The sequence below is a fragment of the Harpia harpyja genome, chromosome 7 (genome assembly GCF_026419915.1).
Source record: "Harpia harpyja isolate bHarHar1 chromosome 7, bHarHar1 primary haplotype, whole genome shotgun sequence".
NCBI classification, from domain to species: Eukaryota; Metazoa; Chordata; class Aves; order Accipitriformes; family Accipitridae; genus Harpia; species Harpia harpyja.
Genome location: NC_068946.1, coordinates 51,065,706 through 51,123,116, shown reverse-complemented (window position 1 = coordinate 51,123,116; position 57,411 = coordinate 51,065,706). Strand labels below are relative to the sequence as shown.

General features: G+C 39.8%; 1 protein-coding gene across 1 annotated transcript; it reads left to right on the top strand.

The window, feature by feature from the left end:
• Nucleotides 1-28,206: 28,206 nt before the first annotated feature.
• LOC128144076 (basic helix-loop-helix transcription factor scleraxis-like) lies at nt 28,207-36,571 on the top strand. The gene is made up of 3 exons (XM_052792378.1): nt 28,207-28,241; nt 32,431-32,755; nt 32,911-36,571. Exons 1-3 carry the CDS (start codon nt 28,207-28,209, stop codon nt 32,959-32,961), a joined length of 411 nt encoding a protein of 136 aa, XP_052648338.1. The 3' UTR covers nt 32,962-36,571.
• The last annotated feature ends 20,840 nt before the right edge of the window (nt 36,572-57,411 follow it).

The window sequence follows — 57,411 nt, the reverse complement described above, 5'->3', positions numbered from 1 at the left end:
TAAAACTTTAATCGGCTTCTGTTCTTCTATTGCTTCAGTTGTGAATGACTGCCTCCTGCAACCAGCCTTTCACTTGAATTTTTGTCTTCCTTTGATTCCCCTGTGACCCTGTCACCCCCCCGATTTTCATTCCTTCTCCTTCTTCACTTTTTAAATGAGCCTTTCTATCCCTCTTCCAACTTCCTAGGTGGTTCCACAGAGTTGCATCCATTGTCACCATTTTTGCTCCTAGCTCACTATCTATTTGGATGATGCCATCAAAAATACAAACTCAGTAATCACCTTCGGGCTAATGTTTCACAGAGCTCCTTCTCCACTTAGATAGGTCTACCTAGGTGCTCTCTCTCTGGCATCTTCTACATGCCAAGCAGTCAGTCAAAGGCCAAGAATTTTTTGAATCAGTCCCAGAGGATCCTTATTTCCAATATGGATACAAGCAGTATCCTCACATGCTCATTACATGTGCATCATCTTTAACTCAAACCTTACTCTGGCTTCTCACATCTAGGCTGGTTCCAGGACGTCCTTTCTCTTATCTGAAGGCTTTCTTGTACATCCACATGATCAGGCCTTCATCTTGGATCCCAACTGCTGAATAAAATAAGATGGTGCTCTGGACCAGTATAACTCTCCACATTACCATTGTCTGAAGACGAGAAGAATCAGCTTCAGACAGTACTCTTAGAGGAGGAGAGATACACAGCTCTAAGGTATATATTTGGTTTGTATATAATACAACTTGTCAGATCAACAGATGCCCCAGACACCCCCAACATTTTCTCTGCTGAGATATTTGAAAGCTGCATCTTGTTACCAGAACTTTATTTTAGTGTTTTATCATTTCCTAGATATTTCTTCATATGATGCGAAAAAATGAAGCTTTAAGAGTGAAAACACACAGACTCCCTAAACCCAAAAGCTTCCCAAAAGATTCCACAACTGTAAACATCAATAGTGGGTACTGTTTTTCTCCTCATTTCATCCAGCATGAATCTCTTTCCAGTGCTCACTGCCTATATTTTTCCTCTCAAAATAACAAAACTTGTTTTGGAGGAAAGAAGCACTTAGAACTGCTGTTAACATTTCTTCAGTATTCTAATGAACTTAATAAGCTCCCATGATGTTTCTTACAATGTAGAGAAACCTCCAAAAATATTAAAGTGATTCTGTTTACTCCAGCAGTAAGGAGCATTCCAGATGACTGGTGCAATACATCAGTATTATACATGTTCTCTCAATGCTAGAAAGAAACTCACAAGAGGAAACAATTATTCACTTTGAAGCTCTTTAGTATTTTTGGAACAGGACTCAATTACAATATTCTGACTGTACATTTTTTTGTTTGTTTCACCTGAAATATCACTTGACTTATTATGAAACCATATTTTCTTACCCAGTTCTGATTTCATATACTGCACTTACAGTTTCTCTATAATTCAGTGGAAGTTGCAATTTGACACTGTTTCTGTGACACCTAAACTAGCTCCACAAGATAACAAAGTCCCCTGACTCTGCCAAGAGTTTTGAGATAAAGAACTCTTAACGAGTATTTTTCCTACAAAGGATGTGTCTAGACCCTCAAAAAATAATTTTAAAAAATAAAAAACTTAAAAAGCAAGTTATATAAATTATTAAAGTAAAAGCATAAATATCCTCATATTCTATTTTCAGAAAATATCCTTAATTATAACCCATGTGATATATACAATTTCATAACATAAGCATGAGTAATTCCATCTCCTAAATATTCATTACATATATAACATTACATATTATAGATGTATTATATTCATTACATATAATTGACTGGTGCATTCCTAGCATTACATAAGTAATTATTTGAGGTAAGATTTCAGCTGAAGGTATCTTGTTGTCACTATCAGAGCAACAGATGGGGCTTGGCAAGGCTCAGTATATGCCCGCTCCCAGTTCTGCCAGTGGCTCACAGGTTGATTTAATCAGTAAATCACCTCAGTCCTGCAATCCTCTCTCTCCCATCTATAAAAAGGAAATATGTTACAGCCCTCTTTGTAAGGTGTTTTGAAATCTAATGACTATGCAAGTGAATTTTTCACATATCAATATCGTTATTAATTGAATGTCTGAACTGTAAGGCTAACTGAATTTGCATGAATAGCTCTTTATTGAATTTAACTGAATCAGAATCAAGCACTTATCTCAGTTACACTTTTAAATAACTTTTAGAGAGGTAAATTATTTTAAGGCTGAATTTTTCAGGTGAATAAGTAGATCATGTTGCTAATATCAGTTACTATAAACTGCCCGATTCCCCCCAAATATGCAGAAATTATAAGAGAAATTAAAAAGATTAAATGAGCACATTAGCAGTAACAAGAGACTTCAATTTACAAACTAATTGGGACAGAGGAAAAAAACCCAAAACATTAAAAGGAACAGTTTGTAGACTGATTTCTTACTAATGAGGAATCCTAAATGAAGATATAGCATGGAAAGGCTAAAAACCACAATCATGCACACCTCAATACCACAAGGTAACCCATGTACCCCTACTACATTGGTTGTGAGCAAAGGGCCTGATCACATGGAGTAGTTCACACGTTGCTGTAGTTTTGCTCATGATTAGGAGATCTAACGCAAGAAATGGTGTGCTTTATTGGCTCAAGACTCAACAAGTCTTCTGGAAATTGGCACCTACCTCCTTATTCTCAGGGATCAGAGCTGTAACAGGAACAACTGAACGGGAGGCCATCAGCAAGGCTACCATTACTCTCGTCGGTCCCAAACACCAGCGAAATCCGAGGAATAGCCGTTATCCCCTCTACGTACACCATCTGCTCTTCTGCATTTTTTATGTCATAGCAATGCTAGCACCTCTTTTTCAGACACCCACACACAAACATATAAAATTACCAGGTTTAATAAACCTTCGGGAACAATTAAGAAGCTTAGTTAGGAAGTGCCCCATGTCTCACATGCTACAACTGCAGGAATACATCATCTGTAGTATAATCATGCCAGCTGGATCTTACTCTGGCTTTCCACAAGCAGGGACTGATGTTTCCCACTATGATCTTGTGTATTGGAAATTAATAAAAATAATCTGGAAAAACAAATATAATTAATTAATAGCCTATTTGGTCATTAATTTACTGACAGCTCAATTGTAAGGATAATTCCTTACATTTATACTAAAAAAGTGCTGCTACTCATGTACAACAGATTCATTGCATCCCTTGGCCAAATAAACTGTAATAGCAGATCATAATCCGAAACCTTAAAATTCTACCAGACTGCTCTTTTATAATATGCAAAAAAATTAGAATAAAAAAGAAGAAAATCAGTGGGGGAAGAGAGATAGAAAAGAAGACAGGCTGGAGGATGAAGGGCACTGACTCAATCAAATTCTTATCCATACTGCCCATCAACATGGAAATGTTAGACCAGAAAAGGGCCTGCTTTGCCCATCTCACGAGTATCATACGACTAGGAAAAAAGAAAATTTGGGAAGTGGAAGTCCATTTTGAAAATATATACTCAGACATTCTTCTTTTGCTAAACTGAGTCTACCCCTATAAAATATTTCTTCTGAAATTAGCTAAAACTTCAGTCCTGCAGAATTTTATATTCTTTTTTCTGTGCTTCAGTTTCATAATCTTCTAAAACTCTTAAAGGAAAAGGTTATAGATCACCATGAAATCAAAGCCAGAATGTTTTTATATTTCCATCTGCTTCTACCACACTCTCATTTTATGGAAAATCATTTTCATTGCATTTTCTTTCTTTAATTTTACTGTCTATTTACTTCTCCAAAACAAACTGGAGGGAGAAAAAAAAAAAAAAGATTCCACAAAATTCTTATTTAGGAAAAGTGCCTGAAGTACCAAAGAACCACGCTTGAGAACTCGCATGAAGGATGAATGTGCATTTAGGTTGCTGAAACTGCAGCTAGGGAGATGAGGCGGCAGCTCTAGTTTCCTTTCTGACCTTGGGCAAGTCACTCACTTGTCTGAATGCTTCAGTTCCTCTCATTCATAAAAAGATGCTGATAATATTCTATTAAATACAGCCTCTTCTACATCTGACTTTTTAATCTCAAAGAATTTGAAACCTAAAATGACTAACTCTTGGCATAAGCTTATACAGCATCCAGCATAGCGCAGGCTTATCCTCAGCCTAGGTCTGTAGTTATTACTGCACTACAACAGTGGTTCTTAAGAACTGAAGGAACAAAAGGTTTGTGTGCTGGTTTTGGCTGGGGTAGAGTTAATTTTCTTCACAGTAGCTAGTGTGGGGCTATGTTTTGGATTTGTGCTGGAAACAGTGTTGATAACACAGGGATGTTTTCGTTACTGCTGAGCAGTGCTTACCCAGAGCCAAGGGCTTTTCTGTTTCTCACCCCACCCCACCAGCGAGGAGCCTGGGGGGGCACAAGGAGCTGGGAGGGGACACAGCCGGGACAGCTGACCCCAACTGACCCAAGGGATATCCCAGACCATGGGACGTCATGCTCAGCACGTAAAGCTGGGGGAAGAAGGAGGAAGGGGGGACATTGGGACCAATGGTGTTCGTCTTCCCAAGTCACCGTCAGGCGTGACGGAGCCCTGCTTTCCTGGAGATGGCTGAACACCTGCCTGCCCATGGGAAGTGCTGAACGAATTCCTGGTTTTGCTTTGCTTGTGTGTGCAGCTTTTGCTTTGCCTATTAAACTGTCTTTATCTCAACCCACGAGTTTTCTCACTTTTAATCTTCCTATTCTCTCCCCCATCCCACTGTGAGGGAGGTGAGCGAGCGGCTGGGTGTGGCTTGGTTGCCAGCTGGGGTTAAACCACGACAGTTTGTTGTGCTTCAAAATAATGTAACGGAAAGAAGTGCTCAGGAACACAATGATCATCTTTCACAAAACTATGAAAATACACATCATGCACGTGTGGGCACACGCACAACACACAAAGGTGTAACATAACCTGCCTGGAAATTCAAGAAAAGCGGGTGAGAAATTTTAACTGTCATTAACTAACAACCAGTATACCTTTAGGGAGTTGAAACAACTCAGGTGTAAGTCGATGAGCAACAACAGCTAATGTGGAACCTTGGAAAAATATTAGAGAATATTCTACACCTACATTAAAACCCCTTTGGCTCCAGGGAATATATGCTAAAAGTACAAATCCTAGCATGATTTCATTAAGAATATAGAGCCAGATTTTTAAATGTGAAAGAATTGTCAAGATATGTCATACAATTTCCCTTTTTAAAGGAATTTTTGCAGAAGAATCTTTATTTTTTCATATTGACAAATCTGAACTGCCACATTTTTATACAAAGAATGCATAGAAATAGAGATGGCACAGCGCAGGGATAACAAGTTATTCACTGAATTGAGTAGCCTAGTGATTTAGTAGAGAAATAAGGCTGATATTCTTTAAGAAGAAATAAAAAAGCAAACTCTTTGAGGCATAAAGAAGTTCTAAAGGGAGTAGAGAAGGAAAATGCTACAAAGGATATGTGACCTCTTATGACATATATAACAAATGACCAAGCAACTTGGACTAAGAAAGACCAAGGCAGTAAGGGATTTAAGACAGAATATCATTTTTTTCCAGCAAGACTATAAAAATGTATGATAAAAAAAAAATCAAATGGCCTGCAATGTGAACAAGCAGTAAACATTATGAATTTTTAAAATGTATTTGAAGGATGAAAATCCTGCATGAGAACAGAGAGAAGAATGGCTAATTATATCTAGCAAGCAAATGCAGCCTCTCTAGCCTGTTTCCTCAGCTTCATTTCAGACACCCTATATTCCTATATCTGGTACAGCAGGCAGGTTGGTTGGCATCATCAAGTCAAAGTGTTCTTTATACTGGTAACACAGAGTGCATTTATATCAGACTTCAATGTTTACACACTGCAGACTTCCATTACAAATCAGCTGAAAACACCATTCAGTTATGCTACACACATACCAGTATTCCCTCTAATCTCTGTGATGCATACAGTAGCTTTCCATGAGTTACTGAAGTTTAATTTTTTGTTTGTTGCCAAACACTAATCATCGAGTTTTAAAAAATTTTTCCACTGAATTTTTCTATGAACTAATTATTTTGTACCTGGTGAGGGTGAAAACAGCCAGTATGGGTAAGCTTGCAGAAATATTTTCCAACACAATGGAAAAGTTTTCATTCACACATAATTTTTCAAAAATCCACCAAAATGATAGAAATTTGCCATTCTTTCCTTTAAGAGGAAAGTGTTTACCATACATCAATTTGAGGGTGAAAAAAACAAAGAATAAAATTAAAAATCCCACCTCTACTGTTTCCTTATTTTTCTAAAGGAAGGAATTCAACTACATAGCATGTCACACTATTCAGTTGGCATGAACATCATAAATATACTTGTAATATTTGTATAAGTTCATCAATTTAATGTCCCAAGTATCTGAATTTTGGAGACTGAGTACTTGGGCTTCTGAAATTGAACCTATCCTCTAAGAATTCAATTAGGAAAAAAGGAACTATAATTGTTGCTTCTGGCATTCACTCTGGATTCAGTTCCCTGCATTCACTAGACCACAAAAGACTATCTAAAATTGCTTAAGTTTGATCATCATTAAAAAAAAAAAAAAAAAATCTTTCTTTTCTGGTTCCATTAAGCAATCTCAATTTTGCAGGATGTAACAGTGAAGTTTGCACATTAAGTTCCTAGAAGCTCAATTTTCCTTTAGAAGGTGGGGCAGGGGGAAGAGGAGGAAAGTGGTTTTCACTTGTAAAAGAAATAACTAAATGACAGCGCCATGTACAAATGTATGCTACAAAACTTAATTTTTTTGTGGCTTGACTTCAGGAAGAAGAGAGGTCAAAGATACTATTAAAGAAAAAGAGGATCTATCTCAGGCCATTAAAATAATAACGCACGATTGCTTCATGTGGTATATTTCCTACTGCCTCATTCAAAAGAGTTTGAAGTAAGGAGATTTTCGCAGTTATCTTTTGAAGAATCTAATGACTGAATCCAGACCTGAGTGAAGGTCCTGCAAAGTGTTAGACGCTCCCTGAAATAAAAGATAACTGAGAAATGCAAGACTTTACAGAATTAGCCCTTTACACCACATTCCCAATTAAAAGGGAAGAAACCCCAAAACAGTGACATAGGGGAAGAATGTAAAACCAATTAATTAATGTGAATTTATATTTTTCTCTGGAGATGTAGGTATGCCATGAAACCAAATCACCTTAAGTACCACATACAAAGAAAACAGATTTTGGATGGCTGGGGAAGAGTTGTGCGAGATCAGAGGAAAAAGGCAAAGCAAAGGTCACACTTCAACACATCCATGTTTAGTAAATGTTTGGAGAAACTGAGGTTGAAAATTGTGGCCTGACCAGCCTGAGGCCAGCAGAATTATGAACGCAGTGTGGGAAGCCCAGCACACCAGTAAGAACTCCAGGCTGTCTTCTGGCACGATTCACTGCTGTGCTGAGAAGCTTTAATCCAAGCTAAATTCAAGAGGAAGTAGAATGTCTCAGAAGTTTACAGGACAGATAACTGGAAGTCTTTTATTTGCTGAAAAAAAGTAGGGGGAAATCTGGCACATTTGCAATTTTTGCATGTTACTGGAGCATTCAAATATGACCTAAGAAAATTGTATCTGACCCAGAGGAAGGTCTTTACGTTGGCTTCACAATTACTGATGCCTGTAGTTAAGCATATTTAGCATTTTCTATTCAAGGTCCAGTACTTCCTTGCAGATAAATCTCTCTCAGTGTAACAACTGAAGTTTTCCAAATGGGACATGTAATTTTGGATGTTTGTTGAATTTTTTTTTTTTTTTTTTTTTTTGTCTTGGGTAAAGCAGCTGAAGCTTTTTTTTGGAATGAGGTCTGGTGAAAATATGCTTTGTGCATGTTAACATTTGAGACAATCTTATCTAGTACTTTCATTGTCGGAAGCAGAGACCTGAATTTTTAGCTGAGGGACAAATCATACAGAAGGAAAATCCTGTTGCCATCACATTAAACTACAAAAATCTGGCCACATTTTCAGTCTCTGAAAATATTTGCTCAGTTAGAAACCCACTAGAATTTCATAGCTAATTTCTCAGCTCTGTGACTTATATCCTCACAGCTCCTTCAGTCTGAGTGCGCTTTGCATGTGTCTGATCCACAGAGTATCTTGAACCACTCTTTAGCAAACCCTGAGCCATCTCAACACAGTAAGAACTGAATGCATTCTTCCATGCAGCTGTTCCTTTGAGAAGACAAATACTCATGTCAACAAGCATCACACAGTTGGATGGAAAGCAGTTTACCTCTTCTCTACAATTAGTGTTTCTACCCTGTCCAAGGGGAAAAAGGTCAAAGACAATCTGGGCTGGGTTGCAGAGGAGTGGATTCATATATATATATGTTCTATACGTGTGTATACATGTAGTTTTTAATACATACATTTTATATATACTGTACACACACACACATATAGATATATATAAAAAAAACTTTGAGAATTCCATGACAAGAAACTATGTCAAAAGAAATTGTTAGGGTTGTAAAAATCAAGCTCTCAAAAAATAAAAATGGCAAACTGAGAACTGCACATAGAAACTTAGTTTAGCTCCCTTAGACATACAGCTTCTGATACAACTTCCATGTACATGATTGTATTCATTTTTAAAGACAAGAGTTCTACCTCATTCAGACAATAAGGTTGTGAATTCAAGCATAGACACCTGGGGTTTGATTTGCAGACAAGCTGAACACTCACATCTGCAACTGAGATCAACAGAAAACGCAGTTTGAACATATAACATGCTACAGAAGACACATTACTTTGCAAAACTAGATACTAGTCATTTCAAACTGGATTTACAATATTTGCACTCACTTTTAATCTCTGCCTTAGTTCATATTCACACAGGGGCCAACACTGCCTCACCTTGCAGGGATGCCATGTTCATTAATTCACAATCAATTGCAAGTCAGCAAGATGCAACACTGAACACACCACACAAAAGCACTAGGAGACTATTTTTTTAATTTGTTGATCCAAGGTTTCGGTAGCACTCAGTAAATAACAGAGGAACAATGACTGGAAGAAATACTGACCTACTACTTATTCGGTAGGAACTCCACATGCTGAACAAAGCAAAGGTCATCTGGAACAAGGAAAGGGGCGATTTAAAGTTTCATAGGTGACTTTGATCCTGGGACTTCTAAGTGCTTGACTTGCTTGACTTTGTACTCTGAGCTTTTTTTTTTTTTTTTTTTTTTTTTGTTAATATTAGTATAGGTTTGGGCAAGGTCAGTTGTATGTAAATTAGACTAATTTAATGTTACTGGGTGGAATTCAGACTAGAATGTAGAAAATGCCCTACAACACAGATGAAATTTAAAGGGTTCCTGGTTGTAATTAAAGGTATGCTAAACTGATACAGAAGCAAATCTGTCTGGAGGGAACATAATGACTGCCCTTGTAATAAGTCAGTCTAGGCAGGGAACTGCTCAAACCCATAATGTTAAAGTCACCCGCTCACATAGGCAAAAAAACCCCACATGAAAGACAACAACATATGATACATGTATTTACCATCTCCATTTTCTTGGTTATGTCTATTCTATCAGCAAACAGTGGTCTAAGTATCATTATCACTCAGAAATAACTAGAACTGTTATCACTCCTAGAAATGAAGAATGAAAAATACAGAATCTTTCAGGATGAAAAATCTGTAGAAAAGGTGTGATGCTCCCTTTGTGGGTAATGTCTGTCTGAGCCTCTCCTACCACACACAAAGAAAGCCTGCAGAGTACGTCCAGCTGAAGAATACACAGCAGCTGCCATTCAAAGCACAGAATCCAAATGGATTTAGACATCTTGCAGGGTTTGTGGATAGACACCTGAGCATTTAATTTCTTGCAGACAGACTTCCAGCTCTCCCTACACCCCATTTTAGGTGCCAAAATCATCTTTGTGGGGCTGCCTGGGTTAGCAGTTTGTTCATGATAACGCAGACGAATCCTCCCCGTTCTGCTAGGTATCAACAGGAGGGAGGAAATTCCTGTGTTTGTAGTAGCAGGCACCTGCTCCTTCTCACATTCTCAGACAGACCCTTGACTGCATCTCCCTTAGCTACCTGCCTGAAGCTGTTTCTGTTTGACATAGGATCCCAGGACCCCTCTGATACAGGTCTCTAAATCATATCCCCTTGGCTGATAATTGCTGCTGCAGCCTGCCAGACTTGACTCCATCAGAGTTTTTCTTGTGGAAGACGAGAGGCCGTGATGCAGAAAACAAATTCTTCAAAACAAAGTATGATTTATTTTGTCAAAAGGTATACAGCACTCAGACAAATGGACTTAAAATAGCAGAGACCAAGGTGTACACTGTTACCGCTTAGCATCACCCTCAGCCTCCAGGTAGATGTGATTTAATCTTGATGTCCACTGCTCTCTCAGGGACCTTGTTACAGTTGCCCTAGCCCTGGGCTCTCATTCAACGTCTAGCAGCCTGTGGCAGCTGCCTATTCCTCTCTCCACCAGGTTACAACAGTCCAGTCTTCTACCAGATCAGTGTCTTCTGATCTCCTCCTGCTCTTTCTTAGCAAGACAGCCCTGCTGCTACTATTAGGACTCTGCAGCTGCAACTCATGGATATAAATATGACTACTCTGTTCAAGTATTTCTTGAGTGCCCTTTTTTAGCCCCTTATTTTACATTTCTTGCCTGGGTTTTTCTTCTTCTCTGTTCCCCTATCTCCCTCCTACATATTTCACTTCACATGATGGAGCTCACTCCAAAGAGCCAGACAGGCACTGTAAACATGCAAAATAGTTCAGAGAGAGGAATGGATGTACTGGGCAGAGAGAGAAGACCTTGAATGCATGCCTGCTCCCAGGCAAGGGATGCAAGCAAGTCCCAGTATCCGTACAGCCCCCACATTCAGACCACGGCTATTTCCATCCCTCCTGCCCCCATAGCTGGAAGCTATGAACTTTATTACCCATCCTGAGCTCTCTTGTTCTTCTCCTCCCTCCAGGATATAGAATTCCTCTCAGAAACTAGATTAAATGTATCTTTTAAGAGAAGACATCAATCTTATCCTTCTCCTGTGGTGTTCACCCTACTGTAACTTCCCATAGGAACCCTATGAAAGTGCCATTCTCTCTACCGCAGAAACGTGTAACTGTATTGTAAATGTTCAACAGAGGGGTGAAAAAGGAGAGCAACAAAAACCCAAGACACACAGCAGTGTTCAAGAGCTACCAGTCATGAAACGATGTGCCTGAAGACCATCAAAGGACTGACTTTAATAGTTTTGAACAGCACCTTATCTACACTTTGATTTTCAGATTCAGCATTAAATGATATTTTCTCCTATGTTAGCCAAATCTTCTCTTACAAAGTAATTTTCACTTTCTCACAACCCTAAGGAGTGGAGTTAACATAGACTAAATGAAATAGATGGAAAAATGCCATGGTTTCTCAAATGTTGGGTGTGTGAAAGTCCCGAGAACGAGCTGTAAACAGCAGATAGCATAGTAGGGGGGAAAAAGTGGGGAGGAGAGAGTGACTGGATGAACCCTCCACTGCTGATTGAACAGGACAGTACATTTAGATGAAATTAATTTTCAGTGTTGAAATTATGTTGCAGTAGTGACAATCAGAAGAAAATATTGATAGCAATAAAATGGAATTCTAAAGAAACTGGCACTACATCAGAAGACAGCACATTGACGCTATTTATGTTAATTTCTCCAGGTTTCATCCCCATCTGCATTATTGTTGACACCTCATGTAACCAAGCAAATAACTCTCAAGAGCCAGAGAGGGAAAGCAAATGATTGCAGCTGCCATTAGGCTCCTATATATTGTAAGTAAGCAAACATACCAACTCATTATGACCTTGATCTAACAACCCCAGTAGTCGGCTCATCAAGTACTACATTTTTAAATGTTATTTCACAGAGAACGTTTATAGAAAGTTACATTTCTCTTAACAGTTTTCAATTATAACAAGGGAAAGACTATGGCAGAGGAGAGTGGGAAAATAAAAGTGAAAACACAAAAGGAAATCAGAGGCAAGTGAATCAAAAGCAATAAGTAAACCTCTTTCAATAGTTAGGTGGGTTTTCAAAACTATTTAACAGGTCACAGATAGTAGGGGACACTTACTTGGGTCACCTTAGCATTATGTTAGCAAGCATCCTTTCCAATTTCATCACTGCAGAACCTGACTCTCAAAGCATACTCTCACGCATGTAAATAACTTTAAATAAATTACAGCAAAGTCCTGTTGGCTTGTAATTCAGTCACTCTGATGAAGCTTCTCACAAGGGCTCTTTCCACCGGGAAAGAGGATATGCTGAATCATAAACTCTCATTTATTCAAAGCAATGAAGGCCAGATTTGGGCAATTGAAGTCAATAGAAAAATTCCCACGGACTTCAATGGACTTGAAATCCTATGCTAAGTTCTCAACAGCCATTTGCCTTGGCTTTAATTCAGCTGCTGCTCCCTCTCCTTCAGGTGCAGTTGCCATTTGGTCAAATTAACTGTTGTCAGATGCAGGAGATAGATGGGATTTTGGATCTGGCTGTGTGGCTGCCTCGGTTACATTTTCATTTTATACACCTGCCGCTCCTTTTTTAATTTGAAAATTACTTTGTTATACTTAAATTGCTTTCAAAGGCAGTCTGTCCAGGCCAGCAGATGCACTAATGAGGGTTCTTTATCTTTAAAATGTGCAAAGGGTAATTTTCTTTTTTCATTTAATTTTAGAAAGATTTTACTCTTATTTTTCTGTTCACATTTAATACCTGAATGAAGGGACAGAAACATAAGATTCTTTGTTGTAATCTTTAATGGATTAGTGGTATTGATCAAAGAGCTTTGGGTGCTGATGTGAATTTGTCACTTAATCTTATAGGCATGTTTATCTATTTACCAAGAAATCAGAGTGTCAAGCTAGCAGTGGTATGAGGCCAAGGGCTAGTACATCTGCTTCCATAGTTGCATACACTTATTAAGGGAAGGAAATAAATGGTCAAATTATATATCATTGTGGATTAAGGTGGGGGTTGCTGTTTCTTTTTCTAACTCAGAATTTCCCTTAACTTCATCTAAACAGAGCAGTTTCATCAGGGATGGAGCAATGCAAGACAACATTCTGTATTAAATTAGGTAGTAACCTGTGCAGTGCATGTTAATGGGAAGAAAAGCTGCATCGCTGGGATTTCTTTCTTTTTTAATTAGATACAATCAGTTTGACAAAAGGACATTGAGTGGTCTTGATTTTCATTTCAGAGAGATGTGATCATACTTACAATATATTTGTTAGGCAATTTTAAAAAATGCCGTATTGGATTATTAAATTAACTCTTTGCATATATCATATTGGTAAATTAAATCTGAAGTGACCTTGAAGAAATAAAAGTTTCAAATTTAAAAAAGGGTAAGTTTTTGAAAGGAAAATAAGATTTGCTTGAAATTCATCATGTGTTTACTGTGTTCAAAATTGCAGCTCTTTTCCCTTGTTCCCAAACCTTTTACAGAGAGAGCATTCTAGGATCCGGACTTCATTCACAAGATGAAAAATAACTGGGAAAAAAGTATGTCAGTTGAAATACCATGTAAAATCACTGTGACTACAACCTGCCAGTGGTTAAAGAAGAGCAGGAGGCAAGGAGCTAAGATAGGGTTACTGTATCAGCATTGTATGAGAAAGAAGAGAACGGGGCTTCTCAACGCATTCGGTCCAGAGGTTCCCTTTGGATGAGAACTGGTCCATTAAACATTTAATCTAGCCTTTTCCCTACCACCAGGATCTGTCTCTTCTCTCAATGACTTCTCCGCCTGAAATAACCTGTGAAGTAGGGTGCTAGCCCTGCTCAGGCATGGGGGAAGGATGGCTGACTGGCAAAGGGGATCAGAAAGGCAAAGGGGATCACAAGACATGTTTGGACATTGTGCGAGGTAGAAGAGGACTTGTCCCAGCACCGGTGGGGCTGAGGAGGAGGTGGTGAGAGCTTGCCCAGAAGGCTGGGGCAGGGAAATAGGCCAGCATGGCTGTCAGCTGCACAAAGGCAAAGGGCAAAGAGGACTTACTTTGATGCCAGGGAAAGAAGATCCACAATGAAAATGGAGAAGGGAAAACAGAGAAACACTGTTTATGCAACAGGTATTGAGATGGTCACAATACTGTGAAAACCAGTGCTGCAAAGTAAACTGAATAGCCGAATAAGCCAGAAAGGATGCAAAGCACCAGTGTGAAGCGCAGACTTCTTGTAATCTGACAAGAGGGACAGCTAACTTCCATGAAGTCTATTTTAGAATGTTGCAAGCTGAATTCAGATGTAGCACTGGTTTTCCATTATCAAGACTTTCATATAATATTTGCTCCTGGAAATTAAAGTTCACAGTATTTTGGACAAGGTATTTGCATAAAATAACCCCTGATCTCTTTGCTCTTTCTTGCTGCCTGGTTCCTAGTTCCTACCACCAAACGCCAGTCTCAACCTGTACTTTCTGTCAGTCCTGTTTCTTTACCTGAATCTGATGCCGCTACTTATTCACAGCATCTTCCAGCTAAACTGATCTTTGCTCAAGAGATGGCACTTCTCCCGCAGACTCAGGAGGCTATAATGTTTTTTAGCACAGACGCGGCTTAAATGTGTCAGCCGGGACCGATTCTGTTTCCATACGCTTGAAACTTTTCTTCCTTGAGTATAATGGTTACTCAAGCATATCTACTCTTTTTCTACCGAGAACAATTGCAGGCATTTTAAAAGCTGTGGATGATAACTAGAAAAGCCTGGCAGCACTGACTGGAGAGTTTTCTGAAGTACTGATATGAACCACTCTCATCAGTAACTTTGTAAGAAGCACATTAATCCTGATCTTCAGGAGCCACGTTCAACTGTATCAAAAGTATCCCACTCAAACAGACCTCCAGTTCCTTCAGGATATCCTGAACTCAGACGTACCCTCTTCTCGCTTTGGGTTAGGAAAACTGCACTTAGACTGTAAACACCTTTTTACATGTCTGTCTGGTAGTATAAAGCAATGAGGCTTCTGCAACTTACGTTTCTGACTATCAGTGTAGTCTTCCATGTAGCAACACCTTTATTTTCTCTATTTAAGATAAATTTCCATAAAATTCCTGCTAGTTGCAATGAAACAGCTCAGCAAAGTTTCTTAATGGCACATAATTCACCATTTTCCTCCACCTGCTCCAGGCTCGGTATAGTCTCAAGCACAGATAGAATCAGAAGACAAAGCAAGGAGGTCTATAAAGGACATTATCACTGGAAAGAGACAGTAGGATTTATAACCTGTTCTCTCTGGGCCAATGCTTTAATGCAAGTAAAGGCCTACAGCTATAAACATTCTGCCAACAGTACGATAAGAGTGACATCCACTAGAAGTTAAGCATTTGTGTTTCATAAAATTATAATCACTGCTCATATTTTTAACAGAATAATTCCAAAGATCATGGAGAACAAACAAACTCCTGTCATATGAGTTATTTTTCCCCTGGTTTGGACAGTGGAAGTAACAGGAGAGGGAGCAAGGATGAGCTGAAGACCAGAAGAGTCACCAAAACCTACCTAATTTGTTCTGACCTGAAGCAACAAAAAACATCAAATGTTCCTGCAGAATGGAAACCCACGCATTTAGCTAGATGCACATGCCCGCAGATACAAACACCATTTGACTGGTACTCCCACATACACTGCCCTTGATGCTTTACCATTTTTTCCCCATGTGGAGATTCAGGCCTGGTAACCTACAGAGCTATCCTACTCCTCCATAAACAGCAGAGGTTGTTTCTAAGAAATGTAAACCATTAAAAAAAGATGCTGAGGAAACTTTAAAAATGGAGCTGTTGTCAGCAGAGATTAAATTGTATACCAACAGCACGACATTTATGCACTGCTACTTAAACTGTGACAAATGGTTGCAAACATGATAGTTTCAGGATCTTTAATCTAAATGAATGGTGCTTTTAGCCTACCTCTGACTGGAATTCATTTTGGAAATAAAGAAGCATTTCCTACTCGGTTGTGTACAGAACTACACCACCAATGACTAAAAGAGCAGGAGTCGCAGCTTTCACAGCTCTTGATAGTACTACAGTGTACTGTAAGGACTGGAACAGGCCGTCTTTATGTGTTTATTCCCTTCTGAGTCCCAAGCAATGTCTGCAATGTAAATTAAGATTTTACCTACCTGCCGACCTTATAGAAATTGTCCTCAAGGATTTTTTTTCCTCTTTCATTTTTCTTGTTATAACAATGTGCATAATCTAAGCTCATATAAGGCAGCAGAGATTACATTAAAATGTAATTTTTAAAATTACAAATACCTCAGATAGCAAGTTATTCGAAAATAATTTCCATCATTATCAGTTTAAATGTAATATTAACTACTGGAGCAAACTGATGGCATAGGTAGTTTATCCTACTTGTGCTAAATTTATTCCTGTATTATCCTCAGAGACTCTCAGCTGAAGGAATTAAAAGCATGATTCTTACAAATAAGTATTTACAAAGTGATTTTTTAGTGTTTATAGTCTTGTAATACAATACTTATAAAATAATCTAATTGCAAACATTCCAAGGTGTTCTTCAGCTGATAGCACAAGAGAAAAATTCACTCTTTTATCCTGCCCCCACCACCCGCACCTCCCTGTTCTCAGTCAGTGGCTTGACTGTATTCCTTGGAGATTTTGGCATTTGAAAAAAAAAAAAAAGAAACAGGAAAAGCTGTTAGGTGAAAAACATTTCTTCAAAAAAGAAACAACTCATCACAACTACAAAAATGTAATTTTGGCTTATAATGAGGTGACCAGCTTCTGATGCTTGCATGAAATTTCTGCAGCAGTCCCCTTGCACAACTGCAAGATTTGCAGCTGGGAGGAGACCTAAGGTGGTGAACTGGGTGACGCACTAAGAAAAAGATCCCTTACAGTTGCCACTTCAAACGCTGAAGTTTATTCCAGCTTTTTTACAGCCCCTATATTTTTAAAAAGACAATAAAAACAATCTTCCCCGTTCATTTTTTTGGGAGGGAAAATACAATCTTTGTTCAGAAGAAATTCTTCTGATGAAATACTTAACTTAGAACAAGGTTAAAATAAAGTTAAAGCTGTTTTTAAGAGCAGGAATGCACTGCCATCTCGTGGAGCGTGCGCTGGGAGGCCGTGCAGCCAGAGTGATGCTGCGGGATGAAACACCTCCACCACCCCACAGGCATCATCTTTCCGTGCACACAGCCACATGTTAAAAAGCAAGTTGCTGTATCTTTGGAAATGATAAGAATTTTCCTAAGGAAATATATCTGACCAAGCAAGATAAAAGACCTTTTAAAATACATCTAATGCAGAGATCAGGATGAAATTCTGAGTTACATTGCCTCCAAGGCTGCCTCTATACTGGGAGATTTGCACCTCAGCAGCCCACTAAAGAAACCAGTCCCAGCACAGAGGCAGTTTTGACAGGGAAAGCTGATCTGTCTGCTGATGTAGCAGTAACACCTGCCACCAAAAAAATGCATTATAACAGTAAAGCACGGCTTTTGTGGCAGACGCATAGACGCTGGGCTTCTGTTGGCATAAGGGTGCCCATTGAGTCACCCCTCTGTGCAACCCTGATCAACACAGAAGTGCTGACAGAAGTCTGCAGCATGGCCCTCAGTTATTCTGTCAACCCTACTGGGAATTGCCCAGATACAACAGAGTATCACCCTCTCTTTTTTTTTTTTTTTTTATCAGTGTCTGTTATTTCAATATATTAGAGCTGAGATATTCAAGGCTGCCTGAGGGTTTGGAGAATTAGATTCAAAATGTTCTAGGCAGTTCTGAAAATTCCTAAGAGAGTGATTTTACAATGCTATGAGTCTGATCCTTCAATCCTTCCTTGTGTAAGGAGCGCTTACTTAGAGAAACAGTTTAAGTAGTATTGTCTTAGAGCCAAATTTTGACATTTAGCTGCTGGCCATGCCGGTAGCACATTTTTTCTCATGCTCTCCAATCTACAGGTAAACTCAGAGTGAGCAAAAGCTACCATCTTGCCTTTGGGCAAGGTGCACTCCTGGACGTGCACCAAGAGAAGAGAGCCCGTAATTCAGAGATATAATTGTGAGAGATGCATTCAGCGCACATAAATGGAAAACAGGTTCTTTACATGCTGTGTTAAAAGTGGGGAAGACTTTAATTATTTTGCACAAAAATATGTCTTGGTTGTGAGAGACTGAAAGAGTTAATGTCTCAAACATTGTGGTGGGACAAGTTCTGCATAACAACAAACCACAGGTGGAACCACAGGTGAACAGAAGCCGATCAGCACAGATCAGCACAGGACATCAGCAACAGGACAGGGAGGGCCTGCCAGAGGGTGCGCAGCTCCGTGTTCTGATGTGCTGTTCTGATACGCTGAGCAGGGCAGCTCACCATCCATGGCCAAAGATCAAACAATGGGCATGTCTGCAGGGAAGGAGAAGTTACTCCCCAAACGACCCCCAAGCCCACTGACACATTTCCTGAAGGTTCTGAAAGCACAAACCAATTAGCCTAATGAGTTCGAGTGCCCACCCGAAGGAGGGGCAAGGATGATAAAAGGATACAAACTGAAGCCCCACATGCTTGCGCCCACCAGAACTGGACCCGTTGGCTGACTGGACCAACGCTGGATGCAGGACCGGTGACATCTTTCTCTTTTCTTGTTCTCTGCCTCTCTCTCCCTCTCTCTCCTTTTCATAATCCCTACACCTCATCCCTTTAAGACATAAAAACATTGACCAAGTCTGGGACTAGGAGTGGATCCAGCCGTCCCTAGGCTCTTCTCTAAGAAGGAGTCTAGAAAGCAAGGGGGGGGTCTGCTCTGAACCTCGAGACTCAATAGGAGGGATCTCCTTCTTCCCTGAATTGATGTATATGGTTACCACGGGTTACACGGGTTATTGAGGTAGCTCCATGCCAATTCCTGTTGTGAGAAACCCTGCCACCTACTGTTATACCCTCCAAGTTCAGGTCGCTTCTACCATAAATAAAATGTTCAACTGATTGTTTGGTGTCGTTTCACCTTAATTTAGCCTGAGGGAATTCCAAACTCACCACGACCCTTCCCTGGTCTGTCCAGCACGGATCATGACATTGGTTTGTTTGCCTGCTATTGTGTTGTGGGGGTTTTGTGAGCTGCGGGCTTAAAATCCAGCACAAGCTAACAGGCACAGAGACGGGAAGAACGGAACAGACCCACATGTCATACCAGGACTCCTAATAAAAAGATGCAGCAGACAGCAGGCTGCCACAAGTCCAAAACCAACTACTTGCTGAAGATGCAGAGACCAGCTGGGAGCAGTTTCAAGGCCCCAGGATAGACAAACGCTATGTGGATAAAAAAAAGACTGATGACTGATGTCAGTCGGACCAATGGAGAGAAGGTAAAGTAAGCTTACGTCTAGTTTTAAAGTGATGTCAGGGACAAACAGGGCCTACTGAAAGTGTACAGTTTAGGGGGGATCAGATGCATTAGGTTTTTGCATGAATTTTCAGGGCAACAAATGTGTGCAAGCATCCTGCTTGTGTGCTTGTGTCTGGCAAGCCACTCAGTAACTTTTTAATCTTTCAGCTAGTTTAACCAAGCCCGACAGAGAGGTAGCAGGCTTGAAGGCCCTGTATTCCTAACACAGTTTATCAATACACTTAGACAGCAATGATGCACTTCACACCCCCGTCAGGAAAAAAGCTGCAGCATGAATCAGAGCTCCCTCGTAACCGAGCTCCAAAACAGGCACAAAACCATAGGAAACCAGACTTCAGGAGTTCTGCACTTTGTAGGACTAATGTTTACTCTAACGCATTTCTCTCTATCACTAAATTTAGTGGCTGCTTTTCCTTCCCAAAGCATTTAAATTATTGTATCTCAGGTGGTAAAAAGAAGATGGGGTGGAATGCTGATTTGATTTAAAAACAGGATGAGCAGTGGCATTTCATTTGGAAAGAAGCACAGACATAGACCCATTTTTTGAAAGAAACAGCCAGGAGAAAATGAAAAACAGGTCATAGCTCACCCTGAAACCATAATGCCTTGAAAAAGTCTGGCCTGAGTAAAGGATGGAAGTAAATATTCTCCATTCATGTCTAAAATAGCGCTTCCAGGCAATTTACTCTATACCCAGTGCACCAGAATGGGTGTTCACACCCCACAAAGTAACCTTGAACAAGGTGTAAAAAACACCGCACATAAGAAGCTGGCATGAGTTTCTAAAATGCCCTAAGTGTCTGATTCGATCCAGTGAAGGGTTATGAAATGAGGAAAAGCTGAGGTTTTTCTACCTCACTCCCAGCTGGTAATTGCACTCATCATTCTTATTGCATATAGGAGACCATGGCATACTGTGTGAGGATATATTTTGTTATGCAGGGTAGAGATGAAGAACCTAGACAGTATTGGCAAAAGCTTGGCAGGGACTTCAGCATCACAAAACTCAAACTAAAAATTATGGTGAGATCAGATCTGTGTTACTCTTTATCGAATTCCCTAAAGCTTGGAGGGTTCAGAAGCCCCACTAAAGCTTGGAGGGTTCAGATGTTTGGAGGGGTTTTTCCCATGTCTTCTGCAGACTCAGTTCTCTAACACAGTCACTGGATTTCAGTAACTCTTTTCTTCTGTCCATATCCATTAAAGTCTCCTCTTTAGTGCCCGCTGTTTCTCAAAATACACATGGACAAGCATCAGAGGATTTTTCTGCAACACATTTGGTAAGCTCCACAATGCTGAGAGTGGAAAAGGACACTACACCAACAAAAACAAAATCCATATAAAGCCTTTGATGAAAACATGAGGTTAGTACATTTTCTTCAATATACTTTGGGGTTTAAAATGCACTATTCCTATCACTTCTCAAAAAGGATTTAAGCATATTTGGAGTAATAACTTGCCACATATTATCAACTGATACATATGAACAGCATACCATTTTATTAGAAACATTTCCAGGTCTTGCAGAAAGTAAAACAGGGATTCAAATAAGCATGGTTTCAGGTCTGCAGATAAAAAGCTACCCCAGTTAGTGACACATAGCACCAAGCCATCTGGTGACTTGCAAGAATCTCGGTCTGGTTTACGAACAACAAATTAACCCTGATTAATAACATGCTTGAGAAGTGGTTGGACACAGCTATTTCCCATGAAGGCAGTATTTTAATAAATCTCCTACACCCAAACGTTATACACAGTTTCACTACATTTTACCACTTGCAACTTTTTATTCGTAACTGGGCATTTGCTCACTGTCGGCACCCAATTCCCCTCTCCTGAGCAGGTCGTGCTTTTTAACTCCACACCGCTGATGTGTGCTGGAGAAATCTACTTTGTCATTTGTGCCCATTGGAAACTGTGAGTGTTGTCAATGCTACATCTGACTGTTGCAGCAGTACCCAGAGGTCCAGTCCGGTCACCATCACACTAAGTATAGTCCTTGCCTCCAAGGAGCTAATTCACAATGAATAATTTAGCTGACAAACTTAGTCTGCTTGAGAAATACCCATGAGCAGATTTCAATTTCTTCAACCATAATCATTAGTCAAAATATGCTGGAATAAAGACAGGGTGAAAGAGGTTGAGGGGAAGAAAGATGAGGAAAAAAATAAAGGGGATCATACCTGTATTTCTGGATAGCCCAGCATGACTTCAGGCTCCTAATTTCTATTCCTTATACCCAACGGATGAAATTAATTTGGTCAGAATAGAGAGAAAAAACCTTTCCGGACTATGAAACTAGCTTAGATCAGAACTAAAGAACTAATACAGATTTCACCACTTCCCATTCCAAGTACAAGATTGTCTTCTTTAATTATGTTTTTTCTATCATACAGAGGCACCAGAATGCCTTTAAGAAGAGGTGGAAAATCTTCCTTAGTCCCTACCCCACATGCAGAATTCTGCAGCAGAAATCACACACACAGTCCATGCATCCAGGTGTGTGATGCAATTGCAAACACATACTGGGCCCGCCAGAAGTTGGGAACAGCTCACCCCGGACGTATGTCTGTCCTATGACAAAGTGTTCCTGCATTCTGGCTGAGGATGGCTACGCCTTTGCTCAGATGAAGTGTACCGCCCTTAAGTGCTCTTCACGCATAGTGCCCCAGCTAAGAGATTTAGGGCGACTGAAAGATGGAGAAATTATCCATGACAGGAGATATTAGTCCACTACTGAACTGGTTCAGACTACAGGGAGAAACAGAGTAGGACCAATAAGTACTGCAATACCTACCCTTAACTGCTGCACTTCCTGAGTTAGTATAGTATTTTCCAAACACATGGGATTTGTCATACTGTATGCAAGACTAACATATCTAAAGGAAGACTCTTGCTTCCTCTACAAAACACAAGCAGAGCTAAAATAAGAGCCTAATTCTGGGCTTGTTCCATGTCCGCCAGAGTGACTGTACACTGACCGCAACCAAGCTACTGCAGAATTACATCGATATACTTACACAACAATACTGCCCCAAACATAAAAATATTAGTATCTGATCTATCCCTTATGAGGTGACTTTACTGCTGCAGGTGTATGGCCTTGAGGATGTATATGCCACTTTTTTCTCAAGTCTAATGTCTGACCTGCAATCTGAATTTCTCTAGGAAAGAAAAAGGAACCAAATTGTATTTTACTGTTAACTAGTAATTGCTTTTTTTGTTCAAGTAAAATAAAGTATTTCTTTGATTAAAAATGAGCATGTGGCACTCACGATATTGTATAAGTGACTGAGAACTGGTTCCCTGACTGATAACGATCGTACACAATTTTTAAGACTGAACACTGAAACATACAGTGTCTGCCTTCCCTTTAGTCCTTCAACACAGAATAGCAATTTTGAATTAAAAAAGTCTCCCCACTCCCTTCCTTCCCTTCAGCAAGTTTGGCAGCTAGATTACTGCCACAGAAGCGAGCACAAGCACATGTGAGCTCTGTGCTATATTAGCAGAATTTTTTGACAGACTTCTATATTTTTCTAAATGTGGGAGAGGGATGTTTGTTATATTTCTTATACATGTGAGGTTAACAGTGAATATCAGACACCGTGATCAGTCAGAACTAAAGACATCATTTACAAATTCACATTCTAAATGTCCCTTTGGGAGAGATGATGTTTTGGGTAAATAATTGCTCAGGATTGTCTAGAAGGAAGTTTATCAACCCAAGTACCTCCCAGGCTGGCAGCAGTTCAGTCTGCTAAGGACACAACTCTGTATGGAGCTGTTTCAAAGACAGAAAAGATAACTAGACAGATCTGCCTTGGAGGCAGGTCATCAACAAGGGGATGTCTCCTAGACAGGTACCTGTTCTTGTCTGCCTGGAAAGTGAGTTATGAGCCTTTGTACAGCACCTTTCAGGCAAGCAACTTATTCAGGTCTGCCTAGAAGGCAGGTCAGCATGCAGATATGCCTAACAGGCACAGAACTATGCAAGTCTGCCTCTCCATACCTTCAAAGATCCCAAGACAAGTCAAGAATTTCATTTTAATGATTTCAGCAGAAAGCCATTCTTCCCTGTAAGAAATAATTTTCAGTACAGTTGCTGGATATGTCAAACTGCAGTTTCTTTAATGACACACTCTTAATGCAAGATACAAGAACAGAATTCCTTTTTACAAGGTTCTGGTAGTATTCTTAATGCAAAAGGAAACGTTCTTTTATAAGATTTGGCAGCGGGTTACTACAGAGAGCAAAGTGTCCAAAAGAACAGGCCAGTACAACTGGAAAAAAGAAAACTGACAGTAGACACACTAAGAAATTATATGTACTCTACCCGTATAAACACAGATGTTGGCCTACTATTTTCTCTCCCATCAATGTAAGTAACAGCAGTGATTGCAGTGGAGGTTTAGATAGAATTGGCAAAAGCAATAAAATGAATTTAAGTATCATTCATTCCAAAAGGATTACAAATTTTTAAAATCTCCAATCAGCAAGGACTTTAGCAAAGCCGTAACTTTAATCAGTTGACCAGACAGCTTCTCAGTAAAGATGAAGAGCTTACTTTGCACATAACAGAGGTATGGTTTCAGTGTATTTGTGAATTCAGACAGCTCTCCATCAGGTATGCTCAACTCAGGATTTCAAGTTTTCTTCATTACAATATTATCTGCATTTTCACTTCTTCCGTGAAAGCTGAGATCGCACACAAGCCGATAGTTCTGGACCAGTGTTTGAAACACTGTGATAGTGTGTGCTGGCCCAAAGTGAAGCCGAAGTCTTGGACAGAGAGCAGTTAGCGACAGTCTGACATGAGAAAGAAAAAACTGTGATGCTAATCACAGTTTGTGACAGTTGTTTACTATGGGAAGGTTGCATATCTCTAAGAAAGGTTCAGCAGCACCCACTGTGAGGGAAGAGCACTAGTTTAGACAGTGGGTTGGCAGTGGGCCATTCCAGCTTATTGGTACCCCTTAAGGCAGCTTGGAAGCTCTGCTTGTTTTAAAAGAAAGAGAAGCACAAAAGAAGACATCTACAAGACTCCAAAATGTGCTGTAAGATAGACAGTAAATTGGGCACATTTCAGGGGGAAAGCAGGGCATATGCGGAAAACACAAGGCAAACAGCACTTGTTTAAACTAAAACAAAACAGTTTGTTTTAATTCAGAGCACCAGTAAGCCACTCTTTATACCTGCACAATCTTTAAAGACTCAGGATATGAGAACCTGCACTTGTGTTATGCAGGACCACCTGGTCTGCCAACTGTCAGCAGGAATCTTAATGAGAGTGACTTATCTTTTCCAAGTGATAACCCCATAGGCACATGAAGAAAGGTCAAATAACCTTTGTAGAGGGTTTTCTGTGTCTGAGCTTGATCTTTGGTGTGCAATCTGTAATATATGTAAAAGACTTACCACATAACAGAATCAAGAAAAAAATTCTAGAGGTGTAAAACCACAAAAAATATAACTCATTCTTATACTTGCAGTATAGACGAGATTGCTAATAGTCTGCACAGCCCCCTAATATGAATAGCTTAGTCAAATTTATTTTACACTGATAGAGCTAAAAATTCATACCAAAAGTACAATACTGGCATCATTCCATTTTTGTTTGGCATTACAGAATACCCTTTTAAGCTTTCAGGCTGTAAACTCTTTGTTTGCCATAATTCACCTATTAAACTGTATTATTCCAGCTCCAAAGAGTCACTGAACAGACATATTCACCAATAGCTGTGGATTTAGGCTTCCAAAACACTCTTTTCAATTAAAGGACATGGTTTTTAGAGAAAATTCTATTTTACGTAGATCACTGTTTGGGTTTTGTTTTATTTTGGGTTCTGTGAAATTATCTGCCTTCCCTTTTAGGTTTAATTAGTAATTGACTAAAGGAACTTTTTAGAAAACTTTCCATATCCCTATTTAAAGAAAGACAAAAGTAGTACATACCCCCACTGGCTCAAATGTGAGTAAAAGGTCAGGGATGAGATGATTTTATTCTAGACTGCCTTTCCCATATTCTGCTACTGGGACCAAAGGAGATCCTAAAACACCTCAGAGATATCTAAGGGCTGATTTAATTTGTTCAAACTGAAATAGCCCCACAGAGGTCCTCTCCAGCTGAAGATCAGATGCATACTGTGTCTTGCCAAATGCTACAAACAGCCTATGCATCCACCTGTTCACTGGTGTAGCCTGCTAATACCTGTTTAAATCTCTCTAAAATCTTTCAGGCTTTTTGCAAATGCTGAACTGGACTTAAGGAGATCTCAAAGGTTTAGTTTTGAATCTTACACAACATTTTTGCATAAGGGTGCCCTTGTGTTACCCAGAGAATGCCCGGTAAACAGAAGCCATTTCACTAAACAGTTTCAGCTACATCCACTGCTTTTTCTTCTGCTGAGCAGAGGAGACAGGTACCGGGCAATGCTGGCACTGAGTAACACTGCTGGTCGGCTGTGGCCATGCCTGGGCATGCACCTATGTATCAGCAGCTCACCCATCTGCCAGGCTGCACTGGGAAAGGTGGCTCCAGCACGCCTATTTCTGTACATGGCACTGAAAAGTCGGCTGTCTTCTTTACAACACACATTTGAAACTGAAATAGCTTTATGTTTTTATACACACACGCATATATTCCACTTCAACTTCTCTTACAAAAATTGGGAATATAAAGGAATTTACCTTCGTGCACCCTCTAATCAGTGTAATATATCATCTCCAACAGCAGCTTAAAACTGGCTTCCCTGTGATGCCAGTTTGGAACCGAAGGGATTGCTAAATGGTGAGGACCAACTCTTGTATTCTGCTTTTGTAACACTGAGCAATTATGAAATAACCTTTTGCCTACAGTTCAGCAATTGATTATCTTTCTGATTATGCCACCAGCTACACTGGTGTAGAGACAGGTTAACTTGACTGGTGACAATGAAGTCAGTTCTGACTTGAACCTGAGTGACTGGAATTGAATCTGTCCTCTAATCTAATTTGAACTATGGAATCATGATCACAGATGTCTTCGTTAACAGAAGCGTAAGTGTTGAATTGAAGCGCTAAGGAGAATAAATTGAAGTATCTAAAGAATGTCAGATTTTGAGTATATTCATAGGAGAACACTCAAGAAGCTAAGAAGAGGGAAAGAAACCATACAAACAACTTCAGCTGCGGTTATATTGCAGAAGCTCCAGTAATTATACAGTCAATTATATTTCTTTCATGGGTTTTTTGGATATCTCTGTTATTTGTCAGCTCTAACCACTTGAAAGAAACTGTTGAAAATACATTCTTTAAAGTACCTACAAAATCTTGTGCAGTATAGTGCTCTTCATAAAAGGATATTGTAAAACTACAAGTACAGGAAAAAAAAAAGCTTTCTTTGCAAGATCTAGCAATCATGGGTAGGGGAAGATGGAACAAATCAAATCGCAATAAGCATTTTGAAGTGTTTGCAATAGTTGTTCCACAAAAGTGGACGATTCTGCATCTCGTGTTCACATTCATTATTACAGCAGCTGAGTACTTTTTATAACTAAAATTCATTTGCATTTTTACAGTAGTGTTCCACCTTTATTAAAAAAAAAAAAACAAAACACCACTGGTCTGTATGACAATTCTATGCCTACTTAATAATATATGTTCTACTCTTATACTTCTCAGTGACCTAGAAAAGTCCAGAGAAGCTAGAAAAACTAGATTCTCCATCAGTAATCCAAGCTGATAAGCCTGGATTGTAAGACATAGCAAAACAGACCTAGCAAACCATGAGTCTCTGAAAAAGCAAAACCATGGAATGTGGGATAGTAAAAGACATTACACAGACTGACCATCACACTGACAGCATCTGGACAGAAAGTGGACAGAAAGAGCACAAGCTGCTGGTACCTTGTCATAAGAAAAGTGTGAAGAGTCCGTGACACTTTGCTGGATGGTGCTTCAAGTCCCTTTTCTCTATAAAACCAAACAGACCACATTTCAGCAATGTATGTTTGAGGCATGGACTCATATGGCAAAGTCCAGGACAGTGGAAGAGCCCCTCCTAGCCAGCCAGCCAACTACATAGACATGAGCAACCACAGCTTTCATCGAAGGGCTGCATTCTCACCAACCCATGGATTTCCAAATGGATTGGCAAAGGATCACAACCCCCAAACCACACACCACAGCGGAATGTTATAGACAACATCTTCCCAACCACCAATCAAGCTCAGCTAGGATGGATTTAATAAGCAATGAAATAAGGGAGCAGGCTGGGAGAGCTCCGGCTGCATTCAGCTTTAACAAACAAAGAAGTCTCTGCACAAATACTGCTTGCAAGACATTTTGTTTCCGAGGGCAGGTATACTGTCCTTATATTGTTTCAATTTGACAGAGAAAAGAATATGCCTTGTCATCATTCTGCTGAATGCAACCACGATCAAAAATTACTTCTGAGGCAGTTAATAACAACTTTGAGAGTATCAGCAGAATCGTGTAAAACACCCCTTAGATTTGGCAAGTTTAAACGGTTTTGAAATAACAGGTGAATAATACCTTCGGATTTGCCTCCGTGGGCAGCCACAGCAGAGAAAATTACTGTAAGACAAATTTTTTGACAAAAACTCAAGATAAACAACTCAGCTCCTTTTTGTCAAGAGTAACAGAGTGGGCGTATAAATAAAATGCAGTAGGCAGGATGTCTCTGGAGTTTAACAAGGCCTCTAGCACTCCACCACACAGAAAACTCATTAACACACCTGAGAATCATGGCACAGATCAATTCAGATGAAGAACAGAGATTGTAAGTGAAGAGATTGCAAGTGAAGAGATAAGTGTCATGCTAAATCTGGCTGGGTAGAATATCAAGAAGGGACTTGTTAGATCCCACATTAATCAACTACCAGCAGTCCAGGGCAGAGCTGGTCCTGCTCCTCCCCTACCTGGGAAACGGCACTGCGGTAGCAGACGGCTAGTTCAAAATGTGTGGAGGATATTTATTACAATCCAGAAGGTTCACCATCCCACCTGACATGACTTAAACACATGAAGCCTTAAACCCACCTCATGTTTAACCTTTCCTCATTAAACATGCTCTGTGCAAGTCCTCCTCCTCCAAAAATGTCTCTTGTACCGTTCCATATTTTGACTACTCCTGAATCTCCTCTCCTTAAAATCATTCTGTTACAGAACCTGTATAAGGTAAAATGCCATTTAAAAGATTCTTCGATCAACATGTATTTTATGGCAGTCGCATTTATTAAGAACTACAATAAAAATGACAACTCCATCATCCAGGTTTGTTGTGAAGGTCAGAAGTAGTTGTCACAGCCAGCCAAAGTCACAGACACATAACGAGTAACATTCCATCAAATGTATTATTCTCAACTGTGTGGACATTTCCAGCCATCAACATCCTTTATTTGTTTCTCTTTGTTAGAACCCTCTGGACTCTCCCTTGAATCTGTCAAATGTGACTGAAACATATCATGGACCTGCTTTATCAGGCAAGCACTGCCTAAGAAGTATCCTGGTTATTAACAAACACACATGTAAAAAGGAGCGTCATGGATTACTCCAGAAAAGCTTGCACAGCTCGAATGCCTGGTGCCTCTTCACAAGGAAGAACAGCTCACACATGCACTCACAACAATACCAAAATTTAGGGTTCGTCCATATTCCTCCCCTATGAGGATGGGGAGCCCAGTAGCCGCTTGAAGTATCCCTGCGTGTGGCTGGCTGACCTGTGTTTTGAATGCTTGCCATGGCAATATTTGCCAAAGCCAAAGCACAAACCAGTAGGTCTTAACACACAGTCAGTGGCTCAGAAATCTACTACAGACCTGTGCTACTTTTGCCTACAACGCATACATACCTTCTCATACGTGTGAGCGATATTGTGTAAGGAAATAAACAAATATATATGAATGTTTAATGACTTTGATGGAGAAGACAAACAATAAAGAGTATAGTCCTTCAAAAACATGGCATGCAGCAAATAGAGTGCCATGGTGTGAGGCAGAAAAATATGAACAGTTATGCAAAAAAAAAAAAATGTTGTCTATAGGATTATGCTGTATTTCTGCTCTTGAACAAACAAGAGAATCTAACTGAAGTCAGTGTGACCTGCAGGTGCAGAATGATGCTGTAAACGTTCAAGTACTGTTTTTCGAAGGCATTTTTGTCTCTAAATGCCTTTTTTTTTACAAGTGAAACAAGTTGGGGTTATACTTTCTATTTAATGGAAATACATTTGGAAGGCTCCTTGGGCTGTGACCACAGACATTCTGAGCCACTAATTTAGATTGTTTCTTTTGTTATCCTCTAATTAACTTGCTCTCTTCATATGTATAGCTTTTCCAAATTGCCTTCTTCCAAATTCTTCTTTCTTTTATGTACTTCCTATTAACACTGTTCTTCAAAAAATAAAGACAAATTAAAGAAATACCAGCCACTAGACTGCAACTACATCAGTCAGACACTCCGTATTTCCAGTCTTTTGAATGTTGTTGAATGCTTCCTTATAATGGATATCAGATATCTTTCTCCGTGTAGCATGAAGGCAAATTTCAGGCAAAACCTTATTGCTACACATAGAACACTGCCCATTCTTCTGCTTTATATTCGTGCAGCCCCATTCTTGCTTGTTATTAGCAATTCAGCAAATTGTAAAATAACAGCAATCCTGTATTACTGCACCTTCCTTGAGGAATATGCTCCCCCTAGCACTTGCATAAATGTTATCCCAATCAATAACCTAGTAATTAAAGTCGCCAGAATTTTGGCCTTTTTACAAGTCTCCTTATCGGAAAAAACCATCTCTTGCTTTACTTTTTCAAACTGCCCTGGAAACAGAACAAGAATCATTCGGCCGCCCCTTTGTCCTTAACACCTGAATTAGCCATTGCTGTAATGTCAGTGAAAATCGTTTTGTTTTTCTCTGCAGACACAGCATCATTTTCTTCCTGAGTATCGCTTATTCCTTTTCTCATTCTTTTAGTTTATCAATAAGCCATAAATTCTGATTCTGATAATACTAGTAGTAGTTTTGTCCTGGGGTTCTTTTTGTTGAGGGGGGTTGGTTTTGGTTTTGTTTTACTTCCAGTAATAAACAAAACCAAAACCAAAACCAAAAAGAAACTGAAATGCTAAGGACAGGAAAACACTGGTAAGCAAATGACTGAGCCTGACAAACAATCAATTATCTTCACTGCTCAGCTACCAGAACATATCAAGGGTGAAATCCTGCCTCCATTAAAGTCAATGGGAGTTTTGTCATTGACTTCAACTGAGCTAGAATTTCACTCTGGAAATGCTGTATGTGACTAAATGGGAGAAACCCACATGGAAGACAGTGCAAGCTTACCCGGGAACTTGATTTCTCAGGAAACTAAAAGCAGCACTTCTAAGTATTGAAATTCAACTTCAGAACTTTCTAGATCATTTCCTTTTTAAAAGGTTAAGCAGACAGAAGATAGAGCTTTTAACACTATGGAAGTAAGGTACAGTTACATTCACATAGCCTAGGGAAAACTATCGCTTGCATGATTTTGAGCACGGCTTTCCCCAGCATCTGATGATGAAGGGCCACATCCTGCTCTGCAGCCCAAAAGAACTCCTTCGGATCAATGGCACGGCAGACACCCGCCCATCCGGCCTCGTATTTCTGCAGCCTTTGCTATCAAAGAACCTCAACCTGATGCTAAGGTTATTGCATCAACATTTCATTACGGAAATCACAAAAAAATCTCAAAAACATCGCCCGATGGGAAATCAAAAACCTTTTCCCCTCTCTCTCCCAAGTAGTATAAATAAAAATCACATTAAAGAAGTTTCGCTCGTTAATACGCCACGGTATGGTACAGTTGCAATCGGCTGACAGACAGAGCCGCTTGTCCTTTTTTGCCTACAACCTCTGCCCAAAGGGAAGGTGCAACAAACCTAAACCGGCGGTTTGCCATTCCAGCAGATGAACGTAGTGCATAGATGTGGCCCTGCCTGTGGGTACTAGCTGTATTTTGAGAGGGCATGACTCCCAGCCAAGTATGTCAAAGCAGCTGTCTATCCTAAGTGTGTGCACCCATGATTAAAGAGATACGGCTCTGCTAATCCAGCTCTGATTTGGGAAGAAGAGCTAATATTTAGACACCACCACCACCACCACGAAGAAGCTTCTGGGACCATAAAAAACCCCGGTCAGTCAAGGCTGCTTAATCAGGTAGAGATGAGTCATTTGAGAAAACCTGCACCACGACCTTTCACGAGTTTCTGAGCGCAGACAGGCTGTCAAATTTTTATGGCGAAAAGCGGTGTAATCAAGTAGCGCTTACGATGACCTTTTAATTTTAAGAAATGGCTGAGGTAGGCGCGCATTCTGAACAGGGTAAGAAATCGGATTTGTATGCGCGTCTAGCGTTAGCCGGGGCTGGCGATGAAACCCACCCCCGCGCTTCTTTCTACGAGCCCGCTCCAGCTAACGCGTATAACCGCACGTAGGGCACACACGCACAGCTGGAACAGCGCGGGGGAGCGCAGGATTGGCAAGAACCGTGAAAGTTTGTGCACCCAGCGAAGGGACCGAGGGCTGCCCACGCTGACGGCCGCGGGGGAACTGCGCCTGGACCCCCCCTGCTCCCCCAACCCCGGCAGCGGGGAGGCGGAGGAGAGACGGGGATTTCCGCGGGAGCCGAGGCCGGGTCGAGCGCAGGGGCCCCTCGCGGTCGCGGCGACAGGTGCGGCGGCCGCCGGCTAAAAGCAGCAACCGCGCCAAGCACGACCCGCCGCGCCGCCGGCGGGACACGGGGCCGCGGCGGCCGCCGCCGCCGCCGCCGCCACCGCCGTGAGCAGGGGCGATGCGGCACCTGCCGCGCATAAAAGTCATGGGGCGGCGGCGGGGCGGCGGCAGGCGCCATGAAGGCCGCCGGGGGGGCGGCGGCGGCGGGAGCGGGCGGCGGGCGGCGGCGGCGGCGGGGAGGACGAGGAGGAGGAGGCGGCGGCGGCGGCGGCGGCGGCGGGGGGGGACGGCGGGCGGCGGCGAACGCCCGGGAGCGGGACCGCACGCACAGCGTCAACACGGCCTTCGGCGCCCTCCGCCGGCTCATCCCCACCCGGCCGGCCGACCGCCGGCTCTCCAAGGTGGAGACGCTGCGCCTGGCCGCCAGCTACATCTCGCACCTGGCCAACGTGCTGCTGCTGCAGCAGCGGCGGCAGGCCGAGGGAGCGGCCGCTGCCCAGCCCTGCCCGCCGCCCTGCCCGCCGCCGGGCGCCGGGGCGCCGCGGCCCATCTGCACCTTCTGCCTCAGCGACCAGCGGCAGCGGGTAAGGGCCGGCGCCCGGCCGCCTCTCCTCGGGCACGGGGGTGGTGTCCGGCGGAGGGGTGGTTATCGGCCTCGGGCGAGGGTTTGGGATCGTCCCACCCGAGGGTTCCGGGGCGCCCTCGGTGTGGCCTAACCTGTGCTTTACCCCTCGTACAGCGCCGAGAAGGAGAGAAACCGCTGTCTGGTCCGGCCTTAAGCGGACACTGAGTCAGCTGAGAATCTCCCGCCGACCTTGCACGGACTGTACGACTGCTCCGGGTAACGTCGCCGCGCTCCTGCTCTGTGTTTACCTTAAATAACGCAGTCCTAAAAGAGCTACTTCTGAAGCCCGGGCGCTTCGTTTCGCATTGTGACGGGTTTATTCAGGGTATGTCGCAAATGAAATCGAACGCTGTTGAGACAGTTGCACCTGCCGCGGCAGCTATTTTAGGGCGAGAAACGTTAAACCGAAGCAGCCGAGCCCTGACCCTGGTCTCTCCTAAACCTGTGTCACATGGCGAAACTTGAACTTCCAAACACGCAGTGTCTCCTGTCAGGGGAAGCTGTCATGAACACATCGTGCTCTACGCCTTCGGCCCAGCTTGGGCCGCACGCAGCGCGGCCACCCACTCCTCCAGCTGCGCGCTAATTCTTGGGGTGGGGGGCCGATACCGACAGCTGACATGCTCGAGAGGTTTGAACGATGCTGGAAGATTATTTTTAAGGTGTTCACAGAACGCGGGGAAACTTCCAGCGAAAGCACCGCCGTTCGCTGCGCGCATAGGCGCGGCAGCGCATCGACACGGGACGTAGCCAGGACAGGAGAGGAAAGTGGAGGAGTGCTGCGTAAGCGATGCTCTTTTCTTATTAACGGCGTGAGTCGTGCCAGTCCTATAAATAGCATGGGATATTCCTAAATCTGTCTGGCAAACACAGGGTAGGGAGGGTTTCCCAAGGGCTCTCTACAATGACCCGTCACCCAGGTCATTCCCAAACTGTGCCTGTACATCACTGATGTCATCTATCTCCCCTCAGTTTATTAACTTGTATACTTTTTTTTTTTTTCCTAGAAGTAAGTCTAAAAAGCAAATATGCATGTTACGTTTTCAGTTTTGGACATTAGTGAAGCAGCAGGCTAAAATCTTAAACCCCAGTAATGGTGGATTTAAAAAAAATATATAGATAGTTTAATTTTGCAATGTTTTTTCTAGTTAGTTAGAATATATTTAATTAGGCCTTAATTAATCTTAACTTGTTACTTTGGGAGGCACTCAGTATTCTTGAAAAGCTTGGTAACTGTACCACTCTGAGAAGTGCTGCGAAGAATACTTGTCTTTTTTTCTGCCCTGGTGCCATCTGTTCAGTTCTCCTGGCCAGCCTTGCTGCTTTAGCCAAATGTGAGGACTAAAGAAGCAGCACTGCGCTGCTCACTTTACTTTCTGTATAGAATTTTCTCCTCCTCCCCTAAATAAGTGCAAAGCAAATTCTGGCATTTATTATGAAGAACTTAGCAAGAACAAGATCTTGGTATATTCCTCATGCAACTTCACGTTTTTAGTTTTCCTTCTCCCCTCCACAACACACACTGACCACCTTTCCTTTATCACAGTGAGGAAAAATCTGTTGTGCCTACAGAATCTGCAATAAACTTCCCTTATAAATCCTAATCAAGAAAAATACCAAAGCAAAGTTCCGGCAATCCCACATCATGTCACTCTATTCGCTTACTAAAAGCTACAGGCTGTATTTTCCTGGATTGAGAAGAGTTTGTTGTTTTTAGAAGGTTTGTATGTTGGGTTTTTTAAATAGGGAACTTTAAATTGCTGCCAGGTTATGATCTTTGTTTTGCTTTGGCATTGATTTGTGAAGCTGGAACTCTTTACAGCTTTATACAAAGTGCTTTTTAATTTTTGTATTGAGTTGGCATGTGCATGTGGGTTTAGACATCTACAAACGTGTCTTCGTGGCTTTTTTTTAAATGAATTTGAAAAAGTTTGTCTTTTAAAAAGTTATTTATAATTAAAGCTGATCTTACAGTTGAGCTCTACATTCTTATGTACACATTAAACCAAAGACTCTGATCTGCCTTACAGATAATTAATACAAATCTATTCATTTAGCTGTATCATTCAGTATGATACCCTAAAATGGCAAAAAAAAAAAAGCTGTTTCAGTCAATTTTAGGAAAATTTTGCATTGAGTATGCTCTGAATTTTGCAATTCGTAAGACAGACAATAAAATTAATTATTTCAGGTTTTCAAAATGTTGTGACTGTTGCAGTTTTAAGAGTTTTAAGCTTAGTTCTTGGCAAATGCAGCATATTTTGATTTAATAGGATATCTCTACACTTAGTTATTAAAGGAAATGAGTATAAAAAAGTGAGGTCCACTACTGCACCATAGTATTAGCTGAAAGCTCATGCCTTGAAATTTATGAATAATTTGCACAATCCTACAGGAATTTGGTGTTCTCACTTTAAATGGGATTTTATCTCCCTGGTTTTGTATAACATTTATACAAAATGGTTTTCAATGACAAAAGCAGGAGCCGGCTGTTACGACCTGGCCATCTCTCCTGTTTAATGTGGCTCAGTGTAGCATTAAATTCTTCTCTCTTTACTCAGGATAAACTGTTGAATTCAACTGGGCTTTAAGATTTTGGTATAATGCTCAGGGTTTCAATTACTAAATAATATTGGAATTTCAGTAACACTGATTGATCGTGGCAGAAATTAGGCCCCAGAGCACTGCGGACCAAATATTCATGGTATAGACAGATAATATCTATCCAAAACAATTATGACAGTGATTTCTCTGAGGAACAGACCGCAAGCCTGCATTTATATATATGTAACACTATGTATTTAAATGGGGACAAGTGGGGACAGATCCTTACCTTTGCTGAAGTTTATTTATATTGTAAAACTTCTCTACCCCCAGGAGCAGAAAAAGATACAGGATTGAGCTGTTACTGTGTAATGGGTTTTCTATAAACCTGGGGAAAAAGAATTTAATTTCTAGAGACACAGATGAATTGAGTGCTCAGATTCCACATATAAAGAGCTCACTCATCATTAGGTATGTTATTGAATTTTTACTGTATGAGGTTGTGTGTCTTATCAGTTCTATTTTTTTAATCATTTCATGGAGAGGCATTGTTCATGGCATGCACAAATATATATTTATAATCTAAAACTTTGAGGGTGTCTAAGAGCAAGTACCTTACTTGATGGTCAGGCATTGGAATGATGTGCGTTTTTCCGGAAGTGCTGAGCACCCACTTCTTCTGCTGAAGACATTGGTTTTTTGACATATTTGTAAGTGCATTCTGTTCTGTATGTATGAACAGAGGCATGCCTAATGCCAGTCCCATCTTTGTTTTTCTGTAAACACTTGGCAATTCAATTTACATGATGCATGAATAAAGCAGAAACAGTGAGATATACACCATTTGATCTTAGATCCTATTAAATGATTGTTAAAATATTCCGAGCATAATACTTTCTATAAATCATTGTACGTAGCCTGCTACATCACAATATAAAAACAGCATCAAGCAAAACGAATAAATCTTGTTGTTTGATTTTACTGGTTAAGTTTAAAGAAGTATTTGAACATAGTTCTCGGTTATTTATAAATTAATCGTAATGTTAAGTCAAAGTACTTTCATATGTTAGCTACTATTTTCAGTTCTGTTCTACAAAATGGAAGTTTCCTTTCTAATACCTTCTTGGAAAATCTGCTTCTTTACAAAAGTCTGTATTTGTTTGCAAAATGTGCTTATATTTGCTAAATTAAACAGTATTTTTGTTACTAAACAATAAACTATGAACACTAAGGTGGTAGTTCTCTGCTGTAGTCATCTCAGTTAAGATACAAGTATTTAATCTTTTTCTTTACCTTTTTCAAATCTATCTATACAAGATTTCAACAGCATATATTTGTGTGTTATGTATGTACGTACTGCCTATATGTATGTATGTACATACGTGCTACAGGGCTGCCAGAATGGTTGCATAAGACCAGTAGCTTTTAAACCATTAACTATGGACCAGTTATGTTTTGGAGGCAGCATTCTGTTCCCGTAGCACTGAGAAGGTCATACTAAGTGTCTACACTAATACTTTAAGGTTGAGCTATCCAGCCAACACGCAAGCCACTTATCTCTCCTGCGTCTACTCCTACTACCAAAGCTCGATGCATTGAGCTTCAGATTTCTAAGCCGGCACTACAGATGTGTCCTAGGTGCTTTCATGAAATGTAGGGTTTGATCTGCAAGCTATGCATCTCCCCTAGGCTGCTTGGTGTGCATTAGCAGTAGAGAAGGAGAGTGGGTAGAAAGCTTGGAAAAATGAACAAGGGGGTTCCTCTGCTCAGGGCCTGCACAACATTGTAAGGACCCAATACAGGGGGAGTTGGAGGGAGGGAAAGGATGGAGGAAGGACAGAGGGAGAAGAAGGGAAGAGGTTGATTTACCAGTGGAAGTTCAGCAGTTTCCAGCATCAGGCTAAACAAGCCAGTACATAAGCGAAGGAGCCCATAGTATGAGCAGTCAGTGCCATGTTTCCCCATAAGCAATGTCTTTGGGTGTTACTTGTTTATGACCGGAAGGATTCATGGTACCTAAGGTAGCAAATAGGACATCACTGCAAGAAGAAAAGCTTCTCAGTCAAGTGACTACATTAAAACTCTGCCAAATTCACCCTTTGGAAAAACCTTCTAGTCATCAAAATGATTCCCACTAACACTGCCACAAACTTCTGTGGCCCTTCCTGAAAGGCAAATAGTAAATAATAAATCTTTAATCATTGTACTTAATCTTACATTGTCACATACTCCCCCCTTACATAAACTCCATATGAGACTGTATGAGCTATTTCACAGAAGCCATAAGAAGTTAACCATAAATTAAGAGTCCACTGCAAATCTGAGACACAAAACTCTTTGATGCCATTGGTTACTAGATTCTTTCAGAATATACTTTCAACTTCCACAAAAAAAGCTGTTTTCTGTGTTTTGGCCTGTTGTACTGTGAGACACTAGACATTATGTTGAGAGAATCTCACAAAAAAATATAAAACCTAAAATGGCTGTCTAAATACCACTTTTCAAAAGAGAGTAGTAACATCTTGATTGATAGTAAGAGCTAGTGGCTAATACAAGGCTAAGAGAAAGAGTTTATATAAAATTAGGTAAAATAGACAGCATGCTGCCAAGGCAAAATATCGGGGGGATATATTATACCAGGAATCCTTTGAAGCTTGAAGAAAAGTGTTTCTAAAGAATCAACATGGGGATTGTGGGGGAGGAAGAGAAAATTATTACTAGGATAAAAAGTACCATAGAGTTTTGTGAAAGCTAAGGAAGAAAACCATTACTTAATAGGGAGAAGGACTGAACCGGCTGCTCTGAACATATTTCTTCAAAAACTTTTTCAAAATTTGGATGTACATACATAGCCAGGCAGCCCAGTGTCTTATTTCACATTAAATCCTCTAGCTATTACAACATAATACAGAGTTTCAGAAACCTTGAAGATTCATCCCACTTTTGAAGTTGTACAGTAATGAATACAGGCTTCCCCAGGAGAGGAAGAAGAAAGAGAGGGCATTGATAAAGAACAATAACCAGTAGCCCACCAAGGAGGATATTCTCTGTGGTGCCAAGAGAAATCCCAGTTCAAGTACAGGTCCAATGCCCTAATCATTGTAACCTTCCCTCATTCTCCTGGCAGAAGTGCCTATGAGGGGTATTTGGTATCTTATTTTGCGACTCCCAAGCAGCCTCTGGTGAGAGGTAGGTATCTCAGATCTGCAAGAGCTATGGTGCAACTGGGCATGAGCTGGGCAACTAAAGGGGTTTTTGTTGTTGTTTTAATGAATATTTAGATATTTATCATAATTTAGGCAACTAGGAAAGGTCCTCCTGAATTGCTGTGCTACAATTAGGTACCTAAATTATGCCTAACTGAAAATCAGGATGGATGCATGCATGCATTTTCCCCAGCAGAAGCCCAATTTAGGGCAGTCCTTCCTCCAGCTTCTCTGTCCTGACCCCTCAGTTGTGTCATTGGGTCACTGGAGCTTTTTGTGGACCCTCTCTGAAGCCAGATGAGGCAAATAATTTATACTAAAAAACCAACAACAATAACAAAACAAACAAACAAAGAAATCTAGGTCTTGCAAGGATTTGACATCCTGAAACAAGTGAACTATGATGCACTGAAGAAAGTATCCCCTGTTTTGGCGCTAGATAAAATGTTCCTGTAACAAAACGCTTAAGATACCAGTTGCTTTAGAAAGGCCTTATCTTCTCTCATTCATTTACTACGTTCACATCACAGTAGCATTGTGAGGTTTTAATTAAACATTTGGAAATTGCTACTGGTTCTTCCAAAGGAGAAGCCAATATAAATAAGACAATTACACTGAAATGGGTGATGAAATAAGCAAGTGATAAAAGTAATTCTACTTGTTACGGCATCTCTCTGTAACATCTGATTGTCTTTTCTTCACATTATTAAAATAAACCCTACTTTCCAAGCATATGTATGCAGATCATTTTTAAACGCAAAGATTACAGAAAAAGGTAATTCTTTCAAGAAGAGAGTTGAGCTTGGCAGAAAGGGTGGACATCTGTCAGGCCCAGATACAATCAGACAGCTGTGCTCTATCCTGAAAGGGTGTCTTGAAGCTAAGTTTTCCTTGGGAAATAACATCTTTGGTGTGAAAAGCAGCAAAATGTAATGAAGTCTCCAAACAAATAAGTAGAGAAAACAGAAACTCTCAGAGCTCATTGTTATCTAAAATACCAACCCTATATCAGGAGAAAAAATGCAGGATGAGAGAAGGATAACATCTTTACCAAACAGTAAGAAATAAAGGGTGGGAGGATCATCTCACTTTATATTCTCAATCAAATTAATCCTTTAGATTAGAATCAAAGGTAAGATGTGACTAGCAACAATAATCACTGCAGAGAGACGCTAAGATAGTAAGAGGGCTGGGACACATGACACCTAGGACAGGCTACGGCAAGAGGGGTGGTTAAAATGGAGATGAGAAAGCAAGCTAGGTGGAAATCTAACAGCAGTCTTGCAACAGTTAAATGGGAAGGCAGAGCCAGGCTTTTATAAGAGGCATATAATGAAAGGACAAGCGGCAATAATCACAAGTTGCAATAACATAATTTTTTTTTTTTTTGACTTCAGGAAAAATGCTCCTTATCGCAAGCATGGTTAAGCACTGGAACAGGTTCCAGGGAGGCTGTGGAAGCCTCCTCCTTGGAGAATTTCAGAACTTGACAGGGTAAGGCCCCATTTGAAAATGGAAGATGTATTGAATAACTCAAGAGGTCCTTTTCAATCTAATTTTTCCTATGATTCTATGAAATTATGAGCTTATGGTTCCCTGGAAAGGAAGATTGTAGAACAGAATAGTAAGAAAAACTTGAAAAATGCAAGGACTTCACGGGAAAAATCTGTACTTCTGGGCAGTGCCAGGATCTATTATTCCAGATGAAAATGAGGGGCATCCAGGTGTGCAGATCAATAGGAGAGCAAAAAAAGATTCCTGGAGAAAGGAGGAACTGATCATGCCTTAAAAGGGGATTTCCAAAAATTGAAACAGTCGGAGGCAGGGGTCTATTTCTATCAGAAGGACCTCTCAGGTCTATTCTGGGCCTGAATTAGTACGAAGGTTTTAATGATTTGTTTGGGTGATGGGTTAAGATTTAAATTTAGAGGTGATAGCTTTGGAGGGTAGGATTAGAATTAGAGATTAACTCAGAAAGAAACATAAAAGGAGAAATGTTCTTAAAAAGATGCATTTCAATATAGAAATGTATGTAGTACTACACATGGATAAGAATAATCCACTGTACAAGCAAATGATGGAGAATGACAAGCAGAAAATGATTTTTGAGGTGTCGCATATCACAAACATGACAAGCCTTTGCCAGAAAAGTAAACCTCACACAGGATGCATATTTCATCAAGATCCCTTTCGGCACTATTTTCTATGATTATTAGAACTTCCTCGAGTTCTACCTGAAATGTCTGGCTGGGTGGAAAATCTGCTTAAAATTGTAGCTTAAAAGAATACTATGTGTAGAGAAATACATAGTCTTAACTACTGTGTTAGTGCAAATGAAATGATGGAGAGTGACTTGAGATTGTGAATGCCAAACTAGGTAACAGTGACACAGAATATCTGTATCTTATTAACTAATAAAGGTCTACCAAAGACACCTGCAGGAGTATAAAAGGAAGTTATGAGACCCTGAAATTTTCAAGGGTTACATTTAAAGACCATGTGATGCTGCTAGTGATTAGAGCCTGAGTATATGCAAAATACATGCATACACAGTAATTAGCATATCAGAAATGCATGACAGAAATTTTAGCATCATGATAAGAGGTATAACAAACTGATTCAAGATATAGACATGGGAAAAAGGAGCCAGGCTGAAGGGTAGTAAGGTCCTGCTGTGTGTTGTTTCATTACCACTGCAACCGATTTTTATTTGCCACACTGCTCAAAGAAAATCTGAGTGGAAAAGACAGGCTTTAATAACAGGTGCTGTGAAAGATAACAGCATAAGTGAGAGTTTCTGGCTGATGTAAGAGGCAGTCTCTGGAATGTTCAGTATCTATACCAGCTAGGTGCAAAGCACCAACCCTGGACTAGCCAAATGTAGGTCAGGACCACTGAAGCACCAGCAGTGGCCAGCAAGGCATACCCAAAGAGAAACAGCCAATAAAAGCAATCCACAACACTCCTGCACTGCACAAAATACAGCTGAATCCAGCTAGAGTCAGGATAAAAATCAAAGACTACTTTTCTGCTACATAAAACATGTTACTGCTTATTTTAGCATCTGTAATGAGATGAAGCAGAAATAAACCGCATGTTATGGTGTGCCTTTACATTCCAGCAAATGCCGTAACATTGCAGTGTACTTCATTACATGAGACAATCCATTGATTGGCATATTTATTTCAGCTGTCACTAACATTACAAATGAGCAGATCCTCTTCTGTGCAGAAACTATTTCTCGCTGCCATCTTGGTGTGTTCGCCTACATTCATGTGGCCCAGCTTTCCCCAGGATGGGAAATACATAGGGACAGTGACTTAACAAATCACTACTGTTAGAAAAACACCACCGCTTTTGAAATGTTTTAATTAAGCTCATTAAACTGTTTAATTAAAACTATTTAAAAGGCCCATTCTCATTTCCATTATGGACTTTAAAGATCTTATGGCCTCAAAGAGAATAAAGGGGTCCAAAAGTAGCCATAATGTAAATAAGAATTAGCGAACTTATTTTCACTGGCATTATTTATAGTTAGTGATCTTCTCATGTTGGCTTAATTATCATCTAATTCTAAAAGGCTAATAATTTCACTCCATTACCCTCCAGATCTGGTTCTCTTTCATAAGTAGTTTAACAGATGCCAAAAATAAAAAATAAAAAAAAAGGAAAAAGAAAGCTTAAGAGTCTTAAGTAACGCAGAAAATGAAGGCTGTTAAAAGACAAGGTTGGGCAAGTCCTGCACCAGTGATTTGGAATTTGTTGCCCACCATCTCCATCTGCTGAAAGTGTCTATACCAGCAGAAACAGATTAAATCTTGGAGGTACCACTGTTCCTGGACTGATAAAATTGCTTAAACTAGATTAATAGCAGTTTCAAAGGACACATTAGGCTGTTAGTTGTGGTGGTTAAAGATCTGGTTACTTTTGCCAACTCTGCTAGCCAGTCACTCTGCCACAGAAAAAGACATACAGTTGGGGCAATAGCTTCTAAAGCTGTACAATCAGGAATTGCTGGAACTTACCTGTCAATATCCAAATTCATTTGAATATCAACAAGACTTGGGTCTTTGAAAATGAAATTAAGGTTTTATGGAAAAAAAATTGCCAGTATGCAGATGCTGATTAAAAATGACAATGCATACAAGCTGATTAAAAATGACAATGCATACAAACATTTAACATCCACATACATCCTAACAGGCTTCTGTGTATATACTTCTAGACCAGCCATTACTTGAACAGCGCTAAAAGTGACAAGTGTTGAAATGAGCAGGAAGACAAGAGACCATCTTTGTGTATTCCAAATTGGGAAAGTGATCAAACTAATGCAGAATAATTTATAGGGGTGAACATCAGCTGAGAAGTGATGAACAGAATGTATGACCTCTACGTGGTTGCTAGCAGCTTACTTCCATAAAGATACTGAAAGAGGTATAGTCCATCCCTGATGAACAGGACAAGCCATGCAGCCAGGTCACAGAGAGGAGTCAGGAAACAAGATGCTCTGCTGAGTTTGTGTCCTGGTTTCAGCTGGGATAGAGTTAACTGTCTTCCTAGTAGCTGGTACAGTGCTATGTTTTGAGTTCAGAGCGAAGAATGTTGATAACACTGATGTTTTCAGTTGTTGCTCAGTAGTGTTTAGACTAATGTCAAGGATTTTTCAGCCAGTGAGAAAGCTGGAGGGGCACAAGGAGTTGGCACAGGACACAGCCAGGGCACCTGACCCAAACTGGCCAACGGGGTATTCCATACCATGTGACGTCCCATCCAGTACAGAAACGGGGTGTGGGGGGCAGGGATTCGCCGCTCGGGGGACTGGCTGGGTGTCGGTCGGCGGGTGGTGAGCAATTGCACTGCGTATCATTTGTACATTCCAATCCTTTCATTATTGCTGTTGTCATTTTATTAGTGTTATCATTATCATTATTAGTTTCTTCTTTTCTGTTCTATTAAACCGTTCTTATCTCAACCCACGGGTTTTGCTTCTTTTCCCAATTTTCTTCCCCATCCCACTGGGTGGGGGGGGAGTGAGTGAGCGGCTGCGTGGTGTTTAGTTGCTGGCTGGGGTTAAACCACGACAGTTTGTTTGTTTCTTTTTAGAGTCCAAAGACATAGAATTGAAATACACGTTTCAGTAACTTAGCTCAAAACAGCATATTCTGCAATCTCCACTGAGAGGGTCCCCAAATGCACAACTGCTGTTCCACAATCAAATGTCAGCAGAGCAGCTGAGCAACATACAGGCCTAGAAGAGAAAGGGAGAGCTCAGTGCCAACTGGGGGAAAAATAAAAAACCCTTCTGTGTGGCTACTTGATCACATATGGTACACGGTTTGAGCGTTCTTGTGAATCCCTGACAAGTCAATCTGCTAAGCAGAATTGGAACATTATATCAGATAATGTCCAAGTCCCCATTTTTTTTCAGGATTGGTACTCCATTATGTTCCCATTTCAGGCAAAAATGAAGCCTACAGCTCAGTTTGCCTCAACATTTAAGGACAGGTTTCAGTTTCTAATAACTCTGTGTCACCTTGGAAAATTAAAATAGTACCTCTTGTTCTGATTGTGTATGAAAGTATAGCTAAAACAAATTTCATGGCACTGATTAAGTGTTGTGTTCACTAAACTTTAGAATCCCATCATGGATCTTTCTATATTGGTGTTCGCATATGCTGCATGGTGAGTAAGAAAAATCAGATTTCAGGTGCTTACAAGCATGACAAATAGGCACTGAAGTGGCCTTGAGCACTGTGATGTAGTAACGCAGAGGAAATTGAAGCATTCAATATTCTGAGGTGCCTGAGCTCTCTGCAAATGGCTCTTGGATAATTGTTAGCAATCTAGCAAAAAAAAAAAAGTACCCAGTTTTGTTGGGGCTTGTTTGTTTTGGTTTTTATACTGACAAAATAAATAGTTTTAATGCATGCAATAGAATGTGAATAATAATAATGTGGACACTAACTTGCAGCTATTACTTTAGGTGTTAATCTCTAACTGAAGTTAATACTTAAGATTTAGCAAGTCCCTTGTACAGTAACAAACCTCCAATTTCATGAGGTTACCGTACATGTGTTAATTAGGAACTTTGTGGAATTTAATTCAAGATTGCTGACAGAAAGGCTTGTGATCAGGAGTATTTTAAACTTGTGACTGACAGTAACAGCAGTGCTACAGTCTATTGCCTTAGTTGGACTACGCATTCTGCTCATCTTCATACCCCAACATTTCATTAAATAAGTTGGTGCTTAATAACTCATTAAAAAAATGTACATATATTTTTATATGTTCATCTTGTGTAAGTCTGCATTCTATAATTGGATAGATAATTAAAATGCAGAAATCACATTATATACTTTTATTTTTGTGCCTGTTTCCATCTGGCAAGTAGACCTGTGGAAAGAAATTAATTCATAGATGAGTAGATGACCTGAAAATATTTATATATTATATAATCCATTTAGACATTCACTTTCAGTGAATGAAGACAATATCAGCAGGTATCTGGTAATTAGGTGCCATTAGCACATGCATAAAGATAAATTTTAATCTGTTCTACTGCAGTGAAACTATGGAGGCTTAATATTTTTAAATTAAGAGCTTCTCTGGTTTAAATTTTATATATATGGAGGTGTTATAATTCTGAAATAAAGTTAGTGTTAAGAAAGTCCCAAAAGACTAGACTAGTGATACTTCCTCTAAAGATTGTCAGGCACTTGTGAGTCATAGCAAAAATTTCTGATTTCTTAACACAAACCTCCCTAATCTTTCAGCAAGAATAATTCTGTATCTTTAAATAAAATTAACTTAAATTGTTTGGGTTGTAGGTCCGATCAAATGTGTAGAGAGCACATAACAGATTAGAACAACAAATTGGCTATTACTCAGTAATATACACAGGTGTGACCCTGCAAAGGTCAATAGCCAACCACTTTGTTCAAGTATGGAAAGTTAAAAATAGACTGTACAAGTGTAGTTTATATAAATTGGTGAGGTACAGTAGCCTTCGAAGGCCAATAAGTTAAAAAGTGTATTTAATTACCTGAAATTGAATTGATCTGTACATGAGAAAAATATGAAATATGAACAACCCAGCAGATTTATGAAAGAAATGAAGTGGTAGATTATTAGAATTTCTATTGATTTTGTGAATAATTGTGTCCTTGATTATTTTAACTGTCTTTCCACACATTCAGTCATCCCCTACAAATGAAATTTAATTATTGTTTAAACAGAATCTGAGCACATCCTCAAGCAAAATAATGTAACTAGCGATAGCACAATAATTCAGTAGCTCCCTGCAGCAGTACACAGAATCCATCCAAAATTAGATTGTGTCCCTGCATGCTGCAGAACTACACTTTGCTGGCTCTCCTCATGTTATCAGACAAAGCCAAGTCAGCCACAGGATGAAATCAGGTAACTGTTGCTTGAATTCTTATTTCTCCCTTAAAGCCAGCACTCGCATACCTCCAACGCCTTATGACCAAGCCTACAGACCGACTGTACAAGGGCAATGATTCCTGGCTAATGACCAACCTGATGGCTCTCTCCTTCAGGAGCACAGAAGGAAGAAAGAGGACTCTGTTCTTCCTTACCGAGGAAGAACTGAATTAAACTGACAGAAGAAGAGTAGCACGTTGGTGGCAACCAGGACACCCCGATACTGCAGGGTTTGTGTAATGCAGGTCACAACACTGAGTAAATGTTTCAGACTGGGTGAAGACTCAGGCAGATATCACAGCACCAGTTTTGTCTGGATCTGGTCCAAAGTGGTAGAACCCACTTTATTTTGAGATCTTCTTCATGACTCCTTTCAGTGGAAGAAGGGTTCTTTGAAATTTAACATCAGTGTTAATATAACCAAACACCATACCCAGCCATGACATTTCTGTAAAGGTTGCAGAATCACAAACAAGATCTGGACTCAGCAGCTGCCTGTCATCTATGCCAGTCATAGTTGCCAACATAGAAGACTGATTTAAAATTGCATGATGCACATCAAAAAAATGAATTTATACAGGCTGGATTCATCACTAATTTTATAAGTACATCTTGTCACATTTTCCATGCAGCTTAACCTTTTGAAAATACTAGCTATTACTGGGCCAAAAACATCTTCTAGGTTTAGAAGGTTCTTAAATTAAAAATATACTTGGCACTTGTGTTTCAAGTAAAGATTAAAAGCTGGTAAAAAAGAGTTTCACACTGAGCTAAAATGACCCCAGAATGGTGTTATAAATATGCAGAGGCTACAGGGAATAAAAACAAAAAAAGACCATTCAGCAAAGAAAGCTTCTTCCTTTTCAGGATCAAATGTGATCTCAAGCTCCAAGCGAAAAAGGTGAAAGCTATCAAAAACCACACAGAATGAGAATCTGCAGCAAAATTTAGAACAGAAGTGTTCTTCAGCTGTATGTAAGGGAACAGGGAAATAAGCATGAGGGATGCAATAAACTGTGGTCAGGAATAAATTAAAGCTAATATACCTGTGACTAAAAATTCTAAAAATTATATTTAGATTGTCTGTTAGTTCCTGCCTCTAAATCATATCGGACAGCTATGTTCCCAGTTTAGGCTTCTGGACTGAGACACCCAAGTTAGTCTCTGTGAATACTCACTGAGATGACTACTCTCAAGATTTCCGTAGAGATGAGACAGCTAACTGCAATGAGGTTGAGGAACAGATGTTACTGAATCCGAAGTAAAAGTAAAGCTTGATGTTCTCAAATTGAATATGCCCAATAGTTACCATTAACAAAGAAAGTCTGATAGCATGATTTGTCCAATAAATCTAAGAAATTCAGGCTTAAAAAGAGAAAATACACTGTGTATGTTTTAAAAGGTTGGATGGAATAACTTGGGAACTACAGATTCATTAGTCTGACCGCAATAGTATGTAAGTCTTTAGAACACACTTTGAAGGATTTTATTTAATGCAAATAAATGGAAACAAAAATAATGGTCCCGTACACTGACTAAAATAGCTTTTGCCATGCCTGTACACTTTCTCAAGAGAGAAAATAGAAAAGTAAAAAAAAAGAAAACCAGAACAAGACTCTACACCTATTTGCAGGCAAATGAGCATATGCAAGGCAAACATGGAGCCATCATGTTTTCTGTAATATTCCATGTGCAGCTGTGAATGCTTGCATTAATGCCAGTTAATCTGCAGAGCTATGAAGTGAGGGAAGGGAGCATTGGCCACGGTACTAGAGTTATCTACTACTCTTCAAACACTGTAACCGAATCCTTCACATCCTCCTGGACTCTACCAGAACTGAGCAGATGGAGCCTCACTAAGCTGCTCATTCAAACACAAATGCATAATAAAGCAATAAACATTAAGGGTTTGACATGAGACCAAAGCAGAGGAACAGGAATAGTTTCACTAAAAGTGCTTCTCACTTAAATCTTTCTGTGGTGCTTCTAGTAGAGTGAAGAGTTCATGGCTTAAACCAGGACTAGCAGCATACAATTAAATCTAAGTAAATCTGGTTTACATTAAAAAACAATAAAATGAAAACCAAAGAAAAGACCCTTTGCGACAGCACAGTCTGACTCTGCTTTTATGTGATGCATCAACTTCAAGCAGCTCTGCAGTTTTCTGAGTTTTTGCATCCTTGCAATTAAGGCAGAACTTATCCCTTACATCCTGCACTAAGAGGATGCCTTTCAGCTTGCTTTTGGGGTTTTTTTGAAAGGCCTGACACTTTTCTCTTTCATTCCTACTCCAGCTGAAGTTTGGATATTTTTTTTTCTCTTTCCAGCAGTCAAAGCTTTAGAGAACAAATAAAGCGAGGATGAAAAACTCTCTTGCTCAGCTTTTTAATTTAAAGATTTTTGTGCTCTCGTTTTTTTTCTTTTTTTAATTCCTTGAAATCTTAGGGTCAGTAGAAAATGTGCCATTTAAATATCTCTTTTTCCTGAAACCATAGCAGAAACCATCCATCCCTTTGGGATAAACAAGCTGAGAGAAGACTTTCTTTTGTTCTCTTTGCCATGACTGAAGCAAAATTGCTTGCACAACTGGATTATAACTTTGTTTTAAGGGGGTTTTCTTAATAAATGGAAAGTAGGAGCCAGACTATATGGAAAGATAGACAGGGGCAGAAAAGGAGAAGAGATCTGCATGAAGAATAAACTTCAAAAGAGTTTTCTCCTACTTTGTGGATATCATATTCTAATTCTGACATATACTTCCTCCTCATAGAGTAATTCTGACTGCAAACTTTTTCATATCAGCTCTTGTGAGTTTAAGAATGTTTTCACATAATTGGTGATCTTGTGCATTCCAGCCCCTTACACATGGCCCTACTGTTTTGTCAGGATGCATTCCTGCCTCATTTTATTAAATACCCTGAGGACAATATTAGTTGCAACACAGTTAGGCAAGGAAAGAATGTGAAATGGAGTCTTAATTCTGAATTCCCTGACCAATCTTGTTGTTCAAATAGAAATAAAGAGTATGGAAGAAATCCAAACAGGAGGAGAACACAGTTTTCTGTGCTTATTCAAAGGATAATGATGTCCTAAGGGAACCAATAAAAGAAAATGAAATTGTACAAAGGACACCTCCAGTACATCTAGTAAATCTTGTAGGAAAACACAACAACAGAAATCAATAATAAAAAACTATCCACAAGGATGCTAAATAAAGCAAGCCAGGAACAAGCCCTTTTGAAATGCATATATTGTAAGCTGAGTTCTAAGACTTCAAAATCATTATTCATAATCCAGGTTGAAATTCAATCAAGATATTTACCCAGGGTTTACCTCTTCTTTTATGCAACCTGAGTTTATATAAATTACCAGGGAAAGAAAACATGGCAAACCTCTTCAGCATAGTACACACCACATACAGTTTCTGCTCAAAACCATTTCTGCATTTGCCCAAAAGATGTATGCATGTTTAAGGAAGGTAGTCCATGTGCTATTTTGTTCCATTTGCATAGATGGTTACTCCTGTTAAAGCTTGTTGATTTTTATGTAAGAGGAACAGCAAAACAAAAGCATGAGTTCAGAACAACAAAGTAGCATGCTGCACCGCTTCACAAATACACCCACTATGCATAGCGCAAGAGTATTCCAAAATCAGCCTGACTATTCTATGTAGCAGGCATAATAGTGTATTTTTTATATTCTACTCATTTAAAAGGGATAATCAGATTTTCATCAAATTATTGCCACAATTACCTGTTTCTATTGAAACTAAGCACAATAAAAATAGAGTCTAAATGGGTTTTGCGTAAGTTTGGAGAGAGTGGGGGGGAAGTCACTGAGTGAACTGTAATGATGCTTGGCAGAACGGCAGGAATGAATCTTCAGATGTGCTATAAAATACATGTTTAAAAAAAAAAAAACAACCCACCAGGAAACACACATTCTACTAGCCCAATACTTATGTGCATAAAACAACTTATATTCATTAATGATCACAATACACCTCTCTCTGTTTTAAGAGACAAGTTCCTATATACTTATGCAGTGCTTTGAACTCAGCAAAGTTTTTTAATTTAATTGTTTTGAATGAGTCCTGCACACTTCAGCAGTACTTATGTTTTCAGGTAATCCAAAATTCATCTTAAAGTTTGAAGAGAATTTATACATAAAGTATAGGCAATTCAAGTGTCTGACTCTTAATCTGTCAAACGATATATCTTCAAAATTACAGCAAAAGCCTGTTTTTAGAATATTTAAGGTCTGGTCATTCATTCCAGTTTATCAATACCAATGAATCTTGGCAAACATAGAGGCTGTGGTTGAAGTTCATATTAATATAGCACAAGGTCCCAAGGAAGACTTTCCATCTCACTAAAAGCTTTTTTAAAGATTTAACTAGGAAGATGCTAATCATATTGTAAGATTTCTGCGCTGGACCCACATTTACCCTGGAAGAGTTTCCCACACATTGTCACAGTTATTAAAAACGAATGCAAATACAGAATACACAGCGAAAAGTCCTTTTTCAGTACTACAATAAGCATGGCATTTACATTTCAGGAACTGCTGAATGATGGGAATGATAATTCTGAAATGATTCGCTGCAATCAAAGTTTGTGCCACTAAAATAACTCTTATTCTAAAATATGCACACTAAAGTAAAGTACAGGAAAGGTTCAAGGAAAAAGCCCTCGGTAGCTGTATCCAAGTCTTAGAACATTTAATACTTGCATTTCCACCTTCTGTTTTTCCCTTGAGGTGTGCTTTATCACATGGGTACACAACTGAGTAGGGATGGTCTGACTGACCTCACCCTTCTCTTAAAAGTCCAGGATGAATTCCCACTTACTATAAATGATCAAAGTTTTATGGACTAATGACAGTTTAAAATACTTTTTTTCCCACTTTTACTGCAATCCTGTCATTAAGACTAACAATCTAAAGTAGCTAAGAGAATGAGTAAGCAAGATGATTTACACAGATGATAGTGCAATGGTAAGAAGTGGGGAAAGATTCTTTGAAATTTTTTGTAGCTGAACCATTAAAAAGATTTACACCAAGGTCTTTAAGTGAAAAGAGAGCATTGCCAAAGAGGTCTGGCAAGCTCTTCTATCAATAAAATACTCTGCCCCATAAATTTAGCCAAACCCTCAGCTTAAAACCTGATTAAAAGCTAGAAGGAACTTGCTTTGTTACCAAAGATAGCCCACCGACCCAGTATCCAAAGAGATTGCCTATAAAAATCAGACAGAATAGCAACTCTTTTATAAAATCTTCACCACCATTGCATCTCCTATACTTTTCCATGAGGCCGTGTACAAAAACTGAGGAAATATTTAGCATGAGAGAGCACAGGTTCTAATACAAGACAAAGTTGTGTTGAAATTATTTAGGGCTGGGCACAGCATTAAAACCTTATATGTTTCTCTACCTGGCTGATCTGTACCTTATGGCAAGACTTACAAAAATCTTGCCATACAGAAGACTCATAAAATATATATGTATCCTTAGGAGGTTTTGGTTTTAACTTATTTCAGAATATTTAGTTAGAGGTTAATTTAGAACAAGCTTGTATCTTTTTCATACCCCACCTCATACCATTTTTGTTCGTTAAAGATAGCCTCAAGAGGCAGTCATCAGATATGGATTCAGGTGTAGGGCAGGTTCAGAGTCAAGGCTTGATTTTATGAATGTACCAGAACATACATCTGGAATCTGAAAGCAGCAGTATTTGATATGGTTCGCAACAAAATTTCAAGACAAAGCAACAGAAAGAAAACAGGAGGTTTTCTGTTACTCTGTATATCAGAATGTTATTATTTGTTTGGTGCTAAAAATGGGCTTAAGGTTATAAACATGGGTGTTTTGACAGTCCTTGCTTCAAGATCAGCTGTTCATGACATTTCCATCAGCTTGGATTGCAGCCCATCCAGATCTAGAAAACAGGTGCCATCCAATTTTGGACTTCACCCCAAATCAAGAGTAGGGATAGATAGTCATATGCACTCACCCTCACCCTGAAAGTCTGAATAAAGTTACAAACTTTATACAGGGTACTCCAACAGTCAAATTCTAGTAGGAAGAAAAGCAAGGAGACAAAGTGGTGGACAAGGAAAAGAGCATGTTGGTTGCTTGGTCTTTTTATGCCATAGTAGTTCACGCATCTCTGCTGTCTGAGGGCAGCAGGTTGCCACCATTTAGACATCCCTGAGCCAAATTCTTTAACCTCCAAACAGAAATACATAGAAAGAAATCCACAGGGATGGTAGCCAGGTTGGCTTCCTGACCACTGCATACATCCTGTGCAATTTTACTCCACAAGCTGATTCCGGACACAGCCTTGGATAAGTGGTCCATCATACTAGCCTTGAGTTTCTATGGAAATGTATACTAAGCAGCTGATAAGTGGCCCATCATACTAGCCTTGAGTTTCTATGGAAATGTGTAATAAGCAGCTGAATATCATTCAGGAATTGTTGTGCTCCTTTAGCCAAACAAGGTTATGGAAGAGAAAGACTCTGAAAAGGGGAGAACCCCTGCCGCCACCAGCTCCATAACCAACAACACATTTTTCAGATCATTGCTGCTATTTGGCAGTCTATAGGCAGGCAGAAATGTCAGGAAATTTCAACCACTCTGGTTACACAAAGATTACAAACACTGCTGGCATCGTTTACATACACATCCTTAGAACGAGGCAGATCCCACTCCTCTTTCTGCTCAGCCTTTCCTCAACTGAACTTTGAGCACTTTGAGGTCCAGCTTCTAATTCTCCAGCTTTTGCCCAGGTCTTGGACTACATACTGGACAGTATCAACACCCAGCTGTAAATTAGTGTCACAAAATCCAGTTATCAGCGTAGTAGAATAATACAAAAAATTCATAGGGAGCCAACACTGCATCAAAGGAAAGTCAGCCTACAAGTCTTATTGTCAATCTTTTATCTCTATCACAGAATAATCTCCTCTATCCAAACAAAAATATTATCTATTGCTCTCTAAAATACCTTTAGTGTCTCTGGTAGTATTCTGAATAAGACAGGACAAAAACCACTGAAGATTACTCATGAAAGTTCTTGTCAATTTTTTCCTCGTTTTTTTGGTCAGAATTCTAAGTTTTAGCAAACAAACTCACTATTTTAAATAATAAGAGAACCTGTCCCAGCATCACATGCATTCATTCAAAAACATACATTCACATGTGCATAAGGAAGACTCTAAAGATGGGTATGTCCTATAAACAAGAAAGAGGACAGAATGTGAACTTCATGACAACAAAGTTTTAACCGAACACAGAGATTTTGAACTGTTTTAGGAAAGTGCTTGTTTCACATCCATCAAAAAAGCCATTTATCAACCATCAACAAGGTGGATGAATCAGGCAAAGCTGGGAAATGGGAGGTGACTTCAGGAACAAGAGGATGAGGTGTTTGGGAAGACATGACGGGAAATAAGTGGAGGCACAGTTTGTACATGTTCAGATAGATAAGCTCCCAGCACCGGGAACAAGGGCTCACATGAGATGCTTTGGACAGCTTATGTCATTTCACTCCTTAAGAGTCAATACTTGTTTCAAAAAGCTAAGAGGCTCTAGATGTTTCTGCAGTTTGGAGAGGGATACCTCTTCTGTAAATGCAAATACATCAACTCACTAATGGCAGATGGTAAGCTTGGTCATAAACAGAATGATTTTACTCTCTGGCCAACATCCAGACATAAGATCAAGTTGTCAGGATTTTTATATAGGTTCCTTTTTCATGGGAATGAAAGAAAAATTGCATATATTTCTTCATTCATGCACAAAATATTAAGGAAATTTTAGCAGGCAGCTTTCATAGAAACACAGTATCTTTTTCTTTTTTTCCCCCCCTCTCTTAGCATGTTGTATAGCAGTCTGGGAAACCAAAACAGATCATGCGTTGAAAAACAGTTTTCAGAACAATTCATTAAAAGCACTGAAGAATGCTTGTTGCTAACATATTCTCCCCAGATGATGTGTTGACTGCACATATACAAGCCCTCATTCCTTACAGACCTGGTCCCAAGAGATCGAGTGAGAGAGTTAAAAGTGGTAACACACATTACTCATTCAAGCATGTGAAGTTAGATAGGTTCAGAGGGGATTACAAATGTAATTTTTGCTACTGAATCTCTTTCACGCTAAGTACTGTTTACTGCACACGTTCGCACAACATTCCCCTTTGGCTGCACAATCAGTAGCTCTCAGATTTGTAGAACCGTTTCAATCCCAAGTATCTTACTTGCAGGAAATGCTGCATATTTCTCTTGTTTTCAGCATGCTGGGAAAGAGATGAAACTTATTCATAAAGAAATGGTTTCTTTTCTCCCACATTTTTCCTCTAATGTGAAATACAATTTTTACCTACTGCATATTGATGACTTGCATACTATTGTGATTTACAGCACTTGTTTCACTCATTTTCATTGCAATTTGTTGTTTCTGAGCAAATTTTCTTTTGCTCGACTTTGTCTTTCAATTACTGGGTTGTCTTCTACAGCGTATCCATTTAAAGAAAAAGTTATTAAATAAATTTGATAGTATTTACTAGTATTTGTTCGGGAGTACCTATTGTGCCTTTTGCCAGTAGATGGCAGCATGTGGCTGCTGAGCTCGTACAGACTGTGCAAAATGCCTACAGGGGACACAAACTTCAGCGAGGAACAATTGGGTCTTTTTAAACTCACATTCCTATATGTTCTCTCACAGCAAAATGCTGTAGTCATGTCTTTTACAAGTCCTTCAGGGGCTGAGTCAAAGACTGAAGTTTTCCTTGATTCTTGGTTTGGTTTTGTGGTTTGATTGTGGGGGTTTTGTTGTTTGTTTGGGGTTTTTCTTTTTCAAACTAATGTTTCGCAGAAATTAAAAGATTTCTGGAAAGCAGAGATAAGCTGGATGAAGTCTCTTGGTACAGACACTTGGAAAGGTTTGTAAATTTGGAATTCCAGCCCTGTATCTGCAGTTCAGGACATCTTTTCTAGCAACAAAACTAGCTCTTCTATCTCTGCCTCTTCAGAATTCTTGACCACACAAGACATTTTCCTGCCATCAAACAATATACCACATACATAACAATTTCTCCCTTTCCTATCTGTATAAAAGGCAGCAGCAGTGTATCTATGAGTATACACCGAACAAATTTAAAGTAATGAATTCCAAAATTTTACTACTCTCTTCACTCATTTCCATATGATAATTCTAATAGAAACAAACCCCAAGTAAATAGCATGTACAGATTTAAGTCATTCTAAATTCCTAATTCTTTGCATTTTCAAAACCAAAATGGGCTTGAGGTAATGAGCACTGTTATTTGCACTTGCAGTCTATGGTTTGCTCCTATGAGTAAGCAATTATATTAAATGCTGTGGGCAACATAACAAAAGTGCATTTTTGTCTCCCTTGTATGCAAGGTTTATTTCAATTCATGTGATGTGGTCCTTTCAGGTTAGGAAGTTTAGAATGTATTTATAACAGAGTTTCCACAGTGTATAGGCAGCCTTCTCATGTATCCTCTTCTACCCTATTAACAGAGCCTGGATATATCCTTTGCACTTTCTGACAATATAGCAGCTTAACGGTATATTTGACTGGTAATTTTATAAAAGTGCAAAGAATCAACAACCAGCTCATGCATCCCTTGTGTCCTGTTGATGCTATAGCCAGAATGACTTGGCCATGTCAAAATACATGTTAAGGAAACAAGAATCTATTTTGGATTGTTAGTGTTTTTTTCTTACCTGAAATGATCTCATTAGCCGCCTTCTGTCCATCAGAAGCAGCTAAAGTTCCACTTCTTCCATGTTGCAAGTAGCAGCTGCTTCAGCACTGTAGTGAAAGAAAGGCCTTCTGTCAAACAATATAGTGCCCTTCTGTCAAACAATTGATCTTAATAAAGCAAGGTCTCAGGAGGGCCTTCTAACATGTGAAAGCATATAGATTTTTTTTAAAGCAGCAAGTCCATTTGGTTTGAGCTTGTAAGGGTAGTTTGCATGGCTCCCACGCCAGAGGTATGGTCAGAGCGTGCAGCATTGATGGAAACACTGGCTGTGAAGCTTATGCTCCTGGTGGGCTCATGTGCTAAAGCCACAGGATCCTCCAAGCCTCTGAGGTCTGGGCACCCAGATCGGGGCCTCTCCCTACCCAGCTCCTGCTGCCCCAGGACTCTCAGCACCTGTCAGGAGGAGCATGTGGTCCCCCAAGCTTCTCCTTGCAGCTCCTTGGATTATATAGTCTCTAAAAGTCCATCTGTCAAGGAGAGAAGTTGAAACCAGCTGCTCATTCATGGAGAGTATCACCAGGCAATTATTGCCATAGACTATCTCAAAAAGCCCAAATTTCAATATGCCTTTGAAATTCAGTGTGCTTTGAGTTGAAACAGATGAACTGCAAAGAAAGATGTAAAAATCCTTTGTACTGCTAAGCAGTATTAATGGAGTAAAATGATGATGAGATTTAAAGACCTCTAAGGTAATGACAATTTAAATGGTAACAATTATAGTGATGAACGGCAGTAAAAGGTCTCCATCAACCCAATACTGTAAACACAGGCAACAGATTTTCCACTTCCCCAGCTTCTAACTCTGCCCGAATATATCCTATTTGCAACTATTGCTTCTCAGTTTCTGAGCACACGTTATATTCAGCATGGCAACTGATGACACAATTCTTTACCTCTTTGATAAATACTCTTTCTCATCCTCTGATTTCTTTTTTATGACCTCTTTTTCCTTATTACCTTACCATTAATCTCTATTTCCTCCCTGACTTATCTTTCCCAGTGTTTCCTCCCCTGTTTCTTCAGGTCTTAATAAGTTTGATGTATCATAATATTGGGGGGAGGGAAGAATCTTCTCAGAAGTAGCATTTAACAAAGATAAGGTTAAAAGAGGGGCAAGAGGACCTAATGTCATTATATATTTAAATACTGCTAATAGTGCATGAGCAGGCACGCCAGAATTCACCAGCTGTCCCTAAAGGTACAAGCCAGCTTTCTGTCTCCTCACATTATAGCCTAGTTTAACCTCTGTTGTAGCATATCATCTCAGCACAAAAAGATTATAAAATCTGCTCCACTAGGACTAGAACTTTAATTTATCTGCTTTCAGATACGTGTTGTTCTGTAGAGTTAGAAATGTAAAGATTACATTCAGTGTTACAGATAGCTAACACAGCAGAAGTTTAATAGTTTTATAGCATTTGTTAAAGCAGAGTGGATGAGCTTGCATAACAGGAGAAGATTCTTCACAGATATCTATATAAAAGATATCTATATAGATATATCTATCTATACAGAAATATGTATATATATAAATATATATGTGTATATATAATATACATATCTAAATAATATTTTATACGTGGATGAACTATGATACCATAAAAAATAAGCAGCATTTGGCTTAAA

Excerpts from the sequence above, each read along its gene's own strand:
- LOC128144076 (XM_052792378.1), top strand. The coding sequence starts at position 28,207 with ATGGCACAGATCAATTCAGATGAAGAACAGAGATT. Across the intron at positions 28,242-32,430 it reads TCAGATGAAGAACAGAGATT|CGGCGGCGGCGGCGGCGGCG; the intron begins GTAAGTGAAGAG and ends AGGAGGAGGCGG. Across the intron at positions 32,756-32,910 it reads TCAGCGACCAGCGGCAGCGG|CGCCGAGAAGGAGAGAAACC; the intron begins GTAAGGGCCGGC and ends CCCCTCGTACAG.